The sequence below is a fragment of the Benincasa hispida genome, chromosome 6 (genome assembly GCF_009727055.1).
Source record: "Benincasa hispida cultivar B227 chromosome 6, ASM972705v1, whole genome shotgun sequence".
Lineage (NCBI taxonomy): Eukaryota > Viridiplantae > Streptophyta > Magnoliopsida > Cucurbitales > Cucurbitaceae > Benincasa > Benincasa hispida.
This window is the reverse complement of record NC_052354.1, coordinates 11,747,746-11,819,834: the sequence shown is the minus strand read 5'-3', so window position 1 is coordinate 11,819,834 and position 72,089 is coordinate 11,747,746. Positions and strand designations below refer to the sequence as shown.

At 33.5% G+C, this 72,089-nt stretch overlaps 3 protein-coding genes across 4 annotated transcripts; 1 reads left to right on the top strand and 2 right to left on the bottom strand.

Annotated features, from left to right (window-relative positions):
* Positions 1-16,910: 16,910 nt before the first annotated feature.
* On the top strand, positions 16,911-18,160 carry LOC120080015. The gene has a single exon (XM_039034537.1). The coding sequence runs from the start codon at positions 17,035-17,037 to the stop codon at positions 17,968-17,970; it is 936 nt and encodes a 311-aa protein (XP_038890465.1). The 5' UTR covers positions 16,911-17,034; the 3' UTR covers positions 17,971-18,160.
* A 4,325-nt stretch (positions 18,161-22,485) lies between these two features.
* LOC120080103 (protease Do-like 1, chloroplastic) lies at positions 22,486-28,208 on the bottom strand. Of its 2 annotated transcripts, none has more exons than XM_039034664.1 (8): positions 27,695-28,208; positions 27,091-27,213; positions 25,794-25,965; positions 25,373-25,410; positions 24,596-24,794; positions 24,403-24,501; positions 24,071-24,205; positions 22,486-22,705 (listed from the first exon to the last, which is right to left on the bottom strand). In XM_039034664.1, the coding sequence occupies exons 1-8, from the start codon at positions 28,117-28,119 to the stop codon at positions 22,628-22,630; spliced, it is 1,269 nt and encodes a 422-aa protein (XP_038890592.1). In that variant the 5' UTR covers positions 28,120-28,208; the 3' UTR covers positions 22,486-22,627. The 2 variants fall into 2 exon arrangements, with proteins under 2 accessions (XP_038890592.1, XP_038890591.1); XM_039034663.1 differs by having other exon boundaries at positions 24,349-24,501; positions 27,695-28,205.
* A 1,811-nt stretch (positions 28,209-30,019) lies between these two features.
* Positions 30,020-43,085, bottom strand: LOC120080052. Its single transcript, XM_039034604.1, has 14 exons — positions 42,786-43,085; positions 42,371-42,515; positions 42,142-42,209; positions 41,999-42,052; positions 41,814-41,897; positions 41,581-41,666; positions 40,385-40,465; positions 39,094-39,224; positions 33,445-33,486; positions 32,795-32,871; positions 32,618-32,708; positions 32,438-32,519; positions 30,675-30,747; positions 30,020-30,443 (listed from the first exon to the last, which is right to left on the bottom strand). The coding sequence occupies exons 1-14, from the start codon at positions 42,872-42,874 to the stop codon at positions 30,275-30,277; spliced, it is 1,272 nt and encodes a 423-aa protein (XP_038890532.1). The 5' UTR covers positions 42,875-43,085; the 3' UTR covers positions 30,020-30,274.
* Positions 43,086-72,089: the final 29,004 nt, after the last annotated feature.

The window sequence follows — 72,089 nt, the reverse complement described above, 5'->3', positions numbered from 1 at the left end:
GTTGAAAAAGGAAAATGTTTCCACTGTAACCTGGACGGACACTGGAAGAAGAATTTTCCTCGTTATCTAGAGCAAAAGAAGGCTGCCAAGGCTAAGGCCAAGGCAGAAAAAGGGGATTAGATCCTGACGACAGTTGGAGACTGGTGAGATGACGTTGTGAGTAGGTACCGGGCACATCATCTCAGCCGTGGCAGTGGGAGACATCCAATTTAATTTACAGAATAGGTTTCTTATATTAAAAGATGTCTTTGTAGTTCCTGAACTTCAAAAGGAACCTTATTTCTGTAAAGTGTCTGTTACAATATAATTATGCTATTGAATAAAGCGTTTATTCGTAAGGATGGTGTTGAAATTTGTATAGCTAAACTGAAAAATAATTTGTATGTGTTAAGAACTTTAGTCGTAAGTTCTCTCGATAACATAGAGATGTTTAAATCTATTGTAACTCAATCTAAATGCCAACGAATTTCTCTAAAACCTAGACATGGTTCGTTCGATGATGAGTTACACTTCCTTACCGAACTCGTTTTGGAATTTCACAGTGGAGACTACGGTATACATTCTCAACTATGTTCCTTATAAGAGTGTTGTAAGAACACCTCTGAAGTTGTAGAACGGGCGTAAAACTAGTTTGCATCACTTCCGCATATGGGGTAGCCCAACACATGTGCTTAAGGCAAATCCCAAGAAGTTGGAATCAAGATCAAGATTGTGCCTCTTTGTAGGCTACCTCAAAGGTACACAAGGAGGTTACTTTTATGATCCTTCCAAAAACAAGGTGTTTGTTTCCACGAATGCTACTTTCCTGGAGGAGGATCATATCAGGGAGCACAGTCCACGTAGTAAAGTTGTGATAAGTGAGCTTTCCAAATAAACTACTAAAACTTCAACAAGAGTTGTTGAAGGACCCGATTCATCAAATAAAATTGTTGATGATAGTTCATCTGGTAGGTCGGTTCCACCTCGAGAGTTGAGGGAAACTCGACGCAATTGGAGGGTTACGAACCCACCTGATCGCTATCTAGGTTTAACGAAAATCCTAGCTATTGTGACAGATGGCAACGTTGAGGATCCGTTGTCCTATAAAAAGGCAATGAAGGATGTTGACCAAAATAAATGGGTCAAAGCAATGAATCTCGAGATGGAGTCGATGTACTTCAACTCGGTATGGGATCTTGTAGATTAGCCTGATGGGGTAAGACCTATAGGTTGTAAATGGATCTACAAATGCAAACGGGGTACTAATGGGAAGGTGCAAACCTTCAAGGTTAAGCTTATGGCAAAGGGTTATACCCTGGTGGAGAGAGTCGACTATGAGGAGACTTTCTCGCCTGTTTCCATGTTAAAGTCGATCCGCATGATAGTGCATCGAGGTGACGTGATTGTCACGAAGATTACTTCAGAGAAAAACATTGTAGATTCGTTTACGAAGGCTCTCACGACTATAGTGTTTAAGAGTCACCATCAGAGCATGGGTCTACGGGACCGTCCGCGGCTAGACTAGGGCAAGTGGGAGATTTTGTTACACTGGGTTTTTATGCCCTAGTTTATTATTTTGTGCCTGTTTACTTGTACACCCCACTTCGCTTTAGGATAAGTGGGAGATTGTTGGGGTTTGTGCCCTAAAGTCTCATGTCCAGTAGTTTGTAAACAATTGTACAAACACTTGTGATGTATAATATAAATGATATTTACTTCACTACTTGACTTTGCACATTTAGATGGTTTTTCATTTTACCACAAACCAATAAACTTAAGATCCCTAGTTATCTGTATGTAACTTAAGCATGTATGTGGTGACATACAAGTGGATCATGTCTTGAGTGATAATCAAAATGGTCTATAGTATATGGATATAGGAGGGAAACTTTATCCTGGTAACGCTACAGATGCGGCCCGCTTTGTGGAATGGTCACAAGTGTTGTGATTTTTCACAGATGATTTGATCTTGATCACTCGTGTAGGGGACATGCGAGTGGGGGTGTCCTATACAAAGATTTTGTATAAGACGTGACCACAAAGTGTTAACGTCTCGTTATATAACACCATGCATAACTGAGACTTCACTTCACTAGGATAACCATAGGTAACATGATCTCAATCCTGAGTGAGTTGAAAACTCCTGCTATAGAGGGCGACCCTTTGATTTGCATTGAAGCGAGTGGCCAGAACGCCGACTCAAACCTACCATTTTGGGGATTCGTCTGATTTGGGAGCTAGGAACTCAGCTACACAAGATGAAATTCACTCCTTCCCCAAAGTAGGGGCAAGTAAATAGATAGCTCCCTTAAAGGCTGATTTCAGGGCTTGAACGATGTGGCGCCACGTACCTTCTCATGATCTGAAAGGTGTTCACACATAGTAGGACTATGTTGTATTGTTCATTAGAGGGATCAGTGGTACTTAAGGAGAAAGATGTAATTACAAGGGCAAAACAGTAAATTGGCCTGTTGTAAATACGAGCATCTGTGAAGGGTCATCGTACTGATGATTGGTTATATCCAATGGACATAGAAATATATCTATGGCAAGAAGAGTTCAACTGTCGATCTTTAGTGGAATGCCTGGAAGTTAACGGATGGTGGATATCGTGACTAAAGAGTTTAGTCAGCTATTCACGTATCGTTGGAGCTTCAAGCCATAGGTCCATAAGGTCCCCTTGGTAGCTCGGATACAAGTTGAGAGTCAGTTTTTTGGGTCAATTTAAAATTTTCAAATCGACAAGAGGGAGTTTGATTATATATGATATAATTGAACGAGTTAATTAAATATGATATAATTAACTTTATATATAAGATACATCAATTTGGAGGAAATTGGATATAAATATGATTTATATCTAGTAGAGGAAAAAATATTATAATTAATATTTGATATTAATTTATAAGTTTTGAATGTGATAAGATCACATTAATTGGACGGTTTTAAAGGAAATGGGAAGGTGTCTCTTCGTTTAAAATAACGGACGAGTGCATTATAAATAGCAGACGGTATGTTGATCTCGGTATGCACGGATATTGTGAAAAAGATAGTGTCATAGTTTAGAAAATCAGTGCCTATACGATAGGACTGCACGATCGTTTACATATACGATATTGTTAAGTGATCATATACCAAGTACACCATTGCGCGCTATTATCTAAACGACCGTTTACCTTTTTACTAAGCGATCGTTTAGCTCCCGGTTTTTATTAAACGATCGTATAGATGATCGCTTAGTTTTTCCTACGCAATCGTATTGGACGATCGCTCACCTTTTTCCTACATGATCGTATAGACGATCGTTTACCTTTTCTTACACGATCGTATAGACGACCGTTTACTTTTACTACACGATCGTATACTTCACCTAAACGATAAAGCATCCTGTCTATGCAATAGACGACCTCTTCTCCCACTTGCTTGATCGTTGTGTACGGTCACTCTTCCTCCTTCCCTCTACCAAATCCGAACAAAGCCCACACTTTGGATTCTCACTCCAAGAATACTGAGGACTCTAAGTGGTGTTGTCTTCTCCGATTCCTTCTGTTCGAGGTAGACGGTTAGGCTTCAGACTTGAGAAATCTTCATCTGGTATGATTTCTTGATTTCTTTAGTATTATGAAAGTATGTTTCAATGTATATGTGGTAATTCTGTCACAATGAATTGGAAAGATCTGCTTCCGCTCGTAGATACTCTTAAATAAGAGTTCCTTCAAAAGTATCATATACCCCATTTTCCTCCCACTGAGTGTTCTATCTAGGATTAATTAACTTAGGAAAAATCCAGCTACTAATTTTTTCTAAGTATTTGTTTAATTTGCTAAAAAACAACTCTTGTCTTTTATGATTAAACAATTTTGATTGAAATCTCATTAAACTCTTTAATAGACTTTGATCAATTTTTCATGCATGTAACAAACCTATCTAATTCACCTTTCCAAATAAGTTTCTAGGTAGGGGTACGATGTTTCCATCAACTTAAATACCCCAGCCTAGCCAGAACCCACCTTAACCAAAAGGTTCCTTACAGATATATTTGTTACACATTTAATATTTTATTAAGAATCAATTTAATCCTACTAAATCGATTAAAAGATTAAACTTAGATTTCTAATCTCATTAGAAATGTGATCATAGGTCTATCTCAATCATGTTTTAAAACAATTTTAAAAAATGATTATAATCTAAGGTCTGCATGCAACTCTTAATTATTGATTTTAATTCTAATTTCATTTAGTTATAACAATTATAAATAAATGAAACAATTAAAAACAACCATTGCATGCTTAACATACTTCAGTTAATTATTAACATTTATAAATTAACCTAAGGTAATGTTATGTTTCATGCAATCCTCATTCATTACTAATATATAACAATTATATAACTAAGTAATGAATCATGCTATAGAAAACTTTCCATACATTCATTCAACCATATATTATAAATGATGCATGGATATGCTATAATGCATGCATACATATACTATAATATTTATACTATATGATGCATGAGCATGCTTTATGTAATTTAAAACATGCATATTCATATATTATAACACTTATAATATAAAATGCATGAATATAAATGCATAATCTATGGTGGGTTTTAAAACTATATGACATACAATATAACATATAGTATAAAACATACATCGCATGTATATTTACATTAACAGTTGATGGGCTGGGATAGGACCTCTAAAAGGAGAAAATAAAAGGCTATCTATTAAATAATCTTAAGTTATCCAATTCGAAATAGGTGAACCAGGCCTCGAACCGCTCGAACCGAATCGCCCTTCAATTAACCATCTTGCAGTGATCATGTAGCAAGCAATTATGCGATCGTGTAGCAAAAGCTACATGATCGTATAGCAAAAGCTACAAGATCACATAGCGAGAGCTATACGCTTCATCTTCTCCATTGAAAAAGTGCTCTGCAACTCTTCTTTGAAGCTTCCTAGGAACAACATGAGCGACTCAACTTACGAATTACAGAGTCTATAGCAAGATTAATGCCAAAAAATGCAGGGACCTTTATAAACCAAATTGTAAATAAAGAAAGCCTTAAAACAAAGTGTTCTATCCCGAAACATCCATCAATAAAACCACATTCACAACCATTCATCACATGAAATAGAATGCAGATTGTAAAACCCACCATTACTGTAAAATCGATTCAATAAAAGAATGGAATTTGGAATCAGAAACTTACAACCTGGCTCTGATACCAATTGAACTTTGAGCGGAAGCAGATCGACCAAATTCTATTTTTTGTTGAATGTAAATTTTACAGTAAACAAGAAACAAGATATGCATTTAATTATGAATTACAACATGCTAATAAAAGGGTTTTAGAACCCTCACCTTTGGAAACCTTTCTTCACAATTTCCCTCGAATAGTTCACGAACCCCCCTGAAGACTTTCTTCAAGAATAACCTCGAACAAGAATGAACACGACCACAAAGGTTTCCTCAGTATTCTAAGAGTGAGAACCCAGGAGTGGTGAGCTCTGTCTATTTTGGATTTGAGGGAACTTTTGTGGAGAGGATGAATGAATTGAAAATGTTCGCCAACAAAATTCAATTCACACTCACAACACTCTTCTGTCGTTTCTCTCTGTCTCAAAATCAATCAACTTAGCTTAAGAAGAAGAAGAAAAAAAATCATTTTCTATATGCCAAATATAACCATCACCTACTTAAGTGGGTGGAGAGAAAAGAATGGGAAGGGAGTTGTAACTACTTCCCTTGTTATTAAAATAATAATTAATATAAATATAAATATGATAACCAACTTATCATATTATATATATATATATAATTAATATGTTATATTAAATATAACATATAACCTATAGTTTTAATATTGTAACTTATACAATATAAGCTATAGTTTCTTTTCTCTCTTAGATGACATTTAATATAAATCATATTTATATTAAATTTAACAACTATGAATCCAATTTATAAAAACTATATTTGAATCTCATTCAAATATTTATTTCCTCTCACTAAGCTATAATGTATCAAATACATTATAATAATTATATCATATATTATTGAATCAACTTAATTATATCATATATAATTAAATTCTTCTATTAATTTGAACAAGTCAAATTAATCCAAAAATTGATTTTCAATTAATCCTATTGAGCTACCAATGGGACCTCATAGACCTGTAGCTTGAAGCTCCAACGATACATAAATAATTAATTAAACTCTTTAATTAAAATTATTCACCATTCGTTAACTGTCGGGCACTCCAGTAAAGATCGACAGTTACACTCTTCGTACTACAGATATATTTTTGTGCCCATTGGATATAACCAATCAACAGTACGATGACCCTTCACAAATTACGCGTAAGTATAACTAGGCCAAATTATCGTTTTGCCCCTGTAGTTACATCTAACTCCTTAAGTACCACTGATCCCTCTAAGGAACAATAGATCATAGTCCAACTATAACTAAACGCCTCTTGGGCCAGGAAAGGGTATGGCGCCACATTGTTCAAAACCCGGAATCAACCCTTAAATGAGCAGTTTATCTACTTTACCCCGACATTAGGGAAGGAGTGAATTCCGTCTTGTGCAGTTGTGTTCCCAGCTCCCCAATCAGAAAAATTTCCAAAATGGTAGGCTTATTAAGTCGGTGATTTGGCCACTCTCACCCATACAAATCAAAGGACTGCCTTCATAGGTAAGAGTTCACAATTCACTCAGATTTAGGTCATGTCACCTATAGTCATCCTAATGAAATGTAAGTCTCTATTATTACATGTTTACAAGTTTTTCAAGTAAGGGTAAGAATACTCGGACGATTGGCAAGAGGAATCCGTGACCGTGTCAATAAGACCAGACAAACGCTTCCGGATATAAGTTATTGTGTCATTTTCATATTTTTTTGTTTTTTTTTTCATGAACTTGATTATAGAATTTGGGTGTTAGAGATTTACTTTTTCAATTAAATTTTTCTTATCTTAAAATTGATGTTTTAGGGACACCCCGAATCAAAACGTTATGGAATTTTGAGTTAGAATTTTGTTTGAATTCTTTATTAAATAAAAATTCCAACATTTTCATTTTAAATGAAAATATTTATGTACAAGTTTATGCATACTTGAAGTAACGGCCCTTTCAAGTGTCTTAGAAAGTCAAGTCGTTACAATAAGATATATAAAGACGAGTGTATCTTATTACTCTAACTTAATTTACTGCAACTTACCATATAGGTCTATCTAATTAACAAACTAAGAAAATTGATCTAATTCAACTAAGACTAATTTTAAAGAATCAAAATAGTTTTAGTATATTGGGGATTTGATCTTCTAATTTCAAGGCAAATAGTATGTATCAATTACAACCAAGTTATCGTCGCACTTTAATTGATAGATTGAATTTTTTTAAAGTGTATTGGATTAGATATTTTTTGGACACTGAGATCATTTAGAAGTCCTCTAAAGTTAGGAAAAGATTTTCCCCACATTTTCTTTGCTAAGGAAAAATGAGGAGTGACCAAGCTAAACCCTAGCATTAATGAACAATTGAGAGTAAAATTACCATTTTATCCATAAAACATGAACAGGTCAAGTTTTAATGAACTTGCCTCTAACAAGAGAGGGAGTGAAAAAAAAGAAATCCTCCTAAGCTAAACATGAACATAGAATAAATATATTATCGTATTTATCCCGTTCTTTTGCCTGTTTATTTTTGTTATTTATGTTGTAATCATATATATATAATATTTAAATTTTAAGTTTTATAGTTTAATGACATATAATTGGATATTCTTGAAATTTTTTTATTTTTGACTATATATTGGATCATTAAGTATAGGACTTTTTAAATATATTTTTTAAGAATTTTTCTATTTATAAGAATTTTTCATAAATAATTAGTTAGAAGCCCTTGTTTGTGAGAGCTCTGAATTTTTGGAGTTTAATAAAAGTGTATGGACAAAAATGTTAATTATATGAAAGTTTAAGGACGAATGATAATTTTTAATTTAGGTAATTTGATATGTTTATTATTTGTTTATATTAGCATGTTTCAAAAAAATTTCTGAAGATTCTCCCATGAAATTAATCATTTAAATGAAAATTTGCAATGAAAAATTAGGTCTGTTTAGTAAGTATTTCACTTTAGGTTTTTGAGTTTTGCAAATTTTTCCCCTCAATTTTTTACAATGATTTACATCTTTATTATGTACAAGAGTTGAATTCATAACCAAATTTCAAAAATAAAAACAAAGTTTTTAAAAACTGTTTTTTGTTTTTCAAAATTTGGAGTGTCTATAGGCTTATATATAAACGGAAAAAAAAATGAAAAACAAGGCCTCATTTAGTAACCATTTATTTTTTTATTTTTGAAAATTGAGCTTATTTTCTCTCCATTTATTATCATACTACAAAATGGACCTTACTTGACACTTGTAGATTTTAATTACATGACATTTCTTTGGAAAAAAGACAAGAAAATGTCAAGTAAAAGGGTTAAAAAAGCAGAGATTGACGGAATATTTTAGATATTTTCACGCGAATCTTTACTTGACACGATTTTCGTGTCAAGTAATATAAGGTCTTGCTTGACACGTTTTTCGCGTCAAGTATAAAAAACTCTTACTTGACATATTTTTCGTGTAAAATAAAATATAAAAATAATATTTTTTTAATCTTTATTTTTTGTTTCCCTCCCTCCCCATTTTTATTTCTCTCTCAAATTTGGTTTCCTTCCTACCAAAATTATCAAATAAATTATTATTTTAAACAAGTAAAAAAAACTTCGGCCCAGTTGAAAAAAAACTCCTCCCCCTCTAAAACCCTCTCTTTGTAGCACCCCACCAGCCCATCAGCCCAGTTGATCTCCCTCTCTCCGCCCAAACTTCGGGTAATTTTAATTTAATTGTATTAAATTATTTGGATTTTTATTTGCTTGGAGCTGGAGTTTGAGAAAATTTGATATGGTAATTGGTTCAAATATATTGGTTAAGATATTTGGAATTTTGGATTTGATTTAGTTTAAATTTTAAAAAAATTGTGGAGGGATTTGAATTAGCTAGAGAATCTAAGAGATTAAAAAAGAAAAAGTGTAACACCCCGAATTTTTATTATTAATGTGATTTCAGTAATTTTTTTTTAATTGAGGGCATTTTTGGAATTTTGAACTTTAAGTGTAATTGCGGGAATTTAATTACTGACGTTGGAGATTATTTAATTTGGAAATTGATGGTTTCTGTCTTTCTTTAGTAAATAAGTTGAATTCTAAACCAAATTCTAAAAGTAAAAATAATTTTTTAAATACTATTTTTTTTTAATTTTCAAAACTTGATTTGATTTTTTAAAATATTGACAAAAAATATATAAAAAATCAATAAATTTAGAAATGAGATAAGTATTTATAGACTTGATTTTAAAATAAAAAATTAAAAACCGAACACGTCCCAAATAATTATCAAATAAGATCCAAACCATTTATCTTTTTTTAAAAAAAAAAAAAAGCAAAAAAGAAAAAATCAAATAGACTATCATCGGAAAGCAACCAATCAAGAAAAAAAAAAGTTGCATTTAATAATGTAAAATAGAGTGGTACTTAATTTAATGATAGAAGAAACTTGTTCAATCTTTTTAAAAGCACGTTTTTTTTTCAAAGGTTTTATGTCATATATTGAATAATTTGGTTTATTTCTAAAGTTATAGTTCTTTAAAAGCCATGAATTAATTATCTAACAAAAATACCCATAGCTTTTATTACCTTATGTATAGGTGATCTTCTATACCTAGGAAATAAAAGGAAATTGTCATTGTAATAGAAAACTTTTATATCACAAGAAATTATTTAAAAATAAAAAATAGAAAAAAAGAAAAAAAGAAAACTATTTACATAAAATAGAAATTTATTATTTATTATTATTATTTTATTTTTTTTTTTTTAAAGACCGATAGAGATTGATAGAAATCTATCAATATCTAATATCTTTTAGTGATAAAAAAATTGATTGAAGTCTATTACTAGTATCTATCAATGTTTTTTTTTTTTTTTTTTGTTAATTCTATAAATAGTTTGATTTTTTTTTTTATTTGTGAAAATTTTTAAAAAATGGTTAAAAGTTATAGAAAATGCATGCTTTAAGCTTAACCACACATATGTTAATTATTTGTAATTAATAAATTGTGTACTCTGATTAAGTTTTGTGTTTTTTTTTTCTTATAAAAAACAAATGTTTATTTAATATGACAAAAAATTGAAGAATAAATGTTATTAATGTTAGCACATATTTAATTTTTAAAAGCAACCACAACTTATTATTATTTCTTTAATTATTCGATTGAATATTTCAATTAATATATACTAATTCATTTTTCCAAGTTTTTTCAAAAGAAGATAATATTTTGACATATGTCACATTGGTAATAATTACTAATTATATAAATTTTGTAAACAAATGGATGGATTCTTTCTTCTAAGACGCTTCCAAAATGCAAGGATTCTCTAGTGTCATAATTTTAAATTCATTTCACAACTATTCTATCATATTTTATTTTTTCTATATCTAAATTTGGTTAACATCAATTTTTATTTCTTTTTTTAAATATAGGGGTGAGTTGAAATAGCAAGTCCTTTCGAGTAAATATCAATTTATACTCTAAACTATTAGAATATGTCAACTAAAATTTTGAATTAAATAATAGGTTATTATTTTAAATGGTAAAATTATTGAAAATATTTCAAATATAGCAAAATGACACTCTATGATAAATAGTGATATTTTACTATATTTATAAATAAGTTGTAATATTTTACTATATTTGTAAATAAGTTGACTTATTTTCCTATATTGATAAAAAGCCATTAATAATTATATCGATTTAAATTATAAACTTTTGTAAGTATATCAATTCATATATTTCATAATTACATTTTGTGTTGGATCAATGTTATGGTGAGACACATCTTTATTAATTAATCTCCTAAACTTACATAAGTGAATCAATTTAGATTCTCAATTAGGTGAGATTACCTTTGAAAATCATCAATCCATCAATTATAGTTGTGTGTTTTATTAGTCCGACATTCGGAGAAGTTTATGCACGTTTAAGAATTGATGCATTGACAATCTCTAAATATAATTTTAATAAAGGTTCCAAATTGATTCACTTATGATAATTTAAGAGATTATTGCAACAATTATAAGTTTGATATGATATTTTTTCGAATCAAATTTGTAGGAAGATGCAAATTGATATACTTACTAGCTTTAATCAAGTAGTTTCTCCAATTCCATTTTCAATATTATATACATTACATTATACCTTTATTCATGTCTGCTTACTTTCATTTATTTATCTATCCACATTTTTTAATTAGTGTCATTCGTCGATTTTCACACATTAGTTTTTCATCTAATTCTATCTTCTTGCAAAATTAAGCTTGTTCGTCGTAAAAAAAAAAAAAAAAAAGAAAGAAAAAGACTTCCTACCCAAAGTCTATATTTTTCTTTTTCAATTTTTTCTATGTTGAAAATTACAAATTTGAGAAGTCTTAATAATCAAATCACTATAACTTGGTATATATAGAGTATGAAATCTCAAGAAGCTCTATTGAATTATTAAAATGTCTTAATAATGGACCCACAAATTAGAACCAGCTTCTTTTATTTCAACATTATTCACCAATTGAAAAGAAAGCCCACAATATATATATATTATGTATATGTATGTATGTATATATGTATATGTATGTATGTATGAGAGCTAATCTTAGTATTAGGTGAAAATACGAAAAAAATAAAAAGTTGACATAATTGATTGCTAATTGAAGATTTTATTGACTTAATGATAAATTATCATAATTTTGAATCGTTAATTACAAAATAGGAAACAAACTCTCGTTTTTTTTTTTACCTATATTTTCTAGTATTATATATTTATATTATTACCAATTATCTACTTGAAAAATTGGCAAAAAAAAATTAAAAATTAAAAATAAGAAAAAGTCTCCATTTTAGTTGTCACTTAATTTTTTTTGGAATAATTACATTTTTTTTCCTTATTTTATTCGATTTGAATTGTTGACCCAAAATTCATGTTTAATGTGAGTTAAGTTATGCTCGTGTGTTAACAAATAATTACAATTATTTTTAAAATATATTTACCAAATATGCATTTTCAAAACAACTTAAATTTCTATTACTTTTATAATGTCCCGTTTTAATGGGCTTAATAAATAGTTTCTGTTAAAGAAAAAAAAAACTTTTATAATGTGAAAAATGTGAATGTTACAGTATATATATATAATATATATTATATATATATATATATATATTATATATATATATATTAATTTTACTCTTAACTTTTAACATGGTATACCTAAAATCTTGAACTCTAATGTAATGTTCGGGTCTAGAATTCGGAATCCAATTGAACGCCTAATCTGAATTACGGGCTTAAGACATTACAAATGGTATCAGAGCAAAATCTCTCCCAGTAAGATGTGGTTTGTGGACAAAGCAAGTGGAAGTTGGTAGACGTGTAATGCCCCAATGGCAACGTCGTTCTTACTTATCTTGAATACTTTTAAGAGTGAAAGTTGTCCCCACAAATCAATACGTGTCTTTTCAACATCTTTTGTCCTCACTCACATACTTAGGAAAATGTCTAAAAGGTCACCTAACATAGGATGGTTGTAAGCTAAGCACACTTGTTAGTATAGATAATAACTTTTAATTCTTTTAAGCTTTTCTTATCAATACTTTCACATCTTCAACATCCATCTCATTCGGATGTGATTTCGTTTCATTCATGTCTGCTTCCTAAACTGGGGCATTACATCTAAAACCCTAAACGAGTAAGATTTTTGTGGATTACAAATCTCATTTTAATTTTTTTTTTTAATATATGAACGTGACTTACAAAATAAATTTAATATCTTCAATTTTTTCTCTTCCACATATAAAGAAACTAAATGTAAAAGTCGTTTATTTATTTATTATAAAAAAAAGTAACGATTATATTACTTTTCAATGAAGCAATATATGTATAATTATATTTATTTAGTACGAAGAGAAAAACATTATAAAAATCAAAACACGACTTGGTCTAACTTTTCCTTTTTAGACATAAAAAGAAGGTTAAGAAGAAAGGGGTGGGTCGACAAATCCAATTATTTTAATATTATTGAAGAATAATGAATAATAATTTGTATTAATTCGTTATCATAATTGGCTCTCTCCTTGTTCTTTAAACAGTTACCTTATATAATGGGTCAACCTCTTTCTCCAAACATTCATTTAATAATTTATAAATATATTATATAATATATTTCTTCTTCATGATGGATTTTTTTTTATCTCATAAAGTCCACTATTCTTTGGCTTCTAGAAGCTAAGAACACATTCTAATGCCAAGCCACATTCGTTTATTCCTAGGTTTGAGTACTATTTATTAAAAAAAAATAATCATCTAATTATTTACCTTTTTTTTTAGATCAATATGCAATAAAGTCATATAACCACATGATTCAATTAGTTAAGCAAATAATAATGTGTATTAAGATATTGTATACTTAATGAAGTTTGAAATATTTAGTTATGATTTAATGGTCAAAATGACTTAGATCAATGATAATTTATATGTATTATCTCTCTTGATTTCTTTTAAATTCATTCCGATAGTTGTTGTATTAAAAAAAATCAAATAAAAAAAAAAGAGATAGAGTATTGTTTGTTTAGACAAAAAAAGAGATAGAGTTATGGATTGGACATTTTCACTATTCAATGGATACTAACAACTAGTTGTTCGAATAAAACAAATGTTGTACTAAAAGAACGTTTGTATTGTTACGAAATCGGTAATTAAAGAATATAAAAGAAATGTAAAAAAATATTAACACACAGATATACGTGATTCACTAACAGTATGTTAGTTACGTCCACGAGACGGAGGGAGAACAACATTATTAGAGAAAATGTTTTCTGAATACAAAACGACGTCACTAGAGTTAGAGAGTTTATATAGTGCACTTCTCTAAACTCTAGGGTTATAATCGTAAATAACTATAAATAATTAAATATGCTAAATACGAATTTTGAATAGGTTTAGACCCTGTACTTGGTTGTTCGAAACACCAGCAATAAATTCTAGTTATTTCAATTAATATACTGACAACTAGTTGTCTAATTTAAAAATAATCACCTTTTTAGTTAAAAATTAAGTGGGGTGAGAAGATTCAACCTCTAACTTTTTAATTGATAGCATATCTTGATCAATTGAGCCATGTTTTGGTTAAAAATATATATATATATATATATTGTTTAGTACAAATTTTGTTTAATTTTACATGTTATCTAATTAACCTTCCATAATTAAGAATTGGATAGGAAATAAGTTTATAGGTAACAAAATTGAAAATTTTAGATCTATTATTAAATATAGGAAAATAAGTCAATTTATTTACCATTTTATCATTGTCTATCATCGATAAATAGTAACAATTATAGATTTGAAAATTTTTTCAATAATTTTAACATGGCATTGCGATTGGGAGTATAATTGAATAACATTGCGGGTAATAGAGATAAAAGTAATATTTAATGAAAAAATATTAAATGTGCTACCATATTTACTGGATGCAATATATATGAAAGTAATGAGTATAACTCAATTGACGTACGGATGTGTTCGTAACCGAATGATATGTAGTTTGAATCCTACCTAATACTAAAAAAAAATGTGTGCATGAGAGTTTTCTTTTAAGATTTTAAAAAAATAAACCTTGTATTATTTTTAGCTTTAGTATGTGAACTGAAAAAAATAACAATAATAAGGAACTCAATGTAGATATAATGTAAAAAGAAATGTTCCACAAATTTATAAATTAAAAATTTCAAACCATCTTAAAATAAAATAAAAAAATAAATTTAAAAATCTCATTCGTAGGACAATAACTAGCCGTAGAATATAGATTATTAATATATTGAGACTTTCAATCCACCCAAATATTTCTTTCAACTTAATTATAATTATTGATCTATCAAGACTTTTTTTTTTATTTATTTATTTTTTAATTTTCTTTGAAAACTATTTATTCACCTTCGTATGAAGTTTCTGACGTGTGTTTCAAGCAAAAGGAAGAAATTTATTTTTTTTAAAAATATTTATAAAATGACTGAAATTTTACAAACTATAAAATATTTTTTAAAAATATATGTTCAATAAAATGTGAAGCTAAGATTTTAAATTTAGAATTATTGCAGATATAATTATTTTACTGATGAAGTATATAAATTTTCTTGCGAGTACAATGGAGTTTATAATTTACACAGCTTATTAAATTCTTTTAAGGTTAAAAAAAAATGTAATTACTGATTTTTTTTTAGATTTAAATTTTATTTTGATTTCTAAACTTTGAATAATATTCTATTTTGGTTCCTAAACTTTTAAAAATGTTTGTTTTAGTCTCTAAACTTTGAATATTGTTTATTTTAGTCCCTAAACTTTTAAAAATGTTTGTGTTTAGTCCCTAAATTTTTAAAAAGTGTTTATTTTGACCCTTGATATATTAAGATTTTATCATCTCTTTAACAAAATGACGAGGTGACTTGTATATCTAGATGACTATGTTATCAAATAACTTAGCTACACTAAAAGACCTAAAGTTTCGATTTTGAAGGTGGCAAAGCAGGAGAATTTAAAAAACATTTTTAGTTGTTCAGTATTTTGACGTATTAGTTGTTGCAATTTTACTTTATCTTCATCTTACTCAATACATCTAGAATTTAGTATCCAAAAATACAAGTTCCTTTACATTTCTGTTAAAGAGTTAACAGAATTTTAATATTAGGGACTAAAATAAACATTTTTTAAAAGTTTAGGGACTAAAAACTAATGTTTTTTAAAGTTTGAGGACCAAAATAGAACAATATTCAAAGTTCATGAACTAAAATAGGATTTAAACATTTTTTTTACCATTAAATGAATAGAGACATGGATTGGAACTTCATACTTTGATATTGATAGTATAAGTTTTGTAAGTTTAGATTATGCTTATGTTGGCAATATAATCATAAAATTGATGCAACATAATTTCAATTTAATATATTTATCATTTCATTTGTTATTATTATTAATGGTTCAAATAATATTAAAGAAAATATTTAGGTGTATCCGAGCTAACACCTATCTTTGTACATCTTAACAAATTATCTAATCAAAATTAATCACGTGGCAAATTTATTTACTTTGAAATATTTTATTATCTGTCGGTGATAAAATGGGAATGTATCAAAATGGGTGCATCCATCAAAGTATCACCTAAATAATAATAAGGAATGTCATTTAATAACGATTGAAGGATATTTTTTATTACATTATATGAATAATACTTGAGTGGATATTTACATTTCACTAAAACTAATTATCACACGCAAAAATTATTAAAATATTTCAAAAAAAAAAAAAAGAAATAAAGTGAATTTTCCACGTGGTAAATTATGATTAAACACATTGATGGGATGCATAAAGATTGTCACGTTAGATATACTTAAGTATTTTTTATATTATATTAAATAGTTTAACATTAATTAAAAAGAGTTAAATGACCTCTTTTTAGTACAAGAGTGTGGGGATAATATAAAAATATTTAGGTGCATCAGAAATATCACCTATTTTTATGCATTCTATCAAATTGTCTAATCATAATTTGACACATGACTAATTTTTTGTATTTTTATGTCGATAACGATATTGAGATTTCAATTTTAAAGATATATCAATGGAATTTTTTTAAAGAAGTAATTAAGTTGTTTTTACTTTCCAATTAAGTTATGAATATTATTATTAGTTTATAAATGATATTAAGGATACGTATGATTATTTAACTTCCATATCGAACCGTTGAATTTAATATCTGCAAATATTTTTTCATCGAAAAATAAAGTGATTTAAATTTAAATTTCATCATTTTTACCTGACTCAATGTCCTTTTCTTTCTTCAACAACCCGCCTTTATAAAAACGTGAAGAAGCTTTATAGCTTCTTCAATTGCCTGCCATGGAAGCTGAAGAGACGGAGGAAGAAGGATCGCCTCAATTCTGCAACAAGTTTTCTTCTACTCCAACTATGCAAGAAGACGGCGCTTTGGATCTCTGTCCAAGCTTCAGCAGTTACTCTATCGACGGACCTGCAGAAACTGCCGCCAGAGTAGCCAGGGAGTTTGAAGGAATGGCCGGAGATGGCGATGGCGGTGAGGAAAGTGAATTCGAATTTATTTTGTTTCAGAAGTCTGAGGATGAAATGGTTTTAGACTGTCCGATTAGTCCTGTTTTTCCTATCTTCAATCACGATCTATTGAAGAAGAGCGATGGAACAGAGGTTAATGAATTGAACCACAGAAATGCCCCGATTATAAAGATTTCTCTGCAGAAACTTATAATTGACGATCGCGAGCGTGAACGTGACCTTGATCGTGATCTTCCTTCGCCGTCGTCGTCTGAGGCCGACGAATTGGAAGGAATTCCACCGGGAACGTACTGCGTTTGGACGCCTAAGTCAGTACAAGCGGCGGAGCGTGGAAAATGTAAGAAGAGCAAATCCACTGGATCAGGATCAGGATCGTCATCTTCAAGACGGTGGAAGCTCCGTAACTTACTTCCACGAAGCAACAGCGAAGGAGGAAAGAATCTGTTCGTCTTCTTAACACCGTCTTCAAAATCAGAATTGACAAAGAAGAAAGAAGAGAAATCAGAGAAATTAGGCGAAGATACAAAGGGAAAGAAGAGCTGTTCAGAGACCAACGTCGTCGCCAGAAACTTGAAGATCAAAGGAGGCTCAGTCGAGAAGGCATCATCGGCGCACGAATTGTTTTACGTGAGGAACAGAATGTTGAAACAAGGAGATAAAAGACGATCGTACCTTCCGTACCGGCAAGACCTCGTCGGATTCTGGGCAAATCTCAATACCGTGAGCAAAGCATTACCTCCATTCTAAGCCGCTCAACAGGTTCTAGTTCTACTAAATTGGATTGTTTAGATTAATTATTTTTGACAATCTTCATAATCGTAATTCTTAGAATATATCCATGAGTTTTGATCTTCAAACACAATGACGATTGGATTATTTGATTGTATATATAGTCCATGTTTGATCTATAATCTCTGATTCTCTGGTGATTTCTTAATTCTTCCATGAAAGCTGTTTGGTAGAGACCAGCATAATATTCATAGAATTCAGTTCTTTTTTTCAAGTGGCATCTCTTGACTTTCTTCTTTCTAATGCAAAGTGTTAAGAAGTATTATATGTGTATGTACAAGACACTAGAAAACAATTCAATGATGGATGAGTTGACAAAATTTTTAGTTATTTAAATAAACATTTCTAGAACTTCATTTTTTTAGTAGATTCCAATGGTTGTTGGTGGGTAAAGTAAGAAAGAAGTAAGAAATAAGTAGGATTCTTGATTAATATTGGATAGTTTTGATGGTCATAGAGGTTGGAAAAACCTTCCCAAGAATAAGCCAAAAAAAAACATTTAGAAACTAAAAAAAAACACGAGAATTCTCTATTCGATCTTAAATATAAGAACACTCTTTTAAACCTTTTGTATCATTCAAAATTTAACTAAAATTAGTACACTCAGATTTGAAGTGTGTCTGACTCGGACAATCGTGCTTAGAGCTCAACACTTCTTTAAACCTCTTTGACGTGGGATAATTATTCTTTTAATATTTTGGCCAAAACCTTGCAATGGATTAGAAAAATTAGATTCTTAATAATGTAACTACGAATTTGAAATATTTTAACGCTCCTCATATATTTTTTGATAAAGAATTATCAATGACACTGTAACAATTTTATCGAATAATTTTTCGATGGATCGAGATGTATAGAGTGGAAGGTGGGATGTGGCTAAGATTAGAATATTAGGAAAAAAAAGGTAGGAACAAGTGGGAGTGATTTGATGCCACAATCTCTTCCAACGCTACACCTAATATCTCCATATTGGATTGAGAGTTAAGAAAGCCGACACTATCCACAAAATTATGTACCATCCCAACAATACTTCGCATGTCATAACTAATTTTTCTTTTTCTTTCTCTTTCTTTTTCGTTTTATTTCAATTATACCTCAAATTTATAACGTTTTTGTAAATACGTATTGTAGGCTTTTGTCGTTAAACTTATAGAGTTGTGTTAGTTTATGTAAACAAATCTAAATATATACATGAAAAAAATAATAAATTAAAGATACATAACATGTGTGAACCATGCCTTCATTTCTAGATTTTTTTCTCTAAAATCTAACCTCAAAATTTATTTTTCGTATTTGTTTAGATTTGTTCACATAAATAACATGTACTACACACTTTTTTCATCTTTAAATTCCAATAAAAAAAATCTTAAGAGTTGTTTTGAAACAAATTTTAAATTTTTAAAGATTAAAATGAAACTTTTCAAAATTTAGAATACAATTGAACGTAACATTATAATTAAGTATATTTTGTAATTTAACGAGTAAAATAATTAGTAAGTATACATAAAAGCTTAAAGCTAATATATTTTCACTTCAAGAAATTATAAAATCTTGGGAGTTGTGAACTCAGTATGTTTTTACTAAACATAGGTTTCTATTTATATTTACTTATTGACTTGTGTGGCAAATCTTATCTTGTCTATCATTTTTTTTTCTTCCAAAGCTTAGTTCTATCTTCCTTCTTTTTTAAAAAATTATTATACTCTTAATTTGATTACACTTGATTTTAACCTTCAAATTAAACCATGATGTTTCTCTATATTCTATTTATTTTAAATTTGCTGGCTTGATAATTCTCTTAATTTTAAATTCTAATTTAAACGAAAATATTATACTTTTCTATTTTTTGTAAAAATATTTTGAACGATTATTTGATTATATTAACTTTTTCAAATTTTAAATAAAAATATTATTATTATTATTTGTGCATACACGTTTTAATTTGATTACACTTGATTTTAATCCTAATACTTATTATTTTTTTTGTGGACTTACAATAATCTTCCTTTTGATTTTAAACTTTATTTTGATTTTACAAATTATTTCAAAATTATACGCAGATGAATTGGTGTGTACTTGCAACAAATTTGAAAAGAGAAAAAAAAAAGAAAAAAATTGTAAAAATGGTAAAAATTATTATAAACCCCTTAACTTATTGGTATGCATTTATAAAAATTAAAATGTGAAAAGAAAAAAAAAAGCTACAAGAAGCATAAAAAGATCACTTTCTTCTCTATCACTTTGATGACGTTATCTAAATTGCATAAAATTTGAGAAATTTCTTGAATCTCAAAAGTAAAGTATTTTCTTACCTTTCTTTAATATGTGAGTAGAAAAAAACTACAAAAGCACATTAAAAAATTATATTAAATAACTCTTTTTTACAAAATTAAAAAGTGTTTTTTTTTTTTTTTTTTTATATATATAAAAAAAAAGAGGACATATGGTAAAAAAACAGAGAAGGGTGATATCTTCTTATAAAAGATAGAAAAGTTAAAAAAAAAAAAAAAATAAAGTGGGAAAGGAGATACTGATGGAAAAATGTTGAAATTAGTTATTTAAAAATTTAGATCTTAAATGATATTTGATTTTATTTCTTTTTTAAAAAATCCTTTATTAATGTAAAATAAAAGACTATTAGAGATAATATTTGATCTTTTAAAAAATAATTGTGAATAAGAGATTAAAGGATAAAATATGATTTTTTTTTAAAAAAAATTTCATGATTAAGATATTAGGAGATAAAATATGATTATTAAAAAAAAAAGTCCATATAACATTATGTGAATATGTGATTTTTTTAATGATTTAAACATTAAATTACGTAAAAAAAAATATGATTCTTTCTTAAAAAAAAAAAAAAATCAGGGATAAGATAGTAGGGTATGAAATATGATTGTTTTTTTTTTTTAAAAAAAAAATCTGTTGATATTATTAGAGCTAATTAGAGGATAAATTATGGTTGTTTTAAAAAAAATCTGTAGAAATTATTAGGAATAAAAAATCCGTAGAAATTATTGGAGATAAAATTATTTGATATCCATATGATCATCAACTAAAAGAGAAATCAAATATTTTTCCCATAGCCCCTTTTAAATAGTATATAAATATAATATATTTCACAAACAAAAGATATTATAAAAGACTTTAAACCATTAGAGTATCTTTTGCATATTTTACAACATATTTCACCGAATATTTGAATTGCTACTTTTTTTAAAAGAAAAAAAAACGTTCATTTTATGAAAAATGATTACAAATATGGAGAGACACATCTCGACCTCTGACTTTGAAGTTGATGATACATACTTTATATCAATGAAGTTATGTTCATTTTAATAATCTTAATTTACCATTAATCCTAACAATGACTACTTAACCTAAGTATAATTAACTATAACCATAAAAATTTGATCAACTCAATCCACTTATACGATTTGGGTTATAAACTCATATGAGTTGGATTAAGTTCCAATAAATTAAAATTTTATGGATTGAATTAGTTCATGAATTCATCTAAAATAATCAATTCAATCTGAATTGAAATGATACAATTATATACATATAATTATTTTAAATTTTATTTAATTTCATAAATTTTTTTGAATAGTTTATTTTCCAACCACTCGTAAAAATAATTTTTAACACTTAAAGAATTTTTTCATAATATAAATGGAGATTAAGTTTTTACTCTTAATTTAATATATGAAAATAATTAAATAAAACTTTTACATATTAACATTTTACTTACTTTTAAAATAAAATTTTAAATAAATGATTCAAGTAACCTAAACTAAGCCAACCCATATGTTTTATGGTTGGGTTCATTATTTAATCAGAAATATTTAGGTTAAATAAATTTACAATCCGAACAATTAATTAGATTGGGTCTAAAAAATGCTTTAATCTAACCCAACTCATGAATACCCCTAACCGATGCTTTCTTTGAAGTTTTGAAAGTGTCCAACAAATTCCTAAACTTTTAGGCTTAAGCCTCTTTGATCCCTCATTAAAACTTTTAATTCTGTATCTAATGGATCCTCGATATATTTAAAAACTTTAAAATTAATTCACCTATTAGATATAAAATGAATAAGATGTCTAACAAACTCTAATCTTTCACTTTTTAATCTGTTAGAACCATAAGTTTCAAAAACTACTAAATAGTTCAAAGACCTATTAAATATAATTAAAAATTTAATGATTTATTAGACTCAAAATTAAAAGTTAAAAACCTATTAAACACTTTTAAAAGTCCATGAATCTATTATACACAAAATTTAAAGTTCAAGGATCTATGAACCATTTTTTTAAATTCTTAAACACAATCTTAAAAATCCGGAACAACGAGATTAAACTTGTAATTTAACAATATGATACATCCACAATTTTTTTTTTTTTTTTTTTTTTAAAAGTTAGCTAGCTGCTAATTTTACAACACTGATTTACCATTCAATTCCTGTACCAAAAAACGAAAAGTGGAATTATAAGTGTGATTTAATTGAGAAAGGGTGAGAGTAACAGCCAGAATAGACTATTATTTACAAACAGCTTATTAATATTGATTAATGTAATGTACAAAAATAATAAAAAAGAACCCCAAACTATTTTTGGCTCAAGATTCATCTGGCTTTGGCTCCAAAATCACTGGAATTTTCTCCATGTGATCACCACGTAGCACCTCCACAGTCACCTGAATCATCAAACAAATTGTTACTTCTCATCATACTCCGTTCTACTATACCAAACATCCATGAAAATATTAGGGTAATTGCAGCAAGTAATACTTGTAGGACTAATAGTTTAATGTATGACAACATATTTAAAGAATTGCAAATATAACAAAATCTATCCGTGATAGACTCTATCTTGTTGATTGACTCCTATTAGTGATAGACTCTCATCAATGATATAGTCGATCACAGTTAGATCTCGAAAGCTGGATCAAAATTTTGTTATATCTGCAAGTTCTTTTGCAATATGCTATATTTAATTGCTATATTTACAATAGTCTCTTGTCTATACTAAGTTTAGGGACTAAAATCGAATGTTTAAAAGTTTAAGGGTCAAAACACAATTTTTGAAAGTTTAAAGCTAGAATGAAATAAAATACAGAAGTTCATGGATTTGAAACTTCATTCAAGTAAAAAGACTGATTCAAAGGATTATGGCTGTGTAATGTCACTAAAAGGCACATGCTATGGTACTGTTCAGAATCATAAGGCACATATCTGATGGCAATGGGCTTTCATCACATGGGATCTTGCTGTCTTTTTCAGAACTCAAAGTTTTGAAGAATTTTCATTAGTTCAAGTGGATAAAACTATTTAATAATTCACGTTGATACATAAATTTGTATTATAATACTTAGTCAAATGAATTTTGATAAGGCACATGATACATAAATTTGTATTATAATACCTAGTCAAATGAATTTTGATAAGGCACATGATCTATGATGCTACATAAAAAGATATTGCAACTTTTAAGATATTATACATAAAGAAACTTCAAAACTCTAAAATGCTGACAGAGTAATTCTTAAGTCACTCAAATGAGTGTTTGACAGCATCATTTTTTTTCAGGTTAAAAATTAAACATGCTTTTACCTATGTAAAATCAATTTTGATGATATGAAAATTGGGTTTAGAATGTAAAATTAAATTATATTAATTTTGAATGTATAAAGGCATGAAATGATTTTGAGCATGACAAAAGAAATTTTTATTCCAAAATCACTTCTAAACATGTCTTTGTATTCTTAAATAAATAAATAAAACCACTCTAGTTCTTTGAACAGAAAAACATGATTAGCTGATACCTTAAGTTATTTGAATGTTGCTCCATGTGTGTCCACAAAATTTTCTGTGGCAAACAGTGCATGGATCCAACAGATTCTATTAAACCAGCCTATTTCCTAACTTTGTTATGGATCCACTCAAGCATGAACCAAAGTTTTGAATTATTTTCTAACAGGCACCATCTTTAACAAAAGCAGTATAAGGCCTTTCATCAAACAAGCTAAAGTAAAAAGATCAAACAGGAAAGTGCAGGGTACCTTGTCACCAACTTTACACTGGTCAAGAATTCTATACAAATCGCTTCCATTCGTGACCTTTTTTCCGTTCACTGATGTTATTATGTCTCCCAATATAAGTCTACCATAAGCATCCCGCTTAGTCGGTTGCAGGCCCTGCATAACACGTAGGGATCAGATCTTGAACTTAAGTACTGAGGTTGGTGGTGTTTATAAGTTCTTGGAACCATAATGGAATGTTGAAACCTATAGGAATATAAAAATAGGAATGTAGATAGAAAAAAAGAGGAAATGAATACAGCTTTCCCAGCAGGACCATTTGCAGGAGCATCTAAGACGAGTACTCCACTTACGCCCAACTGTTCGACAGACTGATCAGGAGCAAACTTGATTCCTAAAATTGGTCTCGTCACCTTCCCAAATCGAACCAACTGATCAACAATGCCGCTCACCTAGATCGACAGAATGTTAATGAATAATTGACTTCAAAGCTCAAACCAAGGGAACTTCAACAGCTTGTTAATTATATATCAGATGTATACTAACTGTGTCAACTGGGATTGAAAATCCAACACCTGAGGACGCCCCAGATGGAGAATATATTGCTGTATTTATTCCAATAAGGTTCCCCGAACTATCGAGAAGTGGCCCTCCGCTGTTCCCTGGATTAATGGCAGCATCTGTCTGTATGACATCTTGAATGGGCCTACCAGTAGCAGCAGAACTAATTTCTCTGCGAAGGCCACTGTCAAGGGCAAGATGAATGCTTAGTATAACAGTTTCCAAGCCTTGAAATGGAGGTTTTAACAGCAATCGAACAGTAAAAATATAACATATCTCATGTAGGCCAAACCCAATTTGCATTTGCAGGATCATGAAGAGAATAAACAATATTAGGAAAAGTAAAAAGGAGAGATATATTGCATTAAACATAATCATTTCTGTAGAGAAAATGAAATCGATGGGAAAAAAAAAATGTCGTGGAAGCAAATCAATGTGTCAATGTTTGTTAAACAAGGAGAAGAAAATGGACAATGTTGTGATGCACAAGATTGTGATACCCAAAATTGTGAGACTGAAAATTGAATGTAATAATAAATTTAAGAAACTTAAAAACACAAAACTGGAAAAACTTCAAATCTCAACAATTTCCTACTCTAAAATAAATATCATCTTCGTGATTATTATTACTTAATTACAATTACAATCTCTAACAAATTTTTGGGCCTCAATTATAATATTAGATCACTTAATCAAATTACAACATAAATTTCGAAAGAATTTATAAGGTATATAATACATTAAAACCTGTGGGTTTCATACCTGATTACCCCAGTCGTGAGAGTATGATCCAGTCCAAACTGCAGAGACAAAAATGATTAAATTTTAGGACATCAAACGGGGAAAGGTACAAGATAACAAATGATGAGTCTGGCTTCAGGGCTAATGAAAAAAGTGATGATCGTGTGGAAACTAAGCCAGAATTTTCCCCACTATTATTTTTGTAGATGAAATTATTGCATATAAGTACAATCCAGGGAAGGGAGTGTTTTGCAATTTATGCACGGTAATATTTTTGGAATCATTTTAATAGGGAATCCTCTTTCCAGAGAATGTTTCGTCCTAGATTATTCATTTTTGTTTTAAGAAATCAATAGTAGCATGAACTTCGATATGCAAGATGAATGGAAATGATAGTGTGAATATACACCGAGGGAACACGGCAATGAATAGAAAAACTTACAGGGTTTCCAATAGCAAACACTTTCTGACCAACAAGCAAATCTGCTGAGATACCAACAGGTATAGGTCTTAGTTTGTCTTTAGGTGCATCAATACTCAAGACAGCAACATCCTTGTCTTGGTCGAATCCAACAACTTTCGCATCGAAAGTAGTTTGGTCAGCTAGAGTGACTCTGTACATAACTAAAACCAGTTTAAATGTGAATAATAAGCAGCCATCACTAAGTCTAAAGTCTAGTTTCAAATCCTATTTTTAGCTCATTGAAAGTATAAACGAACTTGATAGTACTTTTTTTGCATTTTCCCGAGGCAAAAAAGGTTTTAGAAAAGCTATATTTTGTTGACTTGGGGTAAAATCTTTAATATATAAAACTAGAGAAATTCTAGTTTACTCATAAAACTCCAAATGTCCCACAAGACAAGCATCAAAAGTCCGCTTGGCTAACCACCATTGGTTGGCTCAGTGATTAATGAAGGCCATGAAAATCATAAATTACCCAAAGGACATGGACTCGAGCGATAAAGGACTTAAGGCTTCATATCCTACGAGTTCCCTTGACAATGCTCGTGAGAATAGTCGAGGTACATTCAAGCTGGCCCAAATGCTCAAAGGAGAAGAAGGGCTCCAACAAAGTGTCAGTTCAAGAAATTTGGAGTAGCGTTCTTGAATGTGTTCCAAGATCTCGCCTTTGACCCTCAAGGGAAGGTGGAAAAATTAGCAATTTCTGCATTTTATTTTATAAATATTTACTGATAATGCTCTTATATCTTCTTCCTGAGGTTATTATAAGGAAAAACTTTGGGTTATCGTCTCCATCTTCAAGCCACTAGATCCCAAGTGTCACTTTGACACTATCTAATTTCTTGTATTCACTTTTAGATTATATAATCAAAGGTTTACATTTAGAAACACTTCTAACAATATACATCTCAAAGACACTACTCACAATAAATAACGACCAAAACAAACTCAAATAGCCCAAAATGTGACATGGTTCTGCCGAATGTGGCTGCACATTTCTGAAAATATATAGCCTAGAAACATTTTCTGAAGGCATTTGCAACATGGTGGTTCTACAATAAAATGCTTCGATGATGCTTCAATGAGTATGAACAGGCTACACATCCTAGAAGTAATACCACAGCCTTAAATGGATAAAACCCCCGATGTAATGAACAGACAAATCAATACAAACTGAGTAGGGTCCAAATGATAAAACGATAAATAACAATACTCTTAAGTCTAAACATAATCAAAACCAGGAAATGCAAACCATGGAAGAGGGTTCATAACTAACCTGAGATCAGAAGCACCACGAATTACATGATAATTAGTGACAATATGACCATCCTTATCCCAGACAAATCCAGAACCTGACCCCTGCGGTACCTCCAACACGTCTAAAGTAAAAGCATCCTGCCTAAAACCCAGATAAAAATCACATTTCAAAGTGACAATTGTACCAAAATCTGTAACAAAGATCCAAATTGTAATCAAAACTCGTCATTAGCTTGCTTTGACACTATTGTTGACATCCTGGCATCTCTTTTGGCGTTTTATGGTACAAAGAAGACTGTTTGTTTGGCCATATTGCCTAATTTTTTCTGGACATTATAGAGCAAGTGTAATAAGCGTCTCTGTAGAGATTTCTCCACTTGTTTTGATAGTTTCATGAATTTCGTTCTGTCTACAGGATTGTACTGGTACAAAACTAAGCATCCTCTTAAGAGTTTTTATATTCTTATATAGTTTCTAATTGAAAAATGAAAATATTTACTGTAATCACCTATTCATGCTTGGGGTCTCCCCTTATTTCATTCTTTCGATGAAATGTTTCTTCTCTTAAAAAAGAAAACTTGTAATTAGAACTCAGCTCCAAAAGGGTATAATAATACAATTACCTAGCAGCAAGATTTGTGATATAAACTACAGAAGGAGTATTCTCCTGAAAAAGACGAACTGTAGCGAGCTCATCCGTCTGCAATTTCCTCGGTGTAGTGACAACAAAAGCAACCGCCGGATCAACATCTGTAACAAACAGAGAAAAGGACAAGAGCACCGAAGTGGAGAAAATTAAAAGCGACTCCCAAATCGAAGCAAAGGGGTTGGAGGAAATGGGGAGTTTTGGGTGAATTGAAGCTGAAATTTGAGAAAGCTTCTTGTTGTGGGGAAGAAGAGACAAGATGGGGTATCTAAAATGGCGAGTGGGATTAGAGAAATTGTGAAAAGAAATGGATTTTGAGAGAAAGAAGGAAGTGGGTGTTCTGTTGGGAGGACGAGAAAGTGGAGAGAAAGTAGAAGAAGCAAGGGAAAATGGAGTAGCCATTAGTTTTCTGTTTGGACAGTTGCCGCAAATTGGATCGCTGGAATCGCTGAATCCAATGCTCGACCAGTTTTTATTTATGATAATATTAATTTTGTAATAAATTTTGGTGTACACATTTTTATATCCACTATAGTACCTGCTGTTGTTAACTTTATGGTGTTATTCGTGGACAGGACAGGTATTTCTCATGTTTTTTATATGGTGTGTATAAAGTCATTTTTTATAATCATAAAATATATATTATTCAAATGATTTTTTTTTCATTTCATACATAAATTATTAAAGAGGTCAACGGATATATATATATATATATAAAGAATTAAAGTACCTATAAAATCTATTTGTTCCATTTTGTTTGAAAAGTTGATATCATAATCTCTTTGAGAAGTGTTGGTTGAAATTTTTTTCTTTTAAAAAAAAAATCAAAAGGGAACCAACTTTTGCTGGAGAATTCCACGTTAGAAAATTTTAAAAAAGAAGTACTCCAACCTTGGGCAATGGGTTTGGGCCCAAGGGGTACCCATGTTTTGGAGGGAGTGCAGAGATAGACCAATGTGGGTTGCGTGGATGTCCCACATGTGCGGCGCCGTCCGTTTGGTTAGACGGACGCCTTTTATGACGAGTCCTTCAGCAATTCAGAACACAACAAATTTTCTTACACTTCCTTCCATTCCCATCGCTCTCCTCTACCAAAAGGATGTGTGTTCCGATTCCGGGTTTTCTTGTTTTTTTTTGTTGTTTTGTCCTGAGCACGACGTGGCAGTATTCCTGACTTGTTGTATACTTGGGCAGAGCCGCGAAAGTCTTAAAGAGAACGAGCTCCGCAACTCAACCTATAACGAGTTTTGTTTTGCAGGTTCCGTTCTTTGTCCATCAACATTTCCTAACTGTTTTGTGAGGGTCTTCCTGTATACAACAAGAAGTTTATATTTATTTCTATTATTTGAAATAGTCATGAACATAAAATTTAGTATTTGTTATGAGTGATAAAAGAAAAGAAATTGGTTATCTCACAAATTCATACCCTATGATCAGGAGAAAGATAAAAATTTAATCCATAGTTTATTATAATTAAGAGAAATTGCAAAAAAAAAAATACCTCTAAAATATGATGTTAGTTACAATTATGTCCTTAAAACTTTTTTTTATAAAAATTTGAACCCTCAGACTTCTATCTTGTTAAAATTGGATCCTCAAACTTATAATAGTTGTAGAAATTAGACTCCCAAATGATAAAAATTGAACTCTCAAACTTATAAAATAGTTACAATTTCTACAATTATGTTAGTTTGAAAGTCCAATTTTAACACTTGTATAATTCAAAGTTTGAGAGTATAATTGCAATTACCACGATACTTTAGAGATGAATTTTGCAATGGGATAGTTTTGCAATTTATTCTAATTAGAATTTAGTCCTTATAATTTTGATAAAATCTTCCTGAATAGCCATAGGGATTATTTATCAAACAATAAAGATCAAATTCTTACTTTTAAAATCATAGAACATAAAGTCTAACTTTCTCCTCACTATAAAAGAACCAAATCTATAAATATTTTAATAATGATAATAATAATTATTATTATTTTAAATGACAAAACTATTAAAAATATTTTCAAATATAAAAAAATATTACTATCTAGACATCTACCAATATCAGTAGTTAGATAGTGATAGACATCTATTAATGTCAGCACATAGACACTGATAGACATCTATGATTTGTAGATTAGTTAACATTTTGCTATATTTGGAGATATTGGTTTTCCAATATTTGTTAGCCCAAAAAAAAAAAACCAAAAGTTATAACTTAACCAAAGAAATTTCCATCCAATGTCAAAGGTATTTTCTTACCTGTAGTAAAAGTCGATCTTATTATTATGAAAATTAACAAGGTGCAGATTTGGATTAAAAAAAGATAATTATAAAAGCATGTAACTTTAACTTTAATTCCCTTGACAATTACTTCTCACTCTAGGCTCTTCCTTTGTGAGTGGAAGAGGCCAGAAGAGGGAAAGGAATAACAATTGTCTGAGTTCCTATATTATACTAGCAGAGTCGATACTAATCCAAGATTACAAACGCTTCTTCTGTTCTTCAGGATAAGAAGCAACCTTTTGGTTCTGTGTCAGGTACAAAACTGACAGGAAATAAATCTCACAAAATTTTGTTCAAGGGTCTTAGTTCCTTCGGTATGTCATCGAAATTTCCAGCATTTACATCCGACTGCAGCATCGGTCTCTTCCCGATTTTCCAAATCATGCTGTCAGCCAGATGCTCCTTGCTTGGTGTAAGCATCACAAAATTTGGATCAGCTCTTTGATAACTGGAAAACAGTGAAGTGAATGTCCAGTTAGTAGAAGAGCTCGAATGATATGTATGCCTCGTTTACTTGAACGATTCAAAACTCGTGTGATCAAATAGCCAAGGCAAGCAAGATTTCATATTTCTAAATTAGAAAGTTTAACAACAAAACATATACAACAATAGAGGATCATAATAGTGGAGGATGTGGAAAAGGATAGGAGATAAAGGAGAAATAAAGCTTTCATACAACCTGGCTTCTCTAAGGTTTTCGACGCGGATGCCAAATCCATATGCAGTTTTTCCAACTATACGATCCCTGGTAGCTGCATAATAGACCAAGTAATCATTTAAAACTTGTATTGATAATTGATAATTATGATGCATTATGGCATATATGCAATTAGACAAATCATCGCAGGTACAGTACTTACCGAATCATCCATAGTAGGTCAAGACCCATAAGAAAAAGTTAATATGGAAGTAATAAAAAGTGTCAAAAAGATAATTTGAAGAATGAACGGGTCAAAAAGCTAAATTATTTCTCTTTCTGCGCTAATGGGTCTTGGTAAATAGAGGATGGAGGTCCCACACTTTTCCTTGAGTTTTACTCGGTTTTTATGGTATTTGGTTTCGCTCAGTTAATTGGTTTTTTCAGTTCCTTAGATCTCAATTAATGCACAACCAGAGAATTCTACAGTGAAGCTATGCTAGATCAAACTTTTAAAAGAAAAGCTGAAATGTTATGGACTAATGTTTTTCATCTCTTTTCTTAATGTTATGGACTAATGTTTTTCATCTCTTTTCTTTCTCCTTAGGTTTACAAAAAAGCTCTTCCAGTGGGCCACAATGACAGATAAGTCGTATGAACATACATTATGGACTAATATTTATCTAGAATTTTCCCAAAACGAATGTGGATAAAGGAGAACGGTAGGTCTCCAAAAAAATAGAAAAAGAACATTCAATTGGGAAAGTATTCTTTCTGTAGCTGCCTCGTGGACCCCTTTATCTAAAGATGTTCTAACTACTCCCCCAGCGCCCAACCTTAACAATCGAGCTGCTTTTCATTTAGCTCTTTGGGTGACGGATGTCTCATGCTTCGTAGGAGGATCTTCTGTCTTCCCTTGTTACATTTTTTACCGGAAGTGTCCGTTAGGTACTTAAGCACCTTGGAGAACCACACCCCAAAAGCTAGCTATTGGGATGGAAAGTCATTAAATACCACATTGGTCATCCCAGTCTAACCAATGTGGGACAAAGACATCCCATAACTACTTCGGTTCCTAACAATACCCCATCTCCAGAAAGTCGATGTCCCGACGACTACTCTGGCGGTACTTCACTCGGTCATATCCGGTCAGAACCCTCCATCGGTTCTACTCCGGAACGTCAACAACCGACTCTAATACAATTATTAGGTACTTTAGCACGTTGGAGAACCACACTCCAAAAGCTAGTTATTGGGATGGGAGAGCCAGCCAAGCCACTTAAGTACCACATTGGTCATCCCATTCTAACCAATGTGAGACAAAGACATCTCATAGGCCATAACTACCTTGGTTCCTAACAGTGTCCCTATCCAAAAGATTGCAAATTTTAGAGCCCAGTTCCACGGATCCTAATCCTAGATCTACTTTGGCCATGTCCTTACAAGGAATCAGCTCCATAGAAAGTTGAAAGCCCCCAAATGTCATCAAAATTGTGTTGTTCATGCACAGAGAAAATCTTGGTATGACTAAAACTAGTAGCCAGTAGATACTAGTTTCCATGTGAGTTTCTACCGATTTTGAGATGGTTGTATCAGAGTACTAGAATGTTGGCGATAAAATTAAGACAGGATATCTATATTACAATCTCAGAAACAAAGGGTAAAGTTATATTACAAAAGCGTAGCCTGGCCTTTATCACGGTGTGTAAAGTAGCACATGAAATACTGTTAGTGCTTAATAGGATACCACATGAATGCATGGACCTTATAGTCCGTTACTCCTACAAACCTATCCGTAAAGATACCTGAGATGCTGAAAGTAAATGAAGGTTTCCACCATGACTTGAATGCTATAACAAGTGAGGAGCTAAGAGGCCCTGCCTTCCCCTGTTGAAGGTGAAATCTAGTCCATAATAATAATAATAATAATAATTTAAAATAGAGAGAGAGAGAGAGAGATAGAGAGGTAAAGAAGCTTGCTATACCTTCAGTAAGAAATTTTTATTGGCTTGCCATGATGCTGCTATTTGGAAAGTAGAATCGGGAATATTATCTGCTGGTTTGACATCATCAACTCTAAAATAAGATTAGATCATAACTTTATAAGAACATTTGACAATACCATTTGGTCCTGTTCTAACTTATTACTCAAGAATATATACCTAGTCTGCATCTCAAAGCCAAAGTCGATGTAATTCGTGATTCCAACAATTTCATTTTCTTCAAGGGGGTTCTTCACCTAATTGATTAAATCAGCTGAAATATTGTAAGATTTGGATACAAGTAGGAGGAGGATGGATCCTCAAGCGAACAGATGCAAGGAAAATATAACGGTAGATAAAATCCCTGGTAGAGGGATATATATATAGCAAGCAAGAAATGGTAAGCAAACAACATGATCGTGGCCAACCAAATGAAGATTCAAGAGAATACATATGTTGATCTCTCAAAATTAGTGACGTCACATGTGAACATCTAGAAAGCTATTGGTGATAACATCTAGAGCAGTCAATCATGAAATTCTATAGTTCCTTAGACCGCCATGAGACAAGTTACTTTTACCCTAATGGCAGTGTTGCAATACTACTTAAAAAAGTATAGAAATTCTTTAGTCCCAGTATACGGAATTTCAACTTACTATTGGTGACAATGTTCGGCAGTTGTACATTTATTTAGAAGCTACACTGGATGTTTAATGTTTTTGGACCCAGGAATAAGCTTGACCCTCTAAAATTTTCCCAGTAATAGACAAAGAGGCAACTGCTTAATAGCACAGAGAAAGGTATGCAAGAATGTGAGAAAAAAGTCATACCCTCCGTTGAACCACCACATGTTGATAGAATGAGGCAATGAACTACAAAACGAGATCAGTACAAAACTTGTCAGTAGTTGTCATTAATGAATTGAAACATATCATTTTCAGAGCCATTCACAAACTGTTTTAAGTTAAAAGTTAATGAATATGAAGGTTCTGGAGCTTCGGAAAATATAGAGTTCTATATAAGGCTATGAATTTTCCAGAAAATTCAATACATTTTTTCTTGGACAAGAAACAATAATTTTCTTTGAACTTGAACAATAAACAAATGGGGGGATAAGAAAAAGTTTCCCCAAAACCCAAAGAGCTCACGGTAAACTCTTCGAAGAAGAATTATAAGACATAACTACAACAGTTATTTGGCAAGAGTACACCATTAAGAAGCCAAACATCGAGAGCTAGATCCACATCTCTTACCAGTGCTTGCTTTCCCACAAAACATCTACTATTTCATCCCAATAAAATTCCCCAGATAGAGCCAACCCTCCTTTTAAATTTGTGACCAAAGAGTAACTGCTCCAATGAGTATCACGGAAGAAAAGAAACCAAAGAAATACGTTCTTTGACCTAGCTATTTCTTGGGGTAAAATTTCTAAACTTTTTGCTTCATATTCATACACTACCCTTATCAATAACTGGACTGTAATTCCATGGATTGTACATTCTTTCTGTAAATTTCATAGATTAATGAAATTGTTTCTTAAAAAAATTAAAAGGTAACTACTGCTCCAAATTCTCTTTTTTACGAACATGTGAGATAAAGCCATTGTGCTCTCAACACTTAAAACATGACCCTCCAACAGAATAAACTACACTGACGCAGCTGCCAATGAGTGATCTTGAGTTTCTCAGTGAACAAAACAGAGCATCCACCAATTGAAAATTCATTACCAGTTCTGGAGCTCTCAGATGCACAGTGTAACGGTCATGCTTGTCCAGGGCCTGTTGCCCATGGCCGCATGCCCAATCCAACCCCCTTCTAGCATATTTTCATGTCCTGTATTGTATTAGTTTAGTTAGCTTGCTTTCTTTACATTTTCATTGTAAGTGACCACTCGCCCTTTTGCATATGCAAGGGCGCCAGTTGGGCTTTTTGTTCAGAATGCACTAATTATGGGGATAAGACTAACCATCATTTCCTCATACCCGGAGTAGTACTCTATAAAGCGTTGTTGTTGCTTATTGCTTTCTAGTCTACTACAATCTTTCTTTCTTTATTCACACTCACAAATCTTCTTACGAAAACTCTTTCTCCAACCCGTTTTCTAAAACCGTTTTCCCTAAAACGGGAGTGGAGGGTGCAAGAGGCACTCGGTGTTGCCATCGGCAGTCCGTAATCGATTGGCTGGCTTGTTCGTGAGCGGGAACAAGTGCCGCACAATCGCTAAGAGAAGCTTCCGAAAGAGCGATTGTGATAGTTTGGTATCAGAGCCAAGTTGGCTTATAGAGGGAAGATCAGTGATCATGTCGGCGACGAAGAACTTGAACAAAGTCCCATGTGGACAGATTGGTAGAGATAGAAGAACAAATGCTCTACCTGAGAGAGGTCCCAGATAATGTTCGTTTCCTTGAGACTCGGCTACAAGAAGTTGCCGAGAAAGCCGATGGAATTGATGCGGGGTGGTAGGCCGCCTAGACGGATTACCCGTCAGAGAATTGATGATGAGGGTAGAGACCCTCGAGACCAAAACAGTACGGTCCGGCAACTTTGAACGAAGGCGATAGCTCCTCGGGGTTCTGTTGCCCACATAGAGAGCGTGTCGAAGAGCTGGACAGCTCCCAAAAAAGACAATACTTCAGATGGTAACCGACCTATCTGAAGACTTTCGATCGGCCCTGGATGTCGTCAGAAGCCGAGATAGCAGATGTGAGTGCGAGGGTGAATCTCACCATCCGAGCGGTAGGGAACCAAGCCCCACCTGGGGGCGCGTGGCTAAGCGACATAAAAATCCCAGAACCAAACCCTTCTGTGGGGTGCGAGAAGCGAAAGCCCTGGAAAATTTTATCTTCGACCTTGAGCAATACTTCAAGGCGACGAACACAGTGACTGAAGAGTCGAAAGTCACCAATAGCAACGATGCATCTAATTGAAGATGCAAAACTGTGGTGGAGATCACGATTACAGACATACAGGAAGGACGTTGCACTATGATACTTGGATAGATTGAAACAAGAACTTCGTTCGCAGTTCTTCCCTGAAATGTTGAGATCTTGGCTCGACGAAAACTCAGAGAGCTAAAGCAAACAAGTAACATCAGGGACTACGTAAAAACAGTTTGCAGGACTCATGTTGGACATACGAGATATGTCCAAAAAGACAAGGTCTTTTGCTTTGTGGAGGGGCTGAAACCGTGGGCAAAAGCAAAACTATATAGAACAGAGAGTACAGAATCTCCCCTCTGCCTATGCGGCAGCTGAACGACTATACGACCTTAGCACTGACTCACAAGATGTGAGGAAGCAATCAACTTCTCAAATGATGAAAAACAGAACAGCCGTTCCAGCCCTCCCAGGCCTGGGGGAGGAGACAAGAACACAGGAGGGGACCGTAAATCATCCCAACCGAGATCAGGAAACAACTGGCAGGGGCCGCCACAACAGCATAACAATTACAATCGCCCCCTGTCTTTTTCATATGTAGAGGGCCACACAGGGCGCGTGAATGTCCAAATCAAACCGCATTCAGTGCTTTTCAAGCCACATTAGCCTCTACCCCGGAGACGAGGCCGAACTAGAGGAGACGGTAACCGAGCCAGCGGCAGAAATTGAGAATCCCAGGATGGGGGCATTGAAATTTCTGTCTGCACTCCAGAAGAATATGGGAAAGGCGACGGAGCCACTAGAGAAAGGTCTCATGTATGTGGACGCTTGGGTCACCAAGATCGGCCAAACCACTATGGTTGACTCTAGGGCTACCCATAACTTCATGGCGGAAACGGAAGCTCGCCGCCTGAACTTGAATTGGGAAAGAGATGCAGGAAAGATGAAAGCTGTGAATTCCGCAGCCCTACCGATTTCGGGATAAGCGAAGAGAACTCCGGTAAAGAGGAGACTGGAAGGGCCTCGTCGACTTCGTGATTGTCAAGATGGATGATTTTGATGTTGGGTACTGGAGGATTCCTACTTGAACATAAAGTCATAACAGTGCCCTCGCAAAATGCTTAGTCATTACCGGATCTCACCGACCGTAGTCCAAGCAATATCAATGGGATGGAGTGAGAATGATCTCAGCCCTCTAATTGAAGAGGGGCCCGGCCCACGACGAACCCGTTCATGACCATCCCAGTAGAATCGGTTGAGTCCACTGAAGAGGAGAATCCCCCAAGACGATCTATTTGTCTTGGAAGAGTATCAGGACGTCAGGCCGAGAAGCTTGCCCAAGTCCCTACCCCCACGAAGGGGGATTGACCATGAGGTCGAGTTGTTGCCAGGGGCAAAGCCGCCTGCCAGGAAGGCATATCAGATGGCCCCGCCGAATTGGCTGGGCGTCGAAAACAATCAGACGAGTTGTTAGGTATGGCTCAGCTTAGCTTCAATATCCAGCAGAGTTCCGCGATCGGAAAGGCGGCCCTCGAAGTGTGCGACGACAGCCACTCAGGCCACACTTGGTGGACCACCCTTATGCAGGCAAAAGTCCTCAGACACTAACTTCACTAAAGAGTGGAGCAAAACCCCTGAGATAGCTCGCGCCTACTAGAAAGAGCATCAAGGAGAGTGAAGAAATGGGCTGGTAAGAAGCAGGGCCCTTGAGTTTCTCAGCTGGGGACAAGGTCCTGATCAAGCTACGACCGGGACAGTTTCAGTTCGAGGCCAGAGAGACCAACGGCTAGTAAGGTATGAAGGTCCAGTGGAGGTAATTGAGAAGGTCGGGAGAACCTCAATATAGGGTTCAGTTACCTCATGGATGAAGATTCATTCTGTCATCGGTGTGAACCTCCTGAAGCCCTATCATCCCGACCGAGGATGGACAGCGGAACATGCTAAGGCGCCCATCAGTCACGATGAAGAGTTTTGCTGAGAAAGAAGTTGCACAAATCTTGGGTAAACGTACGCGCCGTAGTGGAAGACCCAGACGAGAACTGACAGAGTTCTGGTGAAATGGAAGGATCTCCCCGATGAAGAGATCAGTTGGGAGCGGGCCGAAGACTTGAAGAATGCGGCTCCGGCATCGCAGGTTTGAACAAGGTCGGTTGACGGGGACGTCAACCAATTAAGTGGGGAGAATGTAACGTCATGCTTGTCCAGGGCCTGTTGCCCATGGCCGCATGCCCAATCACACCCCTTCTAGCATATTTTCATGTCCTGTATTGTATTAGTTTAGTTAGCTTGCTTTCTTTACATTTCATTGTAAGTGACCACTCGCCCTTTTGCATATGCAAGGGCGCCAGTTGGCTTTTTGTTCAGAATGCACTATATGGGGATAAGACTAACCATCATTTCCTCATACCCGGAGTAGTACTCTATAAAGCTGTTCTTGTTGCTTATTGCTTTCTAGTCTACTACAATCTTTCTTTCTTTATTCACACTCACAAATCTTCTTACGAAAACCTTTTCTCCAAACCCGTTTTCTAAAACCGTTTTCCCTAAAACGGGGGTGGAGGTTGCAAGAGGCACTCGGTGTGCCATCGGCAGTCCGTAATCGAGTTGGCTGGCTTGTTCGTGAGCGGGAACAAGTGCCGCACAATCGCTAAGAGAAGCTTCCGAAAGAGCGATTGTGACACACAGCATCCACCTACTGACCACACCATGTATCAGTAAAAAAAAAAAAGAGCCGTATTTGGAGCCTTCATTTCTAGATTGTCTTCAACCTCCTAATAGTTTAATAACTAACAACTTGAAGAACTCACATCATGATAGTCATGATAGCGTGTCTAGAATTCTCTTACCTATTGGTTATGTGCTTTTCTTGTATCGTTTCTTATAACCACTATTGGTTATGCGCTTTCCTTGTATCTTTTCTAATAGCCAAATTATTTCTTTCACCTCTTACTCCACCAGTGATCTTTTTTATAAGTGAAAAAACGAATGTAAAAGCCTTCCTATTTGGAACTGCAAATTGTTCGACGGAAATTGGCTCTTGCAGAATATGTTCTACCTAACCGACAATTGAGCTCTAGCAATATTTTAACATTATACTCCGAGCAGCACCCAAGCATCACACTCTAGTAAGCTATCCCCTCTTGAACTCAGCAGTGTGGCAAAAAAAATTAGTTCCATCGCATAAAGATTAAAAAGATTTTTTTGAAAAAAAAAGTTTTGAATTAAAGCCCGTTATTCTTAATAAAAATTTCAAATACTGTAGCACTATTTTTGGTAGAAATATGTAGCACTGTGAACAAACCCATTTAAATTAATTTATGAACTATTCCATTATCTTATAGGCTCACATGGGGTAAACATGTCTATTCCACTATTCTAGACACGTCAAGATCAAAGATTTAAAGTATATGCAAATTTGAGAAATTACATTATTTTTTTCACCAAACACTAACAACTTTGTGTTCATGCCCAAATCCCAAACATAAATATGGTAGATCTTATAAATGAAATAACAAACTCATCTTATAAACCAAATAACAAACTCTTACAGTCAAAAGGATAGCAGTATATGCAATCATTAATTTAATTTATGCATAAACAAACCTGTGAATTTTTTGCAAGTTCAAGACCAAAATTGAAAGATGGGCTCAAAGGGCTCCCCGAACCCACATCATAGCCAATTGCACAACTCCAATTCATTAAATTTTTTAATGACCCACCATCTTTAATCCCATCTAAAAGAAACAAAAACAACAAATTTTTTAACAAGTTCAATAATTAACATAAACTTTTTGACAGACATTAAAAATGAAAAACAAGAATTATTTGATTACTCTTGGGGAAAAAATTATTTGATTGTTTGTGGAGATTTAGATGCTAGGGAAGGCATAAATTGGTCCTTAATCATAATGTTAGAGAATTTCAGTCAAATGGGATTCGAAACTAAAACCTGGGGGACACTAGGAGTATTTCAGTTAAGAAGCTCAAAAAGAAAGGATGTTGATATCATGGGGGTGAACCAAAAATTTTCCTAATTATATATATAATCTTTCCATTCTTGGGAGGGAGGATGGAGGAAACTAGAGGAGAAGTAGAAAATAATCTTAACTATCTTATACATTTAATTTAAAACAAACTAGGCGGCACCCCAGAAATTTTTATAATCCTAATTTTTACATAAAGTGTCTTTCAATTCTAAAAAAAAATTATGGAGGGCGACAAGAGGAAAACTATAAAATCTAATTACTTTATATAAATAGTTTTTATAATTTACAAAAAACTAATAAGAGCAATTGTCCCCTCCTTCCTTGCCCACCCTGCCCTTGATTGGGCAACCTTGACAAACAGAGGTATAAATTCTTGTATGCAACACTTATGCTATGTAATGAAGAATTTCATTGGTTATTCTTGAAGATATAGATGTTAGGCTGGTTCATATAGTTCATATTGTGTCATCCTCTTGGTGAATTATATCTAGGTAGTAGCCATGAAGTTTCTTCTTCCCATGCTCTTACAACTACAATATTCATATTCAAATTCTCAAAACTTTCAGCTTTTAATGATGTTTCACTAATACAAGCTCTACACGTGAAACGACTATCTCATGATTTTTGTCTCAAAACACGAATAAAGCTAAATTATGAGGGTCTTGTGTGGTCAAGGCACACTTTTCAGGAAATTGGATTCAGAAGAAAATCTTGAATCTTTGAAGATATCTGGGGATTAAGTAGGGTCGTAGGACAATATCATTTTTTCAGTTACTCTTGTTGCACTCATTCTAGTTCTTTTTGCATCTCCGGTCCTCTTTTTATTAACGCCAACTGGAGTAAAAGATCTCAAATTTAGTGAATGGAAACTAACATTTGTAAATGGGTTATTGCAAATTACTACTTACATTGTGGCTCATACTGCACTCCAGTAGTCAGCCTTCCCATCTTGCTGACCAGCCACGCAGTTTTTGGGAGTTCATCTTTTGCTGCAAAGCAATGAAGCATTATGATGACAATTCAGAGGTCTCTGACTCATTATTAGAAATTTGGAAAGTTAAAAACAATGACATCTGTGAAATTCCATCATTATAGTACTTCAATACATATGAGCACGACAGTGCATTGAGAAAGGGATATTAAAAATGCTGAAGGATGTACTAGGATGTTCTTTCCTTTCATGGGGAAAACTTTTCGATCTGTATTAAAAGATAAATGCATATATACTTTTTATGTATCGGATGTCCCCGAAAGGACGCATATTTACTTTTGATGCAGGGGGAAAACCTTTACTTTCCTATGAGACTTTTCTTTTTTTTAGTACAATAGGGGTGGGGGGAATAGAACCATGGACCTCAAGGTCGTTAACACATCTCGGATGCCAGTTGAGCTATACTCACTTTGGCACTTGTATTTTTCTATAACACCACCAAGTACTAAGTACTATTTTCACAAATCAAAACTAAGAGTTAGTTTCTCAGTATTATTGTAGTATATTTTATCTCCTTTTCTGAGTTTAGCTTTTCCTTTCCTAGTCCACTCTTTGCTTCATCAGCATGTTCATACACAAAAAATGGAGATGGGAGGAACAGAGAGAGAGAGAGAGGGTCAAGAAGAGGAAGTAATGAAAGAAAAAAGAAAGAAAGAAAAGAATAGCTGGAGTGTGAAAAATAATAGATAAATGACCTTCACAATCAAGGTGATCCCCTCAGGATAGTAATAACTAATAACAGATATTCAGGACCCCGAGGAGGGCACTTGTTCCCACCCTATCAATGCAGCCAAAAACCAATTAAATTTCCACCTACAGCCTTATCAACTTGAGGATGGTAAGACAATAAATCTAGCTTACGTATATACATACACCTATCCCTATTGCATGTTCTTGTCCTTAGTATCCAAATAAATATTTTAATTTGAAATTAACAAGCTCTGGGCACATGTAACCATGAAAATTTTACATATTTGATATTTCATATGGGAAGACTTAATATGCAATATATGATAACTAATGTTATGGTTGGAATATGAGAGATAACTGACACATATTATCGAACCATACACCCACACCAACATGCTTATCAGAAGGTAACTCATTAATTACAGGAGAAGGGCATAAGTGTGATTCCTGCTGACAGATTCCTTGAGCCATATCTGAGTCCAATAAGACCAAAGTCCTCGGAACATAATCTGCAGATAGTGAACCATAACCGTGTCAACATATACCTCGAAGATGTCCCCCAAATAACTCTAGGACACATTTTGTGTCCTCACAAATTTGTACAAAGTCAATATGTGCATGTATTGTATTATGTGTTATCTTATTGTGTTGCGAACCTTTTCTTCCGTAGGAGTGGGAAAATACCAAAAGCTCCAAAGCCATATTTGGGATAGTATGCACATGACCTCATTTGTAAAACCCTGAAGGCATAAGCCAGCAGATATAAATCACCACAGCCAACAAGCAGGGATACATCAATGAACCAAGAATAAAATTTAACTCGAAGGAGTGTATCTCTTACGGATCAGAGTTTGACACATAAAGGTCCACAAATGTATGGGGATCAACAATGTCACTGCCCAACAAAAGATTCTTGTTCTCAAGAAGAAATCATGAAGAGACTAAGAGGCATCTGTCAGTAGTATAGGCAGCACAAAAGAATACCTTTGCCATCGAAACAATGCATTCCCTACGATCTTATCCTCAGGCTTATGATCAAGAGGACCTGATACCTGAACAGGTTAAGCAGAAACCACGATCCTTTGCACCAAATCTACTCTAACAATATGCATTTCCCCCAAAGGAATAGTAAATAACGGAATTATATACTGATTTTTTAAAAATTGGCATTGATAACTAATTTGCGAAGAAACATATAGATTCCAAGGGATACGGTTGCGACTAAATCCACCTGAGGGTCATCAATGGGCTTTAGCATGATCACCGTGCTAAAATGCCTTGCCTCATCGAAATAATCCTCGAAAAGACATTTTAAAGCAAGCTTCCCGAATAACAAATTATAAGATGACTCCAACATCCTGCATTGAAGTAAAGAAAATACGTTTTTCCACTGAGAGCATCTCCACATAAGGAAAAATAAATACTACAGTTCTCAAAATCAACAATACTCGTAGGCGCTAAATTTGGCATTATTCAGTATACACACAGAGAAAGCAGAGTACATTGAATGTCAAGTAAACTTGCATCACTCATCTTCCTAATCACATAAGTTCAAAATTATGCCCTGGCATTGAGATGTGAAGGTGGAAATCATATAAAGAGAAGAGAGGAGGTTGGAGAAGACATACCTGGTACGAGCAGCAAGCGGAGGATAATCGAAGAGTGGGGGAACGAGAACCACTGGAGGCGGAGGCTCCTTGTTTATCCAATTTCCCATGGCTACTCGGAGTGATTGTGGTGTAGAGGGAATTGGTGAATGGATCAAAGCGAAGAGAAAGAAGGTCGAAGAAGGAGAAGAAGAATGATGAAGAAGACGAGGGAAGAAGAAGCAGACGGTTAGCGAAAGTTGTGAAATGGAGCTCGCGCATCTCTCTCGATGCAGAAGAATGTTTCAAAGCTTTGAAGGTTTTTTTTTTTTTTTTTGGTACGGATGGCCACTCCAAAAATAGCCTAGGAAGTAATGCAAGGTAGATTCTGTTTATGTCATAACCATGTGATTTTATCAATCAATGCATCCTTCGTATCTGTCGATATAAATTTACTTGCTCTTCGATAGTTCGTCACACGTTTTTCGATGCACGATCACTCGATACGGCACAAATCGACACGTGTATACTCGATCATATCAACGTCATACTCGATGTTCGACCACTTTATACTCAATTATTTTGAATTATCCATGTCACTCGATACATTGTGAAATTTCAAATTGATTTCTTGAAATGTGAAGTAATTTTATACTCGATAACATTGACTATATAGATGGTTGATTTACATATACTATATAGTCGGTGCATATTACATGATACTCGAGAATAATCAATAAACATTGACTATATAGATGGTTGATTTACATGTACTATATACTCGGTGTAATGTAGAGATGTTCTGATAAATACTCAATACATAGTCACTGAATACTCGATACTCGTTAAGATATACTCGTTACACGATAAACATTGATTTTAGAAAATTAGATTAGGGTTTCTCAAATATTCTCTTACAAGTGAAATGAAAGCTAGTTTAAATACAAGAGAACCTAAGATCAATGAGCTTTTACATATACAATAAACTAAATTAAATAATATCTAAAATATAACATAAGCTAAATCTATTACATTTAATATTAACTTCTATAACATATACTCTAACATACTACAACTCATTAGCTAGGATCAAGTATTTTATTTGATTTAGAGTTCTGACAAATCCTTAATCACATGTTATTAATTATCGATCCAATCTTTATATGAAAATTATTGGAGAACTACCCATAACATTTTTTCCAAATTAAAATTTTTAATACTAGAAGATGACAAGTCTCAAAGAAGGCCGCATGCCCCTATTATCAATTATGGGGCCTAAGTTCAAATAAGCAAGAATTTTTTTTTTTTTTTTTTTTGGAAATTGTTATCGGTGGCTAAAAATAGATAGCCAAATTGAAATATTCAAAGAGTTTTATGTATCTTGAATTATAGCTACTAAAATAGTAGGTGATGAAAGTGAATTTTTTTTCCGAGTTATGGGCAGATCAATTTTTCTATATAAATTTTCGCATTATTTATATGAATTTTTATACTATCTATGTGAATTTTGACATTATTTGTAAATCTGACATTATTTTTATTAGGGCTTTCCATGTGAATTCTGACACTATTTGTAAATTTATACCATCTATATGGTCACCAATTTTTTTAGTATTGTCGAGTATCGTGTAACATGCACCGAGTATATAGTAATCAACCATCTATATAGTCAATGTTTATCGAGTATTGTCGAGTATTGTCGAGTATCATGTAATGAGTATATCTTAACGAGTACCAAGTATCGAGTGACTGTGTATAGAGTATTTATCAGAACGTCTCTACATTACACCAAGTATATAGTACATGTAAATCAACCATCTATATAGTCAATGTTTATCGAGTATTGTTGAGTATCTCCAACTATATAGTACATGTAAATCAACCATCTATATAGTCAATGTTATCGAGTATAAAATTACTTCACATTTCAAGAAATTGATTTGAAATTCACCATATATATCGATTTGAAATTTACCATGTATCGAGTGACACAGATATTTCAAAATAATCGAGTACAAAGTAATTGAGCATCGAGTATGACGTTGATATGATTGAGTATACCTGTCGATTGCAATGGCATCGAGTGACTATAAAGCTGGGTATCGAGTGACCGTGCATCGAGGAAGGTGTGATGAGCCATCGAGGATCGAGTAAATTCGTATTGGCAGGCGCGAAGGGTGCGTCTCAAGGGCGAATCGATAAAATCACATGCTTATGACGTAAGTAGAAGACCACTTTCCATTGCTTTCTCTACAAGAGACCATTTTTCATTTTGGCCTCCCAAATTAAGTCATCTGTACAAAAAACTCAACTTTGAAGCCTAGAAGAATTTCACTTATGTGGCGCTCTCTGTCTAAAGGTCCCTGTGAATGATATCATGTTGGTCATGGTTTGTGTTCATAAACCCACCCAATAGCAAAAAAAAATGAAAAATATTCTAAAAATAGTAAATTTAGGCTGTAATCATTTCTATCATGTTTGGTAATCCTTTGATTTTTTTTTTATTTTTGTTTTTTTTAAATTAAGTTTATTTTATCTACATTTCTTACCATGATTTGGATACAATTGTTGAATTCTTAGTCAAATTCTAAAAACAAAGATAACTTTTTGAAAGCTGCTTTTTTTTAGTCCTCAAAATTTGGCTTGGTTTTTTAAATCATTGATGAAAAGTAGATAACAAAAGAAGAAATTTGGACGTGGAAGTAGTGTCTATATGCTTAATTTTTTTTCTAAAAAAAAAATAGTTACCAAACAGGGCTTTTGTATTTCGATTTTTGCTTTTAGTTTTTGAAAATCGAGTCTATCTCCTCATTTTTTACAATGATGTGTATCTTTCTTAAGTATAATAATTGAATTCTTAGCTAAATTCCAAAAACAAAAATAAATTTTTAAAAACTACTTTTTTTAATTTTTAAACCATTAGTAAAAGATAAGATAACAAATAAGGAAATTTAGATGTGGGAGTAATGTCTGCTGGCTTAATTTTAAAAAATAAACAACCAAAAATTGATTTTTAAAAGATCAATTAGTTTATAAACGCAAACCAAAAACCAATTGGTTTTTTAAATTTACAAATATAGGGAAAAAAATTATTAGATCTGATTTTTCATTTTTTATAATTCCAATTTTACGTTCTTTGATGTATCAACATTATATTAGCAATATATTTGATGTACTTTATGTTTAATGTATTAGTTAATTGATATACTTTATATTTTATAAGTAGTCAAAACATATTTATATTGGTAAATCAGTCAATTATATTGTTAATAAATCAAATTTATCATTCATTCTGTCAAATTTATTCGCCAACAATTGCTTGTGCATTTGTTATTATTCGTTGACTTAATTTGGATTCTTGTTCATATGTTTCAAAGTATTATTTTTCTAGAACATTGTCATAAACTTATAATGGTTCAATTGGTCATGTTGGTAACCATTCTAAGTGTATATTAATAAACTATTGATACATAAATGTGAAATTGAATTTTGAACGGGTAGTTATCTACTACTAATATATTAAATCAAATATATTTTGAAAAAGTAATGATATACAAACGATACACCAATATTACAGTTGAAATGAATTTTGTATTGCCGTTGATATACTACAACTACTAATGTACCAATGTTATAATTGAAATTAAAATAAATTTTATTATTACACTAATGATATACTTGAAATGCATTTTGAATTAGTGCTTATATAAAATTAAAATAGCAATGTTTGTACTTTATGTATATATCATTTTGAATGATATAATTCATATTTAGTATATCAACAATATTGTTGGTATACTTTTTTTTCTCTTTAAATGTGGAATATCAATGTACTCATGTATGAAATATGAAGTACATACATTTTACAATTGATATGTCAAATTAAATGCAACTTACATGTAATCCAATTTTGGAAATATAACAAATTAATTGATATACTCATGTTAGTTATATAATTGATAAAATTAATTCAATTGAGATATACTATCAAAATCAGATAAAACATTTGAAAACATAATAAAACTAAAGTCAAAACCTAAATAAGACCATCATAATCAAACTAATCAAATGAAAACAACTCTATATCAAAACTGAATTAAAAAAAACAAAAATAACGTCTATCATGACACTTTTTTTTTTAAAAAAAAGACCATCATAACACAATTAAAATTTTGATATATCAATTACATAAACGATATATTTTATATAAAGTATATCAGCTAACTGATAAATAAAAAATAAAGTAGATCATTAGACCTATATACCAAAATTAATGAAGTATATCAGTTGACGGATATACCAAATATAAAGCATATTAGATATACCCACTAATATACAAATAAGAGTAAAACTGGAAAAAATAATGTTCATATTACGTCTTACTTGATTTTTAATTAAAATTTCTCAAAGTTTTAAAATCCTTCTAATTTAAATTTCTCTAAGTTTTAAAATCTTTCATAAAACTTTTTCTAAATCACTTAAAAATTTTCTTTAGAATTACACTTTTTGTGTTTTCAAACATTCAAAAATTAATCTATAATTTTAAAAGGTTTCCTAACCAATGTTTGCTAATACTTTGTTTTCAAGACCATTTTCTTTAAAGAAATTTCTACGATGGAGTCTAGGAAATTTGGGAGTCTAATTTCCTAGAATTCTTGAGGTGAGGGATCACATCTTTGAGAGTTCAAGATTTGATCTCGAGAAAAAATGAATTTAATTAATATTTTAAAAATCCTTTATTTAAAGGCTATTCCTATGACAATTTCTCACAATCTTGAGGTGAGGATTTTTTCATCAATTTTAATATAGCCTAATCAATGGAATTTATCCACTTATTTTAGGGATCATTATTTGATTATTTCAAATATTGGAGTAATGAGGGGTAAAATAAGACATTTTCTTCTTTTAAAATGATTTTTTTTAAAAAAAATAATTTTCAATTAAGATTTAAAATTTGGCCACCATTTTTTTTAAACGAGTATTGTGGGGTGTTAAACGACTCCCGAACTCAACTATAGCTTTTGTAGACCACTTCTATTTTTTATTAAAAATTATTTATTTTATTTTGGTGCCTAATCACACCGTAAAAAATGTTGGTGGCGATTCCTATTTTATTTTCTTTTAAAATTAACCCTCTTTAAGGACGTCGGCCGCTCCGCGTCGTCTCAAGCACGTGGAGACAACTTTAACGACTCAACTGGGGACTTGAGGTTCTACCTTGAGAGTTTGGCCATTTTTTTCTTCTTTCTTTATCTTAAATTAATTCAATCTTTAATTTTGTTTTAATTTATTGTGTGTATTTCTTGAGTATTTTATTTTTCACACACATTCACAAGCCACCTATCTGGGTTTTTCCTACTAAGATTAGAATCAAGGACGAAGTAGTGTTGACCTTTGAGGAGCTTATGCTCCCGTGTAGGCACACGAAAAATCCTCACTCAATTTGGTTATTATGTCGCTCAGGACTTTGACTAATTTGAGGACCTTTTTCCTATATAGGATTTTGGAGCAAACCGCACTTTGCTTGGAGCCTTTTTTTTTGTTTTATTAGTTTATTTCACACACTATCACAAGCCCCATATTCGAGTTGTACCTATTAGGTTTAGATTTGAGGACGAAGTAATGTTGACCTTCGAGGAGCTTATGTTTCAGTGCAGACACACGAAAAGTTCTCACTCAATTTGATTGTGTGATCAAGTATGACTATACCCATTTTGGGGATCTGTGTCAACTAGGGTGTTAGTATCAACCTCACTAGCTTGTTTGAACCTTCACATTATTTGTTTATTTCTTTCCCACATCATGCATTTACATCTAGACTCATCTTTATTTACACCTGGTCTTAGGATGGTAAACACTCAGGCGCCTGAGGTATTTGCCCAAATTATCCCTAATGAAGACTCATGGGAAAGTGTATCGCAGTGATCAGAGCAGCTTCAGCTAGAATCGAAGGCAATTTGGCCCAAAAAGATGGAATTTCCATTTCTGTAGACATGTCGGATAGAGTTATCGATGACAACCTAGAAGATTTAAAGGTTTTATGGAAAAACCTAACCTTGGAGCACGAAGTGGAGTTTGCAAAAGTATATGGAAACATAGCTTATCTCATGTATGCAAGCATTAATACATTAGCATTATAGGCTTTGCTACAATTCTGGGATCCTATACTGAAGTGTTTCACGTTCGGCATGTTTGACTTAACTCTTACTATGGAAGAATATCAAGCTTTGATCAACATATCACCTTGCACCGGAAGTAAGGTATATGTGTTTGATCGAAAGTTGACTCTACAAAGGCCATTATCCAAGTTTCTGGATGACGTTCATACATCTGATATAAAAAACAGATGAAGGCCAAAGAGGGAATAAACTGTATCCCCATCGGCTACTTATTTGTCTTACACGCGAGAGTTTGCCACAGAGAAAGGGTCTATCTCTTTTGGCGCTATGTATTTATGGTACTGTCATAAAAATCAAGGGGTATGTAGAAGCATAAGTTATTAAACTTTTTGTTGGAATAGAGCAAGGAGTAAATCCTGTCATCCCAATCCTAGCAGAAACCTTTAGATCACTGAGTTATTATCGATTTCAAGGTAAAGGAAAGTTTTTTGGTTGTGCTCCAATGCTTTTTATATGGATTTCCAGTCACTTAAAGTATTCAGTTGAGTTTGGATATTCTCGAATAAAATTTAGCAGTCCTTGGAACAACATGAGGAATACTATTAGAGACTTTAATTGCGTTATAGAGTCCAAATACTCCGGATCTTGCAGTTTGGATGTGATTCCTAGGTCATGTGATGTTGAAAGAAGTAGTATGGGGAGCACCCTGGGTCCCCATGAGCCCTTTGACGTATCGATGTGGACAACTACCACTTGTTCCGTTATTAGGCCTATAGGGAGGGATCGCTTACTCTCCTCTATTGTATTGCACCAAGCATGGTCAAAGCAATTTGCACCAGTGGTCTATGGGTTAAAAGATTGGGACTTCTCGTACGAGGTTGACACAACAGTTGCCAAGGTGCAAGAAGTAGTTGAAGCAGGAAAATTTGTGAGAAGAATGAAGAGTCTATAACATTGCTAAGGAACTACAAGTTTGTACAACAATTGGAGGGCAGCCAAGAACGGGATTAAAATTGCTATTGACCACAGTGATTAGATCCAAGCAGAATTTTTACGACAGGTCTAACAATTGAGAAAAGGATTTGGAGTAGTTAAAGGAGATGAATCAGGTCTTAGCAACAAAAAATGAAGGTTTGAGAGAAGAGGTTAAAAATGGGTCCAACGAGCTACTAGCGCCTAGAGGTAATTGGAGAAGGCAAAGTGATGTCTCCAAATGCAATTAGAGTTGGAAAAGGAAAGAGATTCTTTGAACATCAAAGCGATTCATATGAAAAAGTAGAATAAGAGATTACCAAGAGATATCGCTTCCTTGCACAATGAGATAGAAACACAAAAGAAGTACATCAAATAATTAAAACAAGAGTTAGAGAACATGAATAAAGTTGCTGTGAAGTTCCAAAGTGCCTTAGGTGAGCAAGCCACATCATCCCAAAGAATCTTTACAGAGATTGAGAATCTACAGAATTCAGCCAAAGAGTACAAATCCCAACTCACTAAGGCAGAATGTAAAAACGTACTTCTTCAGGAAGCTGCTACTAGCTTTGAACACCAATTGTTAATATGTCGCAATGTGCAAGAGGTGGTAACTGACGACTATATTCAATTGAAGAAAAATTATAAGGAAATGTCAACAGATTTTGCGATATGGAGGGATGAGTATAGTATATTGAGGCACAATTATGACAATGTCAAAGGGAAGATAGAGCAAAGAGCTGAGAAGTTAAGGTAGATGGCAAAGATGGCATATTGGTTCTCAGCACAGGTTACAACCCTCAGACAAGGCATCGTACCCACACGACCCGACAACAAAGAGTTGTCTAGTTTTCTAGGGATCATAGGGCAATATCTTGGACACTTTGGGTGCTACCACTAGAGTTTAGAGTCATTATTTTGGGACATATATTTCGCATCATACTTCTGTAGGACTTTCACATTAAAATTGGAGTCAATCCTTGATGTCTGTCATTTTGCGTTAATTTTTTCTTTTTCTTTTTCTTTTTCTTTAATGAAAGTACTTTCTCTTTTTCTTCCTCCCTGTCTCTGACTAATCATTATTTATTTCTCTTGTAAATACGAAAAAGTTGAAAGTTTACAAAAATAGCTCGAAGTTCACCTCCTCATCATCCTTATTTGATAAGAAGAAAGGCGAGAATAATGGATGATCAAGTTAATGAACAGGTCCAAGCAGTGTGTCAAGATGTAGATGAGTTGAAGGAATAACTGACAAAGATCTTAAAATTACTCATCGTTGGAAAAGGAAAAAATGTTGTCAGAAGTTCATCACAGGTTGAATTTGGTATGAATCAGGTGTTACAAGAGATGCTTTCTTACCCCCCTGGGCCTACTCCCCAAACGATGTCAAGCCTACACCTGGTGGGAATGTCATATCCTACATCATCTCTCGTACAAGACTCTAATCAGACCTCACAGCAAGTAGTCTGCACGAATGATCATGTATCCACCCCAGTTATGGAGGGTGGTATGAAATGTTCAGAAGATCAGGGTAGCAAAAGAAGACTTACAATCTTTGGAGGAAAGATTACGAGCAATTGAGGGTGCAAATATATATGGGGATGTTGATGCAACACAATTATGTTTAATCTCACCCAAGTTTAAGACTGGATTTTGAAAAGTATAATGGAACCACGTGTCCAAGAAGTCACCTGGTTATGTACTGCCAAAAAACATCGGCTTATGCTCATGATGATAAACTATTGATTCATTGCTTCTAAGATAGCTTAATCGGCCCGACCTCTCACTGGTATATGCACTTGGTTAGTTCACAATTGCATAAATGGAATGATCTTGCTGATTCATTCTTAAAGCAGTACAAATATAATAATGATATGGCACCATACCGTTTAGACCTCTAGTGAATGAAGAAGAAGAGTGTTGAAACATTTAAAGAGTATGCGCTGCAATGGAGAGAGATGGTCGCACAATTGCGACCCCCTTTGACCAATAAAGAATTGATAGCTATGTTCATAAATACCCTTTGAGCCCCGTACTATGATACGATGATTAGAAGTGCCTCAACCAACTTCTCAGATATCATAACAATTGGAGAAAGGATTGACTTTAGGGTGAAGAACGAAAGAATTATTGATTTCGCTTCAGAATTAAGAAAAATGACGACTCCAAAAAAGAATGAAGGACAGATGCATGAGTTGAGCTCGACCCAAAGAACAACAACATATATATCCTCATCAATTGCTGGAGAATCAAATTATTCTCCTAACCATCAGAATGGAGGACAAAATCAGTTTGTTCAGTCAAATCAGAGAAATGCAAGGAATAATTGGATGCAAACCCACTTTGATCCTATACCCATGTCATATACGAACTTTTTCCATATTTGTTAAAGAATCATCAAGTAGCCATTATACCTCAAGAGCCTCTACAACCACCGTATCCTAAGTGGTACGACCCAAGTGCAAGGTGTGAATATCATGTTGGGGCAGTAGGGCACTCTACTAAGAATTATTATCCCTTGAAAGCTAAAGTACAAAGTCTAGTTGAGGCCGACTGGTTAAAATTCAAGAAGATCGGAGAAAAACTGAATGTCAACCAAAACCCACTCCCAAACCCTGAAAATCCTGTTGTAAATGTTGTTAATACACCATCGGAATGTCACAAGGATAATGTTCATGATTTGACCAACGCATCCCATTATACCCATGTCATTACTGTCAACTCTCAACTATATATATCCAGCTTCATGAAGAATTAAGAACAGAGTCTTCATTGGTGGGATTCATTGGTAAAAAGGGATGTTTGCTTCACCCTAGAATAAATGACATTCCATAGAGAATTGTGTCAAATTCAAAAAAGAAGTACAAAAATTGATGGATGCAAAATTTTTTATAGTAAGCCAAACGAACATGCATAAAGTCAAGGTTGATATGATTTCTAGGGCTTCATCTTCGGGAGAAGCTGCAAAAGGAGCATCATCTATGCTAGAACCATTAATCATCCATTATGAAGAGAAGTCAAGTATCACTCCCTGTATCCAAATGCCAAAGGCAATGACTATTGAAGTACCAAGTCCTTTTGCTTATAATGATAGTTGAGCTGTACCGTAGAGGTATGAATGTCAATTCATTACAAAAAGTATTAATTCTGCAGCATTTGGAGGAATGACTTGTAGTGGGAGATGTTATATGCCAGATAGTTCAAAAGAGGATGAGGTCCATCAGCGAAAGGATAAAGTTATGGAGATGACGAATGAGGATGATCTAAATGATTTGAGCAAAGTTTTTTTTTTTTTTTTGCAGAAAAAGCCACACTAGGTGGATAGAGGGTGGATCTCAAGCCCGTCTTCAAAGAAGAAGCATGCGAGTTTCTGAAGTTGATTAAATAAAGTGAATACAAAGTAATAGAATAGTTACATTGTACTTTAACTCGTATATCGATTTTGTCATTATTCATGCACTCTGAACCACATTGCAAGGTTCTGCTTGATATCTTGAATCAAGCGCATGTGGATCATGACATTTCATGAACGTACTTAGTGAAATTGTAGAGAATATATCTGCTACAAATTGTATCTCCTTTATAGATAAAGAGATCCCCCTAGAAGGTACAGGGCACATAAAGGCTTTGTACATATTGGTGAAATGTAAGGATCATCGTGTAGTCAATGTCCTTGTTTATAATGGATCATCCCTGAACATAATGTCTAGATCCAGTTTGATGAAACTTCTCGTAGACCTCTCTTACTTGAGGCCAAGTTCCATGGTGCAAGTCTTTCACGGGGCTCGTAGGGAGGTGATTAGAGATATGAAAATCACACTAAAAATTGGACCTACCACTTTCAATGTGCCATTTCAGGTTATAGATGTTAACTCTTCTTATAGTTGTTTTCTCGAATGATTATGGATCCATTCAGTAGGGGTAGTCCTATCTTCGCTTCATCAAAGGGTGAAGTTTAGTGTAGAAGGTGGTCAGGCCATTGTTTATGAAGAAGAAGACATGTTTGTCACAAAGACTTCAATACTTCCCTATGTTGAAGCAGCAGAACAAGCTTTTGAATGCTCGTGCAAATCATTTGAAGTTGGGATTGCTACTCTCTTTCCGACGGAAAGATTGGATATTGGTCGTTATATGTCTCAAACTTCCATAATGGTTGCAAAGACAATGATAAGGAGTGGTTATCAGATACATGGAGGTATAGGAAAGCATAATCAAGAAAGCCAGAAGTGATCTCTCTTCCTAAGTCTAAGGAAAGGTTTGGATTGGGATATAAACCGACAACTTCTGAATGAGAGAGGGTTCGAGTAGAGAAGAAGGAAAAAAGTGGCGTATGTCTCGAAGAACGTTGAACCAGGTAGAATGCATATACCTAAATGAAGGAAATCAGACATGAGAATTTCCATGAGCAGCGGAATTATCGTTCCAAATTACATTCGTATTTGAACATAAACAATTACAGTCACAAACGAAAACCAACCGATCATGCACAATACGAAATTATAACATGCTTTACATAAGATCAAGGGATACAATATTATACCTTTGAAAACTCATCTTCAGACTCCTTCGATCACAAACACTCGTTCAATCAGCAAGATAGTAATCATGAACGCTCGAACACTTCGGTCGCAACATAGCACGATCAAAGAGACCACCACATGAATACCGCGAACACAACGAACAACCTCCAAAAACCTTGACTTGGTCGAGTTGAGTACAACACCACTACAATGGCTACCTTGGTATTCTCGGTGTGAGAATCCATAAGTGTGGACTCTGTGTGGACTTGGTTAGAGGAAGAGATCGGAGGAAGAACAATCGTGTAAATGATTAAGCAAGTGGGAGATGACAAAGTCTATTGTATAGACGATGCCCAATCGTTTAACAAATGCTCTGTGATCATTTAACAAAAGCTCCACGATCGTTTAGCTAAAGGCTAGCTGAGTAAACTATCATGTAGTGTCACTCCACGATCGTTTAGTCTCCTTTCAGCTATCGTTGAGTGAATCCTATTCACTTGACAACCAACCATGAGTAATTCCGAGAATGGAAAATCTCAATTCAACAACTATTAAATTTAGGAAAACATTTTTCCTTTTATCTCACGGTTACCATGAAACCACCAATAACCTCCTACTCAATGGGTTATTAGAGAAAAAGAGATAATTATCTAATAATTAATATTATTATAAATATATATGATAACCAACTTATCATAGTATATTTATAACCTATAGTTTTAATATTTCATCTCATGAAATATATAAACCATAGCTCTTTTTCTATTTCATGGTATTTAATGTAAATCTCATTTACACTAATCCTCCACTTGATGTATCTCATATATCATACCGATCATATCATATATAATCGAATTACCTCTTATCAATTTGAATATTTCAAATCAACACCAAGAACTGATTTTTAACTTGAATCCATTGAGCTACCAAGGGAACTTTATAGACATGTAGCTCGAAGCTCTAACTGTGAAACCTGAATTTCAATTTCCCTACTTAAGTAGGTAGTTAAGGAAATTAACTAAGTATAGGTTAAATCCTATGTTGAAGAAAAGGAAAATTTCTAAGTGTTTAAGTAGATTTGTTTAGTAGCTTTAAGTTGAGCCTTAACTAGTGGAAATTTGGCTAAGTATGAAGTCAAAAGAAACCATGTGTTTGGTGTTAGGAAATGTTAATGCATGAGGCTCTAATAAAACTAAGTTTATAGAGGTTATAAGAAATTAAGCATTGAAGCCAAGGACAACCATGTGTTGAACTGTGAGGTTTGGACGCATGCTTCTAAAGCATTGGCAAGAGGCGCTGCCCAAAGGTTGCTCATACGCTGGGATGATAAGATGCTACGTGAGCAAGAGCGAGAGGATTAGACAATAAGCGCAAGGCACTGGGACTGGGCATGCTTGCTGACTAATATGCGCAAGTTGCTGGACGTTGGAGCATGCGTGCGGGTGATTGCGTAGTTGCATGCGGCGTTAGACAATAGCGCTACATGATAGGCGAAGTGCTAGATGATGACACTACATGATAGGCGGACGCGTTAGACAATGGGCGTAATGCGATAGGCGTCAGCGCTACGCGATGAGCGAGATATGTGATAGCGAGATCGTGGAGAGTGAGAGATTAGTAGACGATGAAGCTATGCGATGGGGTGTGAGTACTATGTAATAAGCACAGGCGCTATGCGATGGGTTATGCGTTAGATGATGAGTGATAGCAAGAGGGCTGAATGATGAGCGACAACGAGAGATTACTAGACAATGAGCTAGGCAATGAGCAGAAGAGCTATACGATGAACTAAACGACGAGCCAAGCCATGGTGGGCGCATGGTGAAGTGCCTATGCATTGCTAAGGCTTGCAGTACATAAGGCTTATAAGGTTAGATTGCATTGGTCTTGAGCAAGAGACTAAGGATGTTGGCAAGCAACAAGGACATGCTAGCATTAGTCATGAGGTATGCGTTAGCAAGAGTCTAGGTGACGGTAAGACATACCATGAGGCGTTGAGCTGAGATCTAGCTTGACCCAAGGGTTGTTATGCATTGGCGATGTGCTATGTACTAAGGACATCCGAGGGCATGTGGGTAAGAGTGTAATGGTTAGCAAGTAGTATGCGTTAAAAGAGTGTAATGGTCATAAGCCTAGTTAAACGCATGTGCCAAAGGTGAGCTATGTGAGAGAAGACGGATATGCGGCCAAAGACTTGTGATGTCTTGAGTTTAGTATGGCTCAAGTGATGCGTTGATGAGAAAGCCATGGGCTGATGATGGCTAAGAAAAGGTTAAGTTTAAGTTAGTAGAAGGTGGACAAGTACGATTTCATGCAAAGGAAGTATGCATGAGGAAGACAACTCAAAGTAGGAGGTGGATGCACCAAGGAGCTTGCAAACCAGTTTGGTTGAGCTGGATGAAAGAGAGGCTAACACTTCAAGCTAGTGGTGGCAAGGAGCTGCATGGGCAACAGGAAGAGAGGACACTTGGACATGCAGCCAAGTAGGAGGTGTCGAGCTTGGAGAGACTTTGGACGCCTATCAATAGGGACAAGGACTTCTCTTCAGATTATAACTCAAATTCTCTTCAAAGGTCATTAGGAAGAGTGTATGAGGGCTGATTGGCAGGAGGCTATGCGTTGATCAAGGAGGGCATGCATTGGTAGCAAGACCATGCGTTGGACAAGTGGTTCCAAGAGGAGGAGATGCTATCTGATAGTGAGATCATGAAGTAGCATCAATTTGGGACGAGGAGTTCTCCCAGGACTACTCGTGCATTCTTTAGTGATTTCAAAGCCAATTGGAAAAGCTAAGAAAATCCTAGGTTTCAAGGTAGCGCGTCTGATCAGAAGAAGAAAGCTCCAAGAATTAGACTGAAGTAGTGAAGAAAAAGAACAGAATGATCGAGCTCATCGGTGCTGTAAAACTTGGTCCAGTCTTGATGAATTGGAGATATTGTCAGGCCAAACCAGGAAGGATATTCTAAAGCTAATATTTTTAAGGTAAAGCTTCCTGAGACATTGTTAGAACATATTTTAGAAAGAAGGTGTCTCAAGAATAAGGCCTTTAATAATAAATCAGTAATCTAAGCTTTAATTTGAATTTGGAATTTAGGGTTTAAAAAGGAACAACTGAGTAGAAAACCGTATACCCAGAGATTCTCCGGAGAGGAAAGTCCATCTAACAAAGGTGAGTGGTTGTTCCATCGTTGGTGTTGGTTGATGTTTCTATATATAGTACTAATATATATATTGATTTATGTATATAGTTATATTAATATAGTATGGTTGTATTTTGAAATATTTGGAAAATGATGGGAGAAGTGTTTTGTCCTACGATTTTGATTGTTGCTTTTATAAGCGTAAAATTGCATTGGTGAAATGGATTTATACCGGGATATTGTTAGCATGCTTTGTGGACACTTGACAGGGATTGCTAGGCCATCTGGTTGGAATTTTTCAGCGTACCAAACATGTCTAACAGAAAATGTCGACATGTGCACAGTCGGTGAGTTCAATGGGGTATTGAGCTTAGTGTCCACGTTAGTTATCGCGTTATTCGCAGGAGAGAACTCCCAGGGAAAATACATAATCATGCCAGGATTGTCCAGCTAATAGACTGGGGAGATTATATTTTTTTATATGATTATTGTTTGATTGTGGAATTGTTTTCCCAAAAGTGAATTCCTGAAATCAAACCTATGTTTGTATAAAAATGCCACTCACTGAGCTTTGTAGCTCATATTTTCCATGTTTTTATCCCCCCCACAAGGTAGTGAGGAGTTCTAAGGTGCTGCTAAGGTCAAGGTCCGCCACACCATAGTTACACTTTCGATTTTTTAGAGTTGTAAAAATGTTGTATTGTTTAGTAATAAAATGAGTTAGTCAACCAATTGTTGATTTCATCGTTGGCTTAAAGTTTACTGAGTGTAGTAAGGTAGAGATGGGCAGTAGGTATCACAAAAGGGTTGGCATCTGTGGTCCTTCACACCTCTCCTCGGGCTTAGGAGGTGGGTTCGGGGCGAGGTGTGACACCACGGTACGTGAATAACTGACTAAAACTCTTTAGTCACGGGATCCACATCCGTTAACTACCAGATACTCCACTAAAGACTGAGAGCTAAACTCTCCTTAATATAGATATATTATGTGTCCATATCAACCAATCAATAATGTGATAACCCTTCATAGATCGCTCGTAAGTACAGTTGGGCCAATAACCGTTATGTCCCCGTAGTTACATCTAGCTTCTTAAGTACCACTGATCCCTCTAATGAACATAAGTCATAGTCCTACTATAACTGAGTCCTCTCTTCCAAAGAGAAGTTATGGCCACTATGTTTTAAGACCCAGAATCAACCCTTAAGGGAGCAATCTATCTACTTACCCCTGCTTTGGGGAAGGAGTGAATTCCATCTTGTGTAACTGAGTTTCCAGCTCCCAAATTAGACAAGTCCCAAAAAGGTAGGCATGTTGAGTTGGCAATCTAGCCATTATCACCCATACTATCAAAGAACCCTCCTCAAAGGTAGGAGTTTCCAAACACTCAGGATTGAGGTCATGTCACCTATGGTCGTTTACGTGAGATGTAAGTCTCTAGTATCAACGACGTTATATACAGAGAACTAGTCATCTCGTGGTCCGGTCTTATACAAACTCTTTGTATAGGACACCCCCGCTCGCATGTCTCCACGTGAATGGTCAGGATCTACCTCTGTAGTAGTTCACAACATTTGCAAACCTTTACAAAGCGGGTCGTATCCGTAGTGTCACCAGGATCAAGTATCCCTCCTTAATCCTTATACTATAGACCAATTTAGGTTATCACTTAAGGCATGATCCACTTGTATATCTCACATACATGCTTAAGTTTTCATACAATAACCGTGGAGCTTTGTTTATTGGATATGAGTGCCAGGGAAAGTAACTCTTATTTTATTCATAACAATGTGTGCATATTACAAACTATGAGATTTGGGAGAATTAGGACACCAATCCCAACACTAAGTTGCCTGAAATTTAAAGGAATTATTCTTTGACGATAAGCAGTCAAGGGAATACACCAAGGGATTTAAGGCCTCGATTGTTGTTTTCTTTGAAAACATTCATTCATCTTGTCAATTGGTTTATCCTTGTCTGCCAAAATTTATGTTGAACAATTGGGAGATCAAGAAGATGTCAAGCGTCACTAAAGGATTGCCAAAGTAATGATATTTGTTATGCACTCTATGGTTATGCCTAAGGCCACAGGGATTCCTTTGTTAATAAGGGCATCTTTTAGCACTTTTTGCCATAAGAAGTTTTGTTTTCAATGTTCAGTAGCAGTATGTACTTTTGTGATTAAAGAAATGAAAAGATGATCGAATCTCTTTTTATTCCAATCGCTATGTCTATTCTATTTCACTCGTGTTATTATTATGATTATTTTTCGCTTCTTTTCGCCTCCTCTACCTTTTACCAATAAAATTCAGGGTCAATAACAAGGATGTTGGAGAAGAAAACAATGTCGATGTAAGTGTTAATTTTGAAGGTCCAATCTGTAATCTCGAACATAGTACGAAAGATGAATGCGAGGTATCACCCGATTAATAAGGATGATAGAGCAAGAGGAAAAGAGGACTGGGCCATATCAAGAGCCTTTGGAAATTATTAATTTAGGGACACTAGAAGAGGTGAAAGAAGTACGAATTGACACTTTGACTTCGGAACAAGATCGTTTGAAACTTGTGGCTTTGCTTCATGAATATAAAGACATATTTGTCTGGTCCTACCAGAATATGCTAGGTTTTTTAACACAGAGATTGTGATGCATCGGCTACCACTCAAACCTGAGTGTAAACCCATATGAAAAAAGCTTCACAAAATGATGCCGGAGATGTTGAACAAGACAAAGGAGGAAGTTAAGAAGTAATTTGATGTAGGATTCTTAGCAGTGGCTAAGTACCCAGAGTGGGTTGCACATATTGTCCTGGTCCCAAAAAAGGATGGGAAAGCTAGAATATGAGTTGACTACAGAGATCTAACTCATGCAAGTCCAAAAGATAATTTCTCCCTTCCTCACATTGACGTACTAGTAGATAATACTGCTGGGTATTCTACTTTTTCGTTTATGGATGGATTTTTAGGATACAACCAGATAAAGATGAATCCAAAAGATTAAAAAAAAAAAGACAATGGTTATCACCTTATGGGGGACGTTTTGTTATAAAGTCATGTCTTTCGGTTTAAAAAATGTAGGGTCAACTTACCAAAGAGCTATGGTTATTCCATGACTTGATGCATACAGAAAATTAAAGTATATGTGGATGATATGATAGCCAAGTCTAGACTCGGAGAGGAACATATGGTTACCCTTTGCAAGCTTTTCGAGAGACTATGAAAGTTTCAGTTAAAGTTGAATCCAGCAAAGTGCATATTTGGGGTATCGTCCGAAAATTTGTTGGATTTCATTGTCAGGCAAGAAGGAATCAAAGTAGATCCAGAGAAGATTAAGGCAATAGTGGATTTGAAACCACCGAAAACCCAAAAAGAGGTTAGAATTTTCTTGGGGAGATTAAATTACAGTGCACGATTTATTTCACATTTAACTCAAACCTATGAGTCAATACTAAGACTTCTTCGCAAGAGTAAAATATGTCTTTGGAATGAAAATTGCCAAAAGACTTTCGATAAAATCAAAGATTATTTGCAAAGTCTTCCAATACTCGTCGCACCAATCCAGGATGACTGTTAATCTTATACTTAACAATAAAAGAAGAATCCATGGGATGTGTGCTACGGTATCACGACACTACAAGAAGGAAAGAGCAAGTTGTTTATTATTTGATCAAGAAGTTCACAAGCTACAAGTTGAAGTACTCGTTGTTAGAAAAAACTTGTTATGCCTTAGCGTGGACAACTCAAAGACTAAGACAATATATGTTGTACTACACGACATGGCTTTATCTAAAAAATGGATCCTATTAAATACATTTTCGAAAAGCCATCTTTGTCTGGGAGGATAGCCAAATAGAAGCCAAATAGAAGTATTGCTATCGGAGTACGATATTGTCTATGTCACTAGAAAGGCCATCAAAAGAGTGCAATCGCCGATTGCCTAGTTGAATTACCCATCTGCTACTGACGATTAGCCCCCTTTTATTATTATTTAAATTATAGTTATATGATTTTAGTTATATTTAAATAGTTTTAGGTTATTTTAAATGATTCTTAAATAAAATTTTATTTTAAAGTTTAATTTCTTCTTTTAAATTTCATATTTCAGTTCCTATTTATTAACATTTATCCATTTTATTTTTTTTTATTACCTTTAATTATTTTATTTTACAAATATTTTATTATATTGTCATTTCGATATATTCATGCTATAGATTTTATTACGTCAATATTGTTAATGCTTACTTGCATTGTTTGTAAAAAATATTTTGACGATGGATTGTAGAAATATTTAGGAATCTGATTTTTTATAATCTTGAGGTGAGGAAGTCGATTTTTTGAAAATCCGAGATCAATTTTCAATATGTTTTTTTATTAAAATCCTAATATACTTTGTCATGTTTGCTTAATTTATTATGATGCATCTTTAATTATATTTTGCTTGTATAATGTTCATATTAAACTCTTCTAATTTAAGTTTCTCTTAGTTTTAAAATCTTTCATAAAACTTTTTTTAAATCACTTAAAATTTTCTTTAGAATTACACTTTTTGTGTTTTCAAACATTCAAAAATTTATCTATGATTTCAAAAGGTTTCCTAATCAATGTTTGCTAATACTTTGTTTTCAAGATCGTTTTCCTTAAAAAAATTCCTACAATGGAATCTAAGAAATTTGAGAGTTCGATTTCTTAGAATTCCTAAGGCGAGGGATCACATTTTTTGGAGTCCAAGATTTGATCACAAGAAAAAATAAATTTAATTAATGTTATAAAAAATCCTTTATTTTAAGGCTATTCCTATGATGGATTTTGAGAAATTGTAATAATTTCTCACAATCTTGAGGTGAGGAATTTTTCCTCCATTTTAATATAGCTTAATCAATGGAATTTATCCACTTATTTTAGGGATCATTATTTCAAATATTAGAGTAATGAGGGGTAAGAAATTTTCTTCTTTTAAAATGTTTTTTTTTTAAAAATAATTTTCGATTCAAGATTTAAAATTTGGCCACCGTTTTTTTAAACGGTATGTGGGGTGCTAATACCTTCCCAATACACAAACGACTCTCAAACTCAACTATAGTTTTCACCGATCATTTTTATTTTTTATTAAAAATTATTTTTTTATGTTGGTGTCCAATCACAATGTAAAAAAGGTTGTGGTGACTCGTATTTTATTTTATTTTAAAATTAACCCTTTTTAAGGACGTCGGCCGCTCTACATCATCTCGGGCACCTGGCGACAAGAGGCATACACAATAAATATTTCAAGATTAAGAATCTCGGTAATAAATGGCAACAAATAGAAAAAATAAAATTAGAAAAGTCTCACTTGAAGTAGCAACCAATTACCCATTGTATTAGATTGCATGTAGCTCCAGATGAAATCTCCATCCTCTAGATTGAAGACTCTCATGTCAAGAACACACTGTCAAAATTTGAGCTCAACTGGACCACGGATCGATCCCTAAATGACTAAAAAAAGTTGCTGGTTAAATGAAGCTTTCTCAAAATTTTCTCACTACTGTTTTCTCTCTCCTCAGTCTACGTGTATATCACTTCATTGCCCGTTGCTGCTTGGTTTAATAAACAAAAAACCTAATAAGTCCAAGTAATGGGCCTTTATTGGCTTCACTAAAAATGAAATAAACCCAACAAATCTCCCCCTATTTCACTTTGTGAAGGAACTTGTCATTCTCGTAGTAGAACGAAAACTTAAGCTTCTCTCTTGGTAGATTCTTCGTTAACATATGGATCCATTATGATCAGTATATTTCATCTCAAGCTCAAATAGTTCATCAGTTAAAGCATCTCTCATCCAATGATACCTCACATCTATATGCTTCATTCTGGAATGAAATGTAGCATTCTAGCCAAGTGGAATAGCACTCTAATTATCATTGTATATAACATATCTTTGTTGTTTGAAGCCAAGCTCCTATATAAAGTGCTTCATCCACAACATCTCTTTACAAGCCTCTACTGCTGCAATATACTTTGCTTCAGTTGTAGAAAGTGGAACACACTTCTGCAATCTTGACTGCCAAGATATTGTACCACCTGCAAATGTCATCAAGTAATCGGAAGTAGACTTTTTGTTGTCTAGATCTACTGCCATATTTAAATCAGTGTACCTAATAAGTACTGACTTTCCACCTCTAAAGGTGAGCTTCAAACTGGAAATGCCTCTCAAATATCTCATGATGCACTTAACTGCCTCCCAATATTGTTTTTTTGGATTGGATATAAAACGGCTAACAACACCAACAACGTGAGCAATATCAGGCCTAGTACATACCATGACATACATAAAGCTCCCAACTACTGAAGCATAAGGGATCTTGCTTATATCTTTATTCTCTTTATCTTTAGAAGGATTCTGTTTGCTAATCAGTTTGAAGTGACTAGATAAAGGATAATTGACTAGTTTCACTTTACTCATTTGAAATGCTCAAGCACCTTCTCCAAGTATTGGCTCGTATGACATATACAACTTCTTGGATGTTCTATCTCGAACTATTCAAATTCCAAGATTTTTCTTTGCTGGCCCTAAATCCTTCATGGCAAAGGATTTGCTCAACTATTTCTTTAACTTGTCTATTCTTGAAACATTCTTACCAACAATCAAAATGTCATCAACATAAAGCAATAATATAATAAAATCATCATAAGAAATTATTTGAACAAAAATGCAATGATTAAAGGTAGCCTTTTTATAATCTTGCACCCTTATGATTGACTCAAACTTCTTATACCACTACGTTGATGCTTGTTTCAACCCATAAAGACTTTTCTTCGATTCACACCACATGCTCTTTGCCTTTTTGCTCAAAACCCTCTGGTTTTTCCATATAGATTTATTTTATTTAAATCCCCATGAAGAAATATGGTCTTAACATCCATTTGCTCAACCTCTAAGTCAAGAGTAGCTGCCAAACCTAAACCTACATGTATAGAAGACATCTTGACAATTGGAGAATTTTCGTCAAAGTCAACACCTTTCTTCTGACTGGACCCTTTAAATACCAATCTCACTTTGTAATGCGGCTTTGAGGTTTGTTCTTTCTGTTTTAAACCCACTTATTTTTCAGTACAGTTTTTCCTTTAGGCAATCTCACAAGCTTAAAAGTGTGATTTTCATGTAAAGACTTCATCTCATCTTTCATGGCATCAATCCACTCTCTTTTGTGCTCATCTTCTATAGCCTCTTCATAACTCTTAAGCTCTCTCCCATCAATCAATAATAAACATTCATTAATTGAATATCTTGTTGATGGACGTCAATCTCTGACAGATCTCCTAAGTGAAATATCTATAGGAACTTCTATTTTTGACAATTGTTCCTGAACACTGTTATCTGTCTCAACCTGCTTATAACTCTCATTTGTATCAACAAACCGTTCATTATGAACCTCATCTTCTATTTGTGTAGAAGGTTGTGTAAAAGAAACCGAACTCAGATCAATCAAATCATCATTGTGTTCAAACTCTATTTTATCTTTTTCTCAATGTCTAGTATTATTTGGTCTTAAACACAACATCTCGACTTCTTATAAGCTTTTTCTATACTGGATCATACAAACTATAATCAAACTCATCTTAACCATAACCAAGAAATACACATTGTCTTGTCTTTGCATCAAGCTTTGATCTCTCATTTTTAGGAATATGAATAAAAACTTTACAATCAAAGACACGTAGGCGATCATAAGATATATCCTTATTTGACTATATTCTGTTTGGAACTTCTGATCCTAAAGGAAAACAAGGTGTGAGATTTAGAACATGTACAACTGTGTTCAATGCTTCTCCGCAGAATGATTGTGATAATTGTGACTTAGAAAGCAAGCATCTCATTCTCTCAACTAAATGTTCTTTCCTTCTCTTAGTTATCCCATTTAACTGAGGAGTCTTAAGAGGTGCCTTTGGATGTCGAATACCATGATTTCAGCAATACTCATCAAAGGGTCCAAAATACTCACATCTATTATCATTCTTAATACACTTCAACTTTTTGCCAGTTTCTCTCTCAATAAGGGCATGAAACTGTTTAAACACCAATAACACCTCATCTTTAGTCTTTAAGGTATAGACCCACGTTTTCCTTGAATGATCATCAATAAAAGTCACAAAATATAACACACCTCCAAATGTTTTTATTTTCATAGGACCACACATATCAGAATGTACCAAGTCTAATACATTTGGTTTCCTTAAATGCTAAGATGACTTAAAAGTAAATCTTGCCTGCTTTCCTGCCAAACAATGAGGACACCTTTATAGGGATGCATTCTTTAGATCAGGAGGATGATTTTTCTTGGCTAAAATCTTCAAACCCTTACCACTAATGTGATTGAGTCACTTATGCCAAAGCTCAACACTTGCTTCATCATTCACTATGTTTATATCACAATTGGAGATGTCCAATTTTTCCACTAGAGGACAGCCTCCCCCCCCCCCCCCCGAACAGGGCGGGGATTCCCGATTAGGTGGAGAATGGGAGTGGGAGTAGGGGAAAAAATCCCCGTGAACTAAATGGAGATGGGGATGGGGAATGCATTCCCCGTCTCCACCCCCGGTCTGTTCCCCGTCCCCATCCCAATTAGCTTTTACATATTTATTTAGTATAGTATATAATGTTATGTTGTTATTATTATTATATAAATATCATATTTAAATTTAAAATTTGATTATTTATTGAGAAACATAATGAATATGTTTAAATTTAGATTATATATGTGAATAATTTGATTTATATTTATTTCTTTCTACTAAAAAGAATTAATTAGTTTTTTCAGGCCAAAATTTGAGTAATTTATCTTTAAATTCAAACAATTATTTAATTAAAATTTGTTCACTTTAGTGATTTAAATTAATTAGCTTTTTACAAAAAAAAAAAGTAACGGGGAAAAATTCCCCGCAGGGAACCCGATCCCCACGAATTCCCCACGAGGAATCCCGCCTCGATCCCCTGGAAAATTTCACGGGGATAGAGAATGAAATGGGGAGCGGGGATAGGGATGGAGAATGGCATCCTCGGCTCCATCCCGCCCCGTGGACAACTTTAATCACAATCGGCGATCTTAGCCTCCATATAATACAGTGAAAAATATTTCTCTCCCTTAGCTATCACCATAGAGCCTTTAGTAAGCTTCCATTTACCGTTATAGAAGGTATTGTAGAAATCTTCTTCATCAAGATTACCTGTAGAAGTCATTCATGCAAATATCAAGAATGTGTTTAACATTCTTCAAAATCAGCTTAGAACCATTCTTGTTCTCCAAGTGTACATCTCCAATGCCAAATACTTTTGCTGATCCATCATTACCCATCCTAACACTACCAAAATCACCAGGTGTATAGGATGCAAATAAATCCCTCTTTGATGTAGCATGAACTGAGGCAGCATTGTCAATCACCCAACTGCTCTGTTGTGTAGCAAGATTTATAACATCACCATCAAATTAGATGTAAAAATCTTCGGTGGCTCAGTAATTGTGTCTTTATCATTTTTATCGTCCCTTTTAAATTTCCGACAATGGTTCTTTATATGGCCTTTCACATGACAATAATGACATTCAATATTTGCAAACTGGCCATTCTTACTTTTACTTTTGTCTTTATCCATCGAACCTTTACTCTTACTCCTCCCCCTTCTTTCAGTAACAAGAACATTTAACTGTGGAGAAAAGCTCTGTGACTTTCTTCTCATCTCCTCGTTCAACACGCTACTTTTTACTAAGTCCATACTTAGTACACCATTTGGAGTTGAGTATGATAAGGAAATTTTAAGCGTCTCCCACGAGTCCGAAAATGTAACAAAGACCCATAACCCATGTATCTCATCCTCAAACTTGATATTCATCCTAGATAACTGATTAATGATATCTTGGAATGTATTCAAATGGTCTAGCATGGGTGTTCCATCTTAATACTTCAACGCCATCATTTTTTTTTATCAGAAATATTTTATTATTACTAATTTTAGGGGCACATAGTGACTCAAGCTTGTTCCACATTGTTTATGCATGAGTTTCTTCACCAATATGGTTTAGTAAATTATCTTCTACCTATAGTCTTATAATCCCACACACTTTCCTATGACATAATTTTCATTCTTTATCATTTTTATCATTAGGCTTCTCTTTAGAAAAATTTGGAAGATGCAAATCTTCACATATAAAATATCTTCCATATTTCTTTTCCAAACTTGATAATTTGACCCATTATGAGCAACCATCTTAGCTGAACTAGTATCCATTATTCAACACAAGACAATCACAATTAATTAACCAACGCTCTAATACCACTTTGTTTGGATAAACACTATATATTTTGGATCAATTATCCCATTCTTGTGTGAATCTATTAGAATACTAATCAATTAGCAATAACAATAATAATCAAGTAAGAACACAAGGAATTTTTACGTGGAAAACCCCCCCACAACGTGGGGAGTAAAAAACCACAGACCGAAGTCAAAGTCTCCACTATAATCAATAATGGGTATAAATAGGTTCTCTCTAGTCACAACTAGAGGCATACACAATAAATATTTCAAGATTAAAAATCTTGGTAACAAACGACAACAAATTGAGAAAAAATAAGATTAGAAACGTCTCACTTGAAATGGCAACCAATTACCCATGGTATTTGACTATAGGTAGCTTCAAATGAAATCTCCATCGTATAAATTGAAGACCACGTGTCAAGAACACACTATCAAAATTTTAGCTCGATCGGACCACAAATCAATCCCCAAATAACATTGTTGATCGGATGAAGCTTTCTCAATTTTTTCTCACTGTCGTTTTCTTTTTCTCATCGATCTGCATGTATATCACCCCACTGTCGGTTACTGCTTGGTTTAATAAACAAAAAACCTAATAAGCTCAGGTAATGGGCCTTTGGGCTCCACTAAAAGGTTAACCTTAGTTGATGTAGAGTAAATCTCAATACACCAATCTCAAAGATTAAACCTTAGTTGATGTAGAGTAATCTCAATACACCAATGCCAAAAGTTAAACTTTAGGTGATGTAGAGTAATCTCAATACACCAACATCGAAAATTAAATCTTAGATGATGTAGAGTAATCTCAATACACCAACATCGAAATTTTTTGTCTTACGTGCATGCAAGACATGCCTCCAAAGGGCTAATCATAACCCGGGTACAAGATCCAATGGTTTGTAACCACTTTCCATAAGTCCTTGATAATCCTTTTCCATCAAATTTTTTTTTTAAAATCTTATTTCCATCTAAATTCCTTTCCAACACATAAATTCTCAACATTGTTTTCAAACATTTAACAACGTTTTCATGAGAAATCCTTGGTAAAATCAAAGTACCTGAAATAAGCTTGAGAGGTCTTAAAAGAGTTATGTTTTGTATGTTAATTCCCTCAATTATACTTCAATTCTTTGCTTAAAATGTTTATTTTATAGGTAAATTCCAATCCCGACACAAATGGAGTTATTTTGAAGAATTTGGAGCTAAATCGAGCTAAACTACACTAAAATAATCACTTTAAAAGAAGAACTATGACAAATGACCACTTTACCCCTTGAAAGAAACAAATCAACAAGCTTCAGTAATACTCGAAGCGTCGCAACGCTCCCTCCACACCTAAGCCTGATGTTTGCTCAACGCTGAAGGACAAGATTTACCAATTTGCTGCAAAACAGGGCAGCGTTGTGACGCTCTGAAAGTTGACAGAAAAATAAAAAAGCATGCGCGCACGCTTGCATAAGCCAGCGTCAGACTTTTCAATTTGTAGGGTTGCAACATTGCGACCCTCATCTGATACAAATTGTTAATTCTCCAGATTTTTCAGTAGAGAAAGAGAGAAGAACGAGAAAAATTCATATTTGTTGATAGAAAGAGTCTTAGATCAAAATTAGAGAAATTCCATGAATTTGTTCTTGTATTGAGAAATTTCTTGCAATTTCACAAGTCTTCTTTGTGAAATTATTTATGGATTGCATCAATTGTTCAAGGATTTCTTTCAAGACTTCTCAATTCTATGGCTAGGTAATTGTATTTCTTGGGAAATCTTAATTCTAGGTTTAAATTCTTGAGTTCTTTTGTATATTTTCTTGAATTTTCTATATTCTTGAATGTTCTTGGGTTGAATTTGAATAGAAATTAATAGAAGATAATTGATGCTTTGATTCTATTGATTTCTTGTATGTAATTCTTGCTTGGCACTATTGCATAATGGTGAGATAGGTTACAAAAATTAAGTTTTCTTGTGTTAGTTAGGATTTTTTCCGAATTTAACTCTTGAATGTCTTAATTTAGAACATTCATACAATCATTCTTGAAATTTACTCTGCTGCTTTCTAATGAATTTTCTCAAACTTAATTCTCTGCTACAGCTGCTTTGATCATAAAAACAAAGGAATGCTTAAATGGACTTAACCATTCTTCTATTTTAAAATAGAGACTTTTGAGAAACTCACCAAATTGCAAGAATTCCTCCTTAAAACAGCAACAATCTCCCTTAGAAAACACCAAAACCAGTTGCTACCTTCCTCAAAATCTAGAAATTTTTGTTGCTATCCTTCCAAATTTATGGGAAAAAAAAACAAAGAGATATGGGTATTCTTCCACTTCTTCTTCGTTGTAGCTCACATATATATAAAAAAAAAATACATAGAAAACGGTGGAGTTCTTCCCGTTGGCTCCGACTTATCTTGGTGACATTACAGATTATCTTGGTGACATTACAGATATGACCCACTATGGTAAAGTGTTACAAACGATTTGATATTAATCGTTCATGTGGAGACATGTGAGTGAGGTATTCTATACAAAGAGTTGGTATAAGACCGAACCGCAAAATGATTAATCTCTCTTTATAATACTGTTGACTAAAGAAATTAACATTTCATAAAATGACTATAGGTAACTCGATCTCGATCCTGAGTGAGTTATGAACTCCTATTTGTGAGGGCAGTCATTTGATTTGTATGGGTGAGAGTGGTCTGACTCGCCGACTCAATAAACCTACCATTTTGAGAATTTTTTCGAGTATAGAGCCGGAACATAGCTACACAAGATGGAATTCGCTCATTCCCATCCTTAGGGTAAGTAGATGAATTGCTCCCTTAAGTGGTGGCTCCAGGTCTTGAACAATGGGGTCCCTCCCTCTCACTAGCTCGAAAGGGTTTTGTTTATGGTAGGACCATAAGCAAGTTGTTCATTAGAGAACCAATGAGACTTAAGGCGTTAGAATGTAATTACAGGGGTAAAATCGTAATTTGACCTAGCTATAATTACGAGCAATTTGTGAAGGGTTGACTTACTGTTGATTGGTTATATCCGCGGACACAGAAATATATATATAGTGGCAAAGAGTGCAACTGTGTGTCTTTAATGGAGTGACATGCAATTAATGAATGTTGATTAATTTAATTAAAGGGTATAATTAATTAATCTCAAATCATTGGAACTTCTAATCTTTAGGTCCATAAAGTCCCATTGCTAGCTCACTAAGGGTACAACTTGAATAAATTAATATTTGGATTAATTTGAATTGTTTAAATTAAATAAGGGAATTAATTGTATAAGATACAATTAATATAATGTATATAGATACATTAAACATAAAGTTAATTTGAATAAGATTCAAAATTATACTTTATAATAGATGAGAGATAATATTTGAATAAGAATCAAATATTAATTATATGAATAAGATACTATAGGTTATATCCTATAGGTTATAATTAATATGAATAAGATTCATATTAAAACTATCGATTATAATTTATATGAATGAGATTCATATTAAAATTATTGGTTATGTGAGAGGTTGCTATTTGAATATGATTCAAATTAAATTAAACATATGATATGTAATTTATTAATTAATTGGTTAATTGTTAAGTAATTAATATTTATTTAATTATATATATTAAATTTGATTTAATATATAAATTATTTAAATTAAATTTGAATTTAAGGTAACAACTCTTTTAGGAGTTATTTGTGAAGTGTGGTAGAGAGTTCTAACTCACTCTCCAACCACTTCATCTTCACTCATGAAAAGAGAATGAGATTTTTTTTTAGTGTTGATTCATTGGTACATATCACGGAAAAAAGAGAAAGAGTTTCTCTTTACAAAAAAAAAAAAAAAAAAAAAAAAAAAAAAAAAAAAAAATCTCTCCCTTACAAGAACTCTCCCTACAAAGATCTCACAATCATTGATCCTTGTTTGGAGAATAGCGAGGAAACCAAGTGATAGTGTCTCACTCAGTATTCGCGACCATTCGTGGAAATTGGAAGAAGTCCTGAGTTTGTGTTTGTTTATGAGACCGACGTAAGGAGAAGAATTTTGTTGAAGATGGTCTTCAAGAGGTACTCTTCTCATTCTCTAATAGCATGATGTAGAATTAATATTTATCATATACATGTTTGATGTATTTTCTTTGTTTTTCAAGTTTTTCAAAATGAATTTCATTGGCATATGCGTTCACGCGCTTCCGCTAAGAAATTCGATTCCTTCATATGGTATATGCTAAATGCATTAATTTTGTCTACTATTATACTAAATATAAATTTTAGTAGTTATTATATGATTTTAATTGTATTAAGT

What these genes read in the sequence shown, in the direction of transcription:
- LOC120080015 (XM_039034537.1), top strand. Translation starts at nt 17,035, where the DNA reads ATGGAAGCTGAAGAGACGGAGGAAGAAGGATCGCCTCAATTCTGCAAC.
- LOC120080103 (XM_039034663.1), bottom strand. Translation starts at nt 28,119, where the DNA reads ATGGCTACTCCATTTTCCCTTGCTTCTTCTACTTTCTCTCCACTTTCT. An exon ending in ATCACAAATCTTGCTGCTAG is followed by an intron (nt 27,214 to 27,694) that starts GTAATTGTATTA and finishes TCTGGGTTTTAG; the next exon opens with GCAGGATGCTTTTACTTTAG. An exon ending in TTTCAATCCCAGTTGACACA is followed by an intron (nt 24,502 to 24,595) that starts GTTAGTATACAT and finishes CTGTCGATCTAG; the next exon opens with GTGAGCGGCATTGTTGATCA.
- LOC120080052 (XM_039034604.1), bottom strand. Translation starts at nt 42,874, where the DNA reads ATGGGAAATTGGATAAACAAGGAGCCTCCGCCTCCAGTGGTTCTCGTT. An exon ending in AGTGCAGTATGAGCCACAAT is followed by an intron (nt 39,225 to 40,384) that starts GTAAGTAGTAAT and finishes TGTTTCTTTTAG; the next exon opens with ATGGGATTAAAGATGGTGGG. An exon ending in ATGTGGTGGTTCAACGGAGG is followed by an intron (nt 32,872 to 33,444) that starts GTATGACTTTTT and finishes TTAATCAATTAG; the next exon opens with GTGAAGAACCCCCTTGAAGA.